The 68,697-nt window shown below is 41.5% G+C and overlaps 1 protein-coding gene across 11 annotated transcripts; it reads left to right on the top strand.

Annotated features, from left to right (window-relative positions):
• Positions 1-24,473: 24,473 nt before the first annotated feature.
• Positions 24,474-57,317, top strand: abi3bpb (ABI family, member 3 (NESH) binding protein b). 11 transcript variants are annotated; one of them, XM_026362828.2, is made up of 24 exons: positions 24,474-24,795; positions 30,191-30,370; positions 34,286-34,354; positions 34,440-34,572; positions 37,252-37,433; positions 37,925-37,977; positions 38,418-38,448; positions 38,872-38,940; positions 41,160-41,234; positions 45,738-45,929; positions 46,455-46,532; positions 47,014-47,202; positions 48,625-48,690; positions 50,097-50,183; positions 51,628-51,693; positions 51,836-51,955; positions 52,501-52,590; positions 52,743-52,952; positions 53,140-53,245; positions 53,987-54,066; positions 54,891-54,920; positions 55,018-55,176; positions 55,257-55,379; positions 55,507-57,317. In XM_026362828.2, the coding sequence occupies exons 1-24, from the start codon at positions 24,717-24,719 to the stop codon at positions 55,620-55,622; spliced, it is 2,583 nt and encodes an 860-aa protein (XP_026218613.1). In that variant the 5' UTR covers positions 24,474-24,716; the 3' UTR covers positions 55,623-57,317. The 11 variants fall into 11 exon arrangements, with proteins under 11 accessions (XP_026218613.1, XP_026218616.1, XP_026218615.1 ...); XM_026362831.2 differs by lacking the exon at positions 50,097-50,183; XM_026362830.2 differs by lacking the exon at positions 41,160-41,234 and having other exon boundaries at positions 24,475-24,795.
• The last annotated feature ends 11,380 nt before the right edge of the window (positions 57,318-68,697 follow it).

Raw genomic sequence — 68,697 nt, 5'->3', positions numbered from 1 at the left:
CCCGAACTCAGGGAGGGAGCGCAGCAGGATTGGACACAAAATCTAAAATATCCTGAAAATATCATAAAAAGGTGAAACAATGAATGCACTGCTGCTGCTCATGTTAAGTAAAAGATCTTTATTAGTCTTTATTAGTATCTTTATTAACTACCTCGGGTGCTTTCAACGTGGCAAATGGCCTCAAAAAGAAGACCGGATGTTCAGTATGTTTGGTTATGGTATTAGAACTGACGCTGGATCCAGCATTACTTTAACAAATGTGAGTCATGGGTGTCTGTAGTTAAGGTTTGATCAACTTTAGCAATGAAAACTTCTCCTTTAAAATCGTAAAACAGCGTCAGTCATTCTCACAGAGCTCGACCAGTAAATCCACCTGCACTTGCACTGATCCGTATTCATTTGAACACTTGCACTGACCCGTATTCATTTGAACACTTGCACTGACCCGTATTCATTTGAACACTTGCACTGACCCGTATTCATTTGAACACTTGCACTGACCCGTATTCATTTGAACACTTGCACTGACCTTTATTCATTTGAACACTTGCACTGACCCGTATTCATTTGAACACTTGCACTGACCCGTATTCATTTGAACACTTGCACTGACCCGTATTCATTTGAACACTTGCACTGACCTTTATTCATTTGAACACTTGCACTGACCTGTATTCATTTGTTTTGTAGCAGAGGCTCTGAGCTCTAACTACTGTTTCCCACCTTTAGGTGAGACCACTTGTCTGACACCTGGACATGTTTGTGGCATTTATGTCTGTTTCGGTTGAGTGGTTGATTGTTGTTAGCTGTGTCCTGACTGCAGCTCTGTACGTAGCAGACGTACACTTTTCATCACCTCACAAAAGCACATCACTGCTCATGTTGTTCTTCTGTTGGCTGCAGACTACTGCTATTTCAAGAGGTGCCTCAACAGGTTGGAGATTAATTCTCTCAAGAATAATCCATCTGTTCGAGTCTCGACGTGTCGCACTGACCTGTGGAACTGAGATGATCCTCTGTGTCTGCAGCAGCAATGACTGAACTCAGCTCTGACAGATGGTTACTGACAGGTCGACAGAGTTTGCTGCGTCAGTTCGAGCGCCATCACTAGATCCAATCCTGAACCTCACTTTAGACAGAATGGTTTTTCCTCTAACATCTAATGTTTGTCACTGGTTCTCTTTGTGATAATCCTGCAGAGTTATATATAATAGGATTTGATCTTGATTCAAGATTATTATTAATTATTATTAATATTATTATTATTAATTTCCCTCTGGGATTAATAAAGTTTCTTTTGAATCTTGAATCAAGGAAGTTATTTAAAACTCATATTTCCAATATACAAATGAATTTGTGGAGATATTCTGTCTGAGTTCATCAGCTGAACCCTGGTTATCACTATCATCTTTACTAGTCTCACTTTCTTCACCATAAACTTTATGATAAGTTTGATATAATCATCTTTTTACATCCCACATGTCAAACTACCTCATGTCTTATCTCTCATTTAACACAGGATCCACTAACTACTGAACGTTAATGTGCACAAACCTTGGTTAGAATTTAAATGTGATGAGCAACAAACTAAAAGTTAGTTTCTTAATCATTTTAACTTTAAATGACTAAACTAAAATTGTCATTACACATGTGCAAGACAATAAAATGCAGTTTAGCATCTAACCAGATCATTAATAAGCAGTAAAATACATAAAAAGCAGAATACACAGTGTATGTACAAAATGATCTACAGATGAACTTGTGTCATTAGAGTAAAGTAAGTTATTTACTCTATATCAGTATATAGTAAAGTATCTCTGTCTTATTTTACACCTCGTACTGTTGACGGACTGTTTCCTGTTCTCAGGTCTCAATCAGTCGACCAGAAGTAAAGTCTGTTACCATTACTGTTCCTGGTTCTAAGTTATTTAGTGACAGAGTTTCTTTGGTGTGGACAGAGTCCGGTGGGTTTAATCCACAGTCCGTCGTACGTGTACAGTCCAGTCATTGTTTGACTGTGTACAAACTGTACTGTGTAAGTACTGAGTAACCTACCATCCACCAGCTGCTTTGGTAAAACTGGAATCTCTGCTGTGGCAGCAGCACCACTGACATTAGATCTTAAGGATATGAGGACGCCTGAGCGTCTTCAGTCTTTTGTTTTACAGCGTGTATGAAGTGTAACTGCTGTGTTCCACAAGTGTGTGTCACCAACTCATTCCTTAACACTTTGTCTAAGTCTTCATTTTCAATTTTTAACCAATATTAGACAAATATTCAAACTAGTGTTCATCACAACATGCAATCTGTCAGTTCACAGAGTTCAGCCATGATATCAGGAAACAAGGGGAAATGACATGAAGCTGTTTGCTACAGGGCGCTGATGAAACCTGTTCAGGAAAGTTCCAGCTGATTCACATCTGAGTCGTCTGAAGACGCAGATGGAGGAGGAGTTTTTATAGAAATGATTAATAATAGATTAATTAGGTTCAACGAGCATTAATACAGAGAAGGAGAATACAGATATGAGACCGAGACACACTTTTTTCAATTCAGTTCAATGCAATTTCATTTGTATAGAACCAAATCCCAACAGAAGTCGTCTTAAGGCTCTTTACAGTGTTTAAGGTTTAAGACCTTACAAAGTATAACTGAATAGACAGAATTATACAGAAACCCAACAACTCCACTGAGCAGCACCAGGAGACAGTGGAGAGGAAAAACTCCCTTTAGAGGAAGAAAACTCCAGTAGAACCAGGCTCAGGGTGGACGGCCATCTGCCTCGACCGGTTGGGGTGAGTGGAAAGAGGAGAGAGAAAAGAACAGCAGGCAACAAAAACAAAAACAAGTAGAAAAAACACTGGACAGGTTGGTAGGACCAGTAACTGGACTCTGGAGATGTACAGCTCCAAGGAGGAGGATACCTGCAGAAAAGTACAGAGAGAGGGAGACAGAGAGGAGGAAACACAACTACAGGGGAGAGGAGACACAAAGTTAATGACATGAAATGGTAGAATTTGAATGGATAGAGGAGAAAGGAGAGAGGAGAGGAGCTCAGTGTATCAGTAGAGGTCCCCCAGCAGACTAAGCTATAGCAGCAGAACTAAGAGATGGTTCAGAGTCACCTGATCCATCTCTAACTATAAGCTTTATAAAAAAGGAAAGTTTGAAGTCTAGTCTTAAATGTAGAGAGGGTGTCTGCCTCCAGAAACTGAACTGTTTCTTTCCATTTATTCTAACTGCTCCAGTCTCCAAAAAAGATGTTTCCATTTAACTAAACTACACAAATGTGTTTTTCATTATAAACAGTACACAGGTCAGACCACGACGACTGAAGCATTTCTTAGTCTATTCTACTGGTTAAAAACAGAACATCATCTATCAGCTCGTTTCTAAAGCTGATTCCAAAATGTTTCTATTGATCATTTGTTGAAGTTGAATCTCTATGAAATCGTGTTTTCAAAAAAGTTCAAAAAGTGTTTTTTATCTGGATTCGACTAGATTTGCCTTTGTTGCACAACCTGTACCAACATCAGATGATGCAAACGTCTGTATGTTTGCTTCATTTGGTAAAGGAGGAATCTCCACTGTTCAACAGTCACAGCCAGCGGGGTATAAATTCATTCAGCCTTGATATCAGTGGACTCCACCAACACTAAAGGAAACACAAACAGGTAAAATAGTTTCATATGACTCCCCTTTAATTTAACCTGACTATCGATCACTGAATCCCGAGTCAGGTTCACACCACATGTTTCCTCTATATTCTGCACTTTTAGACAGGGATCAGCTCTGCAGCAGAGAAGAATGAAAAGCTTCCAGCTCGCTGTCGTCCTCCTCATCGTCTGCGTCAGCAGCAGTAAGTCTGATTCACTGTGCTGAAGCTATAAAATCTCAGGATGGTTTCAAAGCTCGTCTTCAAACCTGCCTCCATTGTTCCAGTAGAGCCCGGCTCTGACTAGTCCTCCTCCGTTACAGGATGTGGTCTCAGTTTAGTCTCAAACAGACTCTGGATTTGTCCATTTGTGGCTGGAACATGAACCAGATCAGCAGGTTTTAGTTAAACAGCAGTTCACACATTGACACTACACTTTTACTGATGAGCTCACTGAGAACTGAGCAGAACAAACAAGGGAAAACAGCTTGTTGTCATGTTTAAGCGCTGCTGACCTGTATTTTGTATTTTGCAGTGTTGGCTCTGAAGTGTAACCGCTGTGTTCCAGCTTCCACTGGTGGTGGGTGCTTCACCACAGTGGAAATCTGTCAGAAAGACGAAGACGTCTGCGCCTCTGTCATCATTACTTTTCCCAGTGAGTTGTTTGGGTTTTTCTGAGCCTCAGTCTGGATCCAAGTTTCTGTGTTTGAGTTCAGCTCTGTAGACGTGACACTGATGTCAGTCCTCTCAGCTCAGTCTCACTCTGAGCACATTTCCCATGCATTTTTATGCTTATTTGTCAGCATGTAGACTCTTTTCGTCACGTCCATCTCCCTCTGTTTACTGCAGAGTACTCGTATTTCAAGAGGTGCATGAAGGCATCAGACGCCTTTGCCCTGACGACCATTTCCTCTTTCCAAGTCTTCACTTGTTCCACTGACCGGTGCAACTGAGGTCATCATCTCTTCATCGATTCTGACGTTGTTATTGACAATGGTTTCTGGACTTTGAGTTCAATAAAAAGTTACACAGAAATAACAGTGTCCTTTTTGTCCTGTAGAAGCAGATCAGTGTACAATGAGAACCAATGATTTATCCGTTCTGTTAGTCAGTAAATGTAATGTAAGAGCTGTTGTAACAGGTTGTGTGTGTGGTTTCATTAAAACCTGGGTTACTTTTATACAGCAGGTTGTTCAACTGTTTATGAACCATCCTTAGGTATTGCCCGACGACAGAAACTGTTCCTGTGGCAGTTTTGATGAAAGGGGAATTTCAGCCTCAGATCATTTCAACTGCTAAAACACGTGTGAAGAACACAGGACACTATGTCCATGAACGTAGAAACTCTGTGCTGCAGCTTGTACAAACTGAGCCAATAGATTCATTTGTGCAGTTTGAGCGAAAGTTCAATCCGCTTTAATTCCACAGGTCTGGTCTGGAGAAGGTAACGCACAGAATAGAAAAGTCTATTGATGAGCTGACACACAGTAAGACCCACAGTGTGATCTTTGGTGACAGTCAGTCTTTACTGACTTTACTGTCTCCCTGTCTCCACCTGTTCATGTTCCAGGACATAACAAGCTGAGGTAACTTACGCATTAGCAGCTAACTACAGAGACACTGGCTGGTCATTTCTTTACAGGAGGATAGTCTGGATGTGTTGACAACATTATTATGGTGACAGATGCTGGGAAATTTAGCTTGAATGAAATGTTTCCGTCTCACCGTCATCGTTTGCCTTTAGCAAACAGTTGCAGATGTTGTAATCTGTGTTAGCTGATTTAGTAAAAGAGGGATCTCCACTGTGCACGAGTCAGACGCAGCCGGACATAAATGAATCTGCAAGAAGACTTGATGCCAGTGGACCAACCCTGAAACAGGTGATTATTTCATACTGCCTCATTTCTCGGGAGAAATCATTTTTATTTGTCATTTATGCCTAAACAAACGGTTCAGGCACAGGTTCTCAAGTCAAAAGTTAAGAGCCAAGGAGATAACACGCAGTCGGACGATAAAAAGAAAGTATTTAGACACTATAAAGAAAAAAGTGATAAAAACCTACATGACTTAATTTGCTTGCTCTTTCGTTAACGTTTGATCAACTAACAACAGAACCACAGGAACCACTCAGTTCTACATGAGCTGAGATCTGCTACATGGAAACATCAGTCAGTCAGTCACAATCTAAGACTTGTTCAGAGATTGAATATCATGGTGGCCCAAAGCATCAGCGAAACAACAGAGTCGATCCTCTGAGGACCATGAGCATGTCTCTGTGGACGGTGATGTCAGTCCACTGGTAAATGGACTGCTTCAGAAGTCTGACAGTTCTGGTTCTGGTTTTTCAGTTGGTTCCCATTTTGGTTCATGATAGCACAGCAAACACATTAGGAGACTTTCAGGAAAACAACTACGCGACGGCATGTTTTCCAGGAATTGAGGGTGTTGGCTGCTCAATAGCTTGTTTACTTGGATTCTTTCTTCCTTCCAGCTGTGTTGTACTTGCGCAGTATTCAATCAACAAAACGTAACATAACATAATGTTTTAAAGGAAAATGGTGTTCACATCATCAAGTAACGAGCACTAACCACTAACCCGGTGTGGAACTACAGGATGTCCATTAAATGCGCATTAAATTACACAGAAAACATCCCGGTTCGGTTTCAGGCTCCAGTCAGTTCCTGTCAGTGAAACAGAACATTACCTGCTTAGTAGGTGTGTATTGTCTGAGTGAGCATGCTCACAAGCTGATACAGTCTTTCTCTATGGAGCTTTGTTTCAGCTGTTCAGTGGACAAAAACAACCACATTCAACATGTGTCAGCCCAAAACGACAAGTTACTACACGTAGTTTGAATCCTCATCCAGTATTCAGATGAATGTCTTTCCTCACACACTGATTTCTGTTTGTTTTTATGCAGAGAACTTTGCCCCGTTTCTTTTTTTCTTTTTATTTAGTTCATGAACTTGAACAGAACTGTGAAATATGCTACAGTATAAAAGCTACGTGGTATTTTGGGGGATTTCCTTCAGCTCTGGAAGAACTGGTCTTAGTTCTGTTTGTCACTAGCAGCTGAAGAGGGGGATTCTTTTGGTACAAGCTCTCCCTCCTCTCTGGACCTCACAGACCCTCTTCTTCATGTAAGCTGGCATGGAAAATCCCCAACCCCTCCCCACTCTGCTTTCCAAACTTGAGACGTCCCAAGTGGGGGAGCTGACATGGTGGCGTTGGCCCTCACAGGCCACATCTGCAAACACTTTCCAAATCACTGCACCGGCTGTGCCGTGGTACAGTTTGTAATGTGCGTTTTGGATGAGTCTCCTGGGCAGCAGATCATTGTGCCTCGGTGTATCATCTATCTTAAGAAGCATTTGTACAGTTCTCGGCCGTCATGGTGTTTGTTAAAGCCAGGACTCAATGATGAGCAGCACACTGGTTTAATAATGGGGTTTAATAATGGGGAATACCACAAGTTTCATGGGGTGAAACCTGTCTTATTATGCAAAGTTGTGACAAGAAAGGTTTCCTAAACGGCACCATATATTTCTTAAATCTCCTGTCGCCTCTAAAGACTTTAACTTCTGATTAGCCAGATATTAGCTCCCTTTTAAACATGGGGACATCTGTCCCTGTGCCAGATGACAAACGTTCACTTCATGGCTTCTCTGCTTTAAAAATGTGCCAACAGAAAAACACTTAGCTAATGGCTATTTGCTAGCGTGAAGACAATGTCATGCTGATGTCGTGCTTTCAGGGAAAAGAGGAGAGACAGAAATCGTTAGATCTGAGACAGTGGATGTACAGCAGCTCTCACCACATGCAGCACACACATTAAGGAAATCATCATACGTCTGTTGGGTGTGTTGAATGTAGCAATTTGCAGCTTTTCTAAAAAGTTGAAGGTGAGAAATCCTGTCACAGAATCAACCTGTGGTTATCCAAGCAGCTGGTTAGTGTAGTGGTAAGATCATCACCATCACCCACAGACTGGGGTTCAAATCTCAGCTGTAGCCTACCTCCAGTAGGGGTCCTTAGGCAAGACCTCCTTACGCTTACCCTGCCTACCCTTGTAAGTCGCTTTGGATTAATTTGGTTCCAAATTTCCTCAAACTATTTGAAATATGTATCTAATGCTATCATCTCAGTGTGTTACGATTCCTCCCTTCACTCCTGTCTGCTGGTTCTGTTTTGTTTTGTTGCTCACTCTCCTGCCACACCCATATATGGACTTCCTGTTCCTCTACTCACCGGACTCATAATTACTGATTCATTCCACCTGTTTGTCTTTGTCTCTTTGTAAGCAACGTCAGTCCTCTGTTTGATGGCTGGTTTCTTACACTTTGCATTACACTTTGGACTCTGCATTTCGTTAGTTTGTTGACTGGATCAAAACCTTCACTCCTGGTTTGTCTGTTCATTGTTTTCTTCCCTTTGGACTTTGTTCCTGACTGTTAGTTTGTCTTTGCCTGCCTTATAGTGTTGTTTCGGTCGTGGACGATTCGTTCAATATGAACAAATCTTTTCTATGACTTGGGAGTGATTAGTTCTTTCAGTGAGTGATTCGTTCACTTCCAGTTCATTGCAGTACCTTCTCTCGCCACATGGCAGCAGCTGCATAAGCTCAGTCAGCAGGACAGGAAACAGAAATGATTAGTTCACGACTCACTCAACTGTGCGTATGTACTCAGGTCTTCGTTCTTTTGTCATGTGACAGCCAGGCTGCTCGAGCAGCAAGCACTACAGTTCTTTCACGAGTCTTTCATACGGATTGTTACGGATCAGTCTCTAGTTTATTTGTCACGTGACAGCTGCCAAGTCACTGTCGTGCTGTTAAACAACAATGTCAGGGAGGATGCAGGACACAAGTCACTTTATTGTGGTGTGTATTTGCATTCCTAGGTTTTCACATGGTTTGAATTGCTGGTGGCATTTTGTGTATTATAATTTGTCAGCTGAACAAACCATGTTGTCTTCAGTATATAGTGTCTGAGAACCGCGGCCATTTTTACATCGCCCACTAAAGGGGTTCCGTGCCACCTGCTGTAAAATGAACAAAATTACTCAAAATGATTCGTTCAATTTACTGTTCGAGAGTTACAGATCTTTTATATTTTACATCTACATACAAAAGAATCAAAAAAAAAGCTGTTAGGCTGGATATCATCTCATCTAACTGTTAGAAAGTCCAGTGGACCTAGTGGAGGTGAGATGTCACAGTACAGTTGTGTTAAAGCATAAGATCCAGAACCAGATCACTTATAAACGGATACTGATGAATAAGCTCGTCCTCGAGTTTGAAACTCACACAATACATATCTGAAACTAGATTTGAAATCTTGTATTAATGATGACAATGACTTGAAAACAAAAAAACAAATAAGTCTTCCAAAATGTTCTGGTTTCCTTGTGTTATCTAAGAAGCTAGTTACTGATCCATCTAAGAGTTTTCTTATATATTTGGTTCAAGAACTAAGATACAAGATGGTAATCAGAGACTTGGAGTGGTGAACAAGTGAAATTAAAGATGTATGAAGCAAAGGAAAATAACTTAACTATCAAATTGAGTCCAGATGAAGGTAATCAGTCACGGGTCATTAAGTGGGTCAATGTTACGGTTCTTTCCTCGTTAATATCCCTGTAAAAGAGGTCCATAACCCTAACAATGAGAAATCCCTTAAGACCCCATCTTACATTTATTATGCATAATTAACCCTGAGTTAATGGACAAATTAAGGATATTTAAGGGATAAGATAACGTGTTCTGGTTTGTGCAGACTATTTATTGTAACCTGAAAAAGCTTTTTTCTGTCTGTGTTGCGGCCTGAGGCAGACAAAGGCAACATTGTTCAGCAGGAACAATTTTCCCCTGAAGTAAAAGAAGCAGAGCAGGTTACATAAGCATTGCTGGGTTTTCTCCTCTGGCTTCAGTGCTCATCACCGTGATACAATGCAGGTGCAATGTGGGCCGTTTGATGGGTTTATGAGCTCTGTGGTCCTGAGAACAGCTGCAGATGGAGTTACACTGGAGAAAATCATTTGTATAAGAGACGGCGATACTTTGTCTCTTAATTCAACCTATTTGCAAAACTTTCAGTTTGGTTTACTCTAATCAGAGAAACGTTTCAGAGTAAAACCCCACCTCTCTTTTACCCAGTGTCTGCTTTTGTTTTGAGCATAAAGCTACAAACAAAACAAAACCCACAGACAAGGGCAGAGGGAGGAACTGTAACACAGTCAGTGCGTAGACTTTTTAATTTCTATGGTTTAACACACAGGAAACATTTTATTTATGTGTTAGTTGGTGTAGAAACACATCTTTTACCTGTTGACATTCTGAAACAGGAGCTGGGATGATTTAGTCAAGTCAAGTCAACTTTATTTATAAAGGGCTTTTAAAACAGCAGACTGACCAAAGTGCTTAACAATTTAAAATAAAATAAAAGAATAGAACATAATAAAAGTGCAATCACAATGCCATTACCAACAAAACATTTAAATAAAATTTAAAATATAAAAGAACTAAAAGGAATAAAATACAATAAAATTGTTAAAGCAGATATCTCCACAACAACGTTGTGCAGTAGTGAGGACTTCATGAACTTTTTCAATAACAAAATTGTAAATATAAGGCAGAAAATTCAAGCTTTAAAACCAGACAATTTAGTTGACGCAGGTGACGAGCTAACCTCAGCAGATCAGTACCTAGATTACTTTACTCCTCTTGAAGAGAATGAACTAATTTCACTCATCTCTTCTGCAAAATCTTCAACCTGTACATTAGACCCTATACCGACACACTTTCTAAAACAGATAGTGCCAGAAATAATAGAACCCCTGCTGACAATCATAAATTCCTCACTCAGCTGTGGGTATGTCCCAAAGTGTTTTAAATTAGCAGTTATTAAACCGCTAATCAAGAAACCTGATCTCGACCCTTGTCAGCTGTCAAATTACAGGCCGATATCAAACCTCCCCTTTATCTCAAAGATTCTCGAAAAGATAGTAGCTGGGCAGCTATCCTCGTATCTTCATAGAAATAACATACATGAACTCTATCAGTCAGGATTTAGGCCTCATCACAGCACAGAGACGGCCCTTGTTAAAGTAGTAAATGACCTCCTATTGGCCGCTGATCAGGGTAGTGTCTCTATGCTTGTGCTACTCGATCTCAGTGCAGCTTTTGACACCATTGACCATAGTATACTCCTTCACAGACTAGAAAATGTTGTTGGAATTAGGGGAACGGCCCTCTCCTGGCTTAGGTCCTATTTGACTGATCGTTATCAGTATGTAGATCTAAATGGCGATTACTCCACATGCTCTCCAGTGGAGTTTGGTGTTCCACAGGGTTCAGTTTTAGGCCCCCTGCTTTTTTCCCTCTACATGCTTCCTCTGGGCAACATTATCCGTAAACATGGTATTAACTTTCATTGTTATGCTGACGACACACAGTTATATGTTTCATCAAAACCAGATGAGATCAAACTGCTTAATAAAGTTGAGCAATGTGTAAAGGATATACGAGACTGGATGCTAATTAACTTCCTTCTGCTAAATCCTGATAAGACAGAAGTACTAGTTATAGGATCATCTGCAGCTAGAAGCAAGATGTTAGACCACACCGTAACTCTAGATGGCCTTTCCGTTACATCTAGTGCTACAGTCAAAGACCTTGGTGTGATTCTAGATTCCAGTCTTTCATTTGAAGCTCATGTAGATAATGTCACCAGGACAGCTTTCTTTCACCTCAGAAATATTGCCAAGATAAGGAATATTTTGTCACTAAATGATGCAGAAAAATTAGTCCATGCTTTCATCACCTCTAGGTTGGACTACTGTAATGCCTTACTGTCTGGCTGTTCAACCAGGTGCATAAACAAGCTTCAGTTAGTTCAGAATGCAGCAGCGAGAGTCCTCACTCGAACCAGAAGATACGATCACATCTCGCCTATCTTATCTACACTTCATTGGCTCCCCGTGAAATTTCGCATTGATTTTAAAATACTACTTTTGACATTTAAAGCATTAAATGGTCTTGCGCCGCATTATCTAAGTGAACTGCTAGTGTCTTATGATCCACCACGCCTACTTCGCTCAAAGGATGCTGGCTGCCTGTCAGTACCTCGTATCCTAAAAACTACAGCTGGGGGCAGAGCTTTTTCTTACAAAGCCCCAAAGTTATGGAATAGCCTTCCAAATAGCGTTCGGGACTCAGACACAGTCTCAGTGTTTAAGTCTAGGCTGAAAACCTACCTATTTAGTCAAGCATTTGAGTAAATAGATCTGGGAAGGACTCATGGACGTAGAGCATTATGGTGAACTGGTATGTTTAGATGCTGTCTTCCCAACTCTCACTGATCACTCGGGTTTGTTGATGGTGAAGTGTTTGGTTGCTCTACATCCCAGTGCGCCCTCATGTCTGTGTTTTCTTCTGAACCCACCCTTTTAGTTAGGCTGTCATAATTAGTCCTGCCGGAGTCCCTGCTGCACTACACTAAATATACATTCACCTCAAACTTTATCTGACTGTGAATACAACTTACTGCAATCTCTCCTCTTCTCTCTCTGTCCCTCTCCCTCTCTCTTTTCCCTCTTCCTGTCTCTCTGTCGAGCTACACGTCATTCCACCCTTTGCCCTCTGGACCTGTCTGACTCGTCCTGATGCCCAACTTCTGGCTGGAGATCTCGTCGCCTGGATCCACCGTTTGCCCTTTGGGATGCGTTTGGAGACTGGATTGGTCACAAGCTACTATGATGTCGGTCCCGGCCTCGGCGGACGTCGGAAGCTGTTTCTTGGAGCTCTCGACTCAACGCTCGATAGTCAAAGAATGGAACTAGTCTGCCTGCAATAACTAACTGGACTCCATATTAACTTAAAAGACTTTAACTGTTATACTGGACTGCTGCCTACACAGCATGTAATCACCCATATGAGGATGGGTTCCCTGTTGAGTCTGGTTCCTCTCAAGGTTTCTTCCTGTTGCCTTCTCAGGGAGTTTTTCCTTGCCACTGTCGCCCTCGGCTTGCTCATCAGGGACAATCACATTATTATGACTCATACACATACACTGTTCATGTACTGTTCTTTGGTTGTGTAAAGCTGCTTTGTGACAATGTCAATTGTAAAAAGCGCTCTACAAATAAAATTGAATTGAATTAAAGCCAACTTCTCATACTGGGTCAAAGCCAAGGAGAAGAAATGAGTTTTGAGCTTTGATTTAAAAACAGTCAGTGAGGAGGCCTGTCTAACTTGCAGTGGCAATGCATTCCACAACTTAGGGCCTACAACCGCAAATGCCCTGTCTCCCCTGAGCTTCCGTTGTGTCTTTGGCACATACAGAAGCAGCTGGTCAGCTGGTCAGCTGATCTGAGCGACCGAGAGGGGGAGTGCACACATAGCAGTTCAGAAAGGTAGGGAGGGGCAAGACCACTTAAAGACTTAAAAACAAATAAAAGAATTTTAAAATGAACTCTAAGATGGACAGGCAGCCAGTGCAGTGAGGCTAAAACCGGGGTAATGTGCTCTCTCTTGCGAGTTCCGCTCAGCAAGCGAGCAGCAGCATTTTGTACCAGCTCAAGACAGGACATGGACGATTGAGACACACCAAAATACAAGGAATTACAGTAATCCAGCCTAGTCGTAACAAAGGCATGGATCACTGTCTCAAAGTGTTTTTTTGACAAAAACAATTGTCTCAAGTGAAAGAAGCTGGATTTTACCACTGCACTAACCTGCCTATCCAAACTAAAACCACTGTCCACCTTAACACCCCAGGTTTGTGACGGTAGGTTTAAAATATTGTTGTAAAGGGCCCAGGTCTACAAGAGAGGACCCACTGTTGACGCTCGGACCAAAGACAATGACCTCTGTCTCTTTCTTATTAAAATGGAGGAAGTTTAGAGCCATCCAGGCTTTTACTTCATCCAAACATTTCATCAATGAGCCCATGGCAAAGTCATTCTTCTGTTTCACTGGTACATATATCTGGGTGTCATCAGCATAACAGTGAAAGGAACAATTATGCTTTCTAAGAATGGAGCCGAGGGGAACCAGATAGAGGGAGAAAAGCAGAGGCCCCAAAATTGAGCCCTGTGGGACCCCACACAGGAGAGGAGCAGAAGAGGACTGGACATGATCAATTTGTACACAAAATGTTCTCTCTTCCAAGTACGACCTAAACCACTCAAGAGCAGTGCCACCGATGCCGACACATTTCTCTAATCGAGAAGTCAAAATACCATGGTCTACTGTGTCAAAAGCAGCAGTTGGGTCCAGTAGAACCAAGACCACATTGTCTCCAGCATCTGTAGCTAAAAGGATGTCATTAAAAACCCTCAGCAATGCTGACTCAGTGCTATGAAGAGGTTTAAAACCAGACTGGAAAACCTTAAGTGTGCCGTTTTGGTCTAGAAAATCCTTCAGTTGTACATATACAGTTTTTTTCCAGAATTTTTGAGATAAAAGGGAGTTTGGAAATGGGCCTAAAGTTAGACAACACAGTGGGATCCAGCCCTGGCTTTTTGATCAGTGGCTGGACTGTAGCATGTTTACAGTTCTTTGGAAAGACACCAGAGGCGAGGCTGCTGTTAATATCAGCAAGAACAGAATGTAGTAGTGATAACCTCTTTAAAAAATCGAGGTGGGACAGCATCGGTGGGGGAACCTGAGTCTCATATAAAAATGACAGTCACTGGTTCAAATCGGAGAAAAGTTACAGAACAAAATACAGAAACTGACGGTTCAGAAGCAGGTAGTGATATGAGGGCTCTGACATTGTTCACCTTATTTACAAAGAACCTAAGAAAGTTTTCACAAGCCTCCAGACAAGGTTCTACACAGGCAGTCTTCGGGGCATTAAGAACAACGTCTATAGTGTTAAACAGAACACAAGGCTGGTGACAGTTCGACAGGATGATATTAGACAGGTGTTGTCTTTTAGCCTCTTTTACCACAGTCTGATAACAATGCCAGCAGTCCTTTAAAAAGGATTTAGGCTCATTTAACAGAAATATAATCACATCATGTACGTTGTTTTGGAATACCAGAGACAGTGGCTGAATTTGACTTATTGAACAGCTAATCGGTTTGGAAACTAGAAGGTTTTCTTTTGAAATGTTTAGCTTTCTGCACTTTGACCTAACTGGGACTCAGAGTTCTTTTACACTGCTTCTCATTCACGCCCAGTAGCAGACCTGCTACTGACCTGACTTAGCGGGGGCAACTTGGGTTCAATATCTAACCTAAAGACACTTTGACATGTGACAGAAGGAGCTAGGAATCGAACCACCGATCCCATGATTGGTAGATGACTGCTCCACCTCCTGAACCACAGCCGCCCTGTAAGAGGCTCGGAATAAACTGCTGCTGGCTCCATAATAACAGTTATGAGATTCAAAACCTTTCACCCTTCTGGGAACTTGACGTCTCGATTGTTTGTGTGATTTTGACCACTAAACCCTAAAATACATTTTATTGTCAGAGATAATCATTTTCTTAAACTATTGAACTCGCTACAGCCAGAATTTGTCTCCATAATAAAGTCAGTGAGGTATGTTTTCACAGGATATACTGTACATATTTATCTATAGCAGGTTTGTAGTATTTTAGAAATGCTACAAATCTAGTTTTTTCTTTCAAATCACTGTGTGTATAGGTAAGCAGTTTTTGTTCAAGCGATTTTAAATCACATTGTGACGTTACAGAAACAGTTTTGGTTGGATCATTAGTAGCAGTAATACTGACAGTAATATTACTGATAGATGAAGAAGGGACAACAGCATCAGATCTGTGACAAAAACCTTTGCTTTAGTTGGTAAATCAACTTGTTTTCTGTTGAAGTCGACTGTAAATTGGCCGTAAGTTAACGACTCGTTAACCTAATTAGTGTGAGTGTGTTTGTAATAACAGAGTGCTCAGTTAGTCTGGGCCCGTCAAGCCTTGCTGCTATTTGATGTGGAGGCATTTGACTTTTACAGGACGAGGCGCTTTTCTTTGGCCGTCAGTGTTATGAAGCTTGTTGTTTGGAGCTGTGATGCTATTTACACCATGAAAATGTGAGTCTACTGCTTCACTTCGGGTTTTCACGACAGAGTTCTGATTCTCTGAAAGGATATTCAATTTAATTCAATTCAATTCAATTCAATTTTATTTGTAGAGCGCTTTTTACAATTGACATGGTCACAAAGCAGCTTTACACAACCAAAGAACAGTACATGAACAGTGTATGTGTATGAATCATAATAATCAGATTGTCCCTGATGAGCAAGCCGAGAGCGACAGTGGCAAGAAAAACTCCCTGAGAAGGCAACAGGAAGAAACCTTGAGAGGAACCAGACTCAACAGGGAACCCATCCTCATATGGGTGATGGATATGACGACTGTGTCTGGTCTATTGTTCAGGTTTTAATATAACAGCTAATATGCTTTTTTCATATTTCACCTCAGGCAGCCTTTCATCAACAAATCAAGAGCAGACTCTTGAAACATTCTGTAATTCACCACTGAGAACAATGAGTCTCCAAAACATTTGTTCAGTGTTGCTTTAAACCCGTTAATGGTTTTTCTTTACAATTTAATTGGGCAAAATTTCACCCAGACGAACTGAACTGAACCGAAACTGTTTGAAATTTGGACTCAGGAGACAAAAGAAAACAATGACACTGAACAAAGTGTTGTAGCCCAGCACGGTGATGACCTTCACAAAAGAAACAGTTCATCCTCTGGGTATCATGAATAAGCAAATGAAGAAACAACAATCACCTTCAAAATATTTCTGAATCCACCTGAGATGCTGAACTACACTAAACCATGCACAGTGCATGTTTGATATATGTGTGAGTGACTCATCTACAAACACAAGGAACATTTGAGGGAACATGACTGAAAGTTGCTCGATCTGAAGGAAACTTGTTTCTCTCCTCTGCGTTCATCAGGTTTCAGTTTCAGCCGTGTTCCTTCCTGATGAGCATCCGTCGTCAGTTCCTTTTTCAGCTCTCGATTTGTGGAACTCTTCTTTTTTACCTCAGCTGCTGTTTGGCAGCGCTGCAGCTTCTCTCCATCCTGTCGCATGCAACAGCACGTGATGCGTCCATAAACCGAGAGTCCAGGGCCAGTGGTCAGGTTGTCCCTCCAGTCCTCTTCCTCCTCTTCATCACCATCCGCCTCCATTCCCACCATGCACGTGTGAAGTAGGCGGATGTGTTGTGATGTGGGTGGGGTTTGTGTGTGAGTCATGTTGTAGTATTTCATACTTCCGATCATGATGTGGTCCAAGAGCAGCGGGGCCCACAAGGACTCTCTGATTTCAAGAGGTTTACTGCAAACACGTGGAAAAACCTCCACAACCAAAACACACAGACGTTTGTGTTTGTCTGTGTGTGTGATAATCAGTGTGTGTGTGTGTGTGTGTGTGTGTGATAATCAGTGTGTGTGTGTGATAATTCAATTTAATTCAATTCAGTTTTATTTGTATAGCGCCAATTCACAACAGAAGTTATCTCAAGGCACTTTACAGTGTTTAAGGTTTAAGACCTTACAGAAAATATTTATACAAAAAATTATAGAGAAAACCCAACAATCCCATTTGAGCAAGTTTTAGGAAACAATGGAGAGAAAAAACTCCCTTTAGAAGAAGAAACCTCCAGCAGAACCAGGCTCATAGTGGGCGGCCATCTGCCTCGACCGGTTGGGGTGAGTGGAAAGAGAAGTGAGAAAAGAACAGCAGGTAATATAGACAACCACAACAAGTAGCAAGAACATTGGACAGGTTAACTGGATTCTATAGATGTTCAACTCCAGGTCGAGGATACCTGCAGAAAAGTACAGAGAGAGGGAGACAGAGAGGAGGAAACACAACTACAGGAGAGAGAAGACACAGAGTTAATGACATGAAATGGTAGAATTTGAATGGATAGAGGAGAGAGGAGAGAGGAGAGAGGAGAGGAGTTCAGTGTATCAGTAGAGTTCCGCCAGCAGACTAACCTATAGCAGCAGAACTAAGAGATGGTTCAGAGTCACCTGATCCATCTCTAACTACAAGCTTTATAAAAAAAGAGAAGTTTGAAGTCTAGTCTTAAATGTAGAGAGGGTGTCTGCCTCCAGAACCTGAACTGGGAGCTGGTTCCACAGGAGAGGGGCTTGATAGCTAAAGGCTCTGCCTCCCATTCTACATTTGGAAACTCTAGGATCCACAAGTAAACCTGCAGTCTGAGTCCTGCTTGGAAGATATGGAACTATGAGGTCTTTAAGATAAGATGGAGCCTGATTATTAAGGGATTTATAAGTAAGGAGAAGAATTTTAAATTCAATTCTGGATTTTACAGGGAGCCAGTGGAGAGAAGCTAACGTAGGAGAAATATGATCTCTCTTACTAATTCCAGTCAGAACTCTGGCTGCAGTTTTTTGGATTAACTGGAGGCTCTTTAATGAGTTATTGGGACAAACTATTAATAATGAATTACAATAGTCCAGTCTGGAAGTAACAAATGCATGGACTAGTTTTTCAGCATCACTTTGGGACAGGATGCTCCTAATTTTAACTTTAATGTTTCTCAGGTGAAAAAAGGCAGTTCTAGAGATTTCTTTGATGTATGAAGTGAAGGAGATATCCTGGTCAAAGATAACTCTGAGGTTTCTTACAGTATTACTTGAGGCCAGAACTAAGTCATCAATGGTGAGAATGTGTTTAGACATAGTGTCTCTGAGATTTTTAGGCCCAAGCAGTATAACCTCTGTCTTGTCTGGTTTTAGGAGAAGGAAATTGGAGGACATCCAGGTCTTTATGTCTGTTAAGCAGCTTGAAATTTGACTAATTGATCAGTTTCTCCTGGTTTCATAGATAAGTATAGCTGGGTATCATCTGCATAACAATGGAAATTTATAGAGTGTTTCCTAATAATATTGCCTAAAGGAGACATATATAAAGTGAAAAGAATCGGTCCAAGCACAGATCCCTGTGGAACTCCATAGCTAACTTTGCTGTGCATGAAAGATTCATCATTAACGTGTACAAACTGAAATCTATCCGATAGATACGATTTAAACCACTCTAGTGCTGTTCCTTTGATTCCAATGACATGTTCCAGTCTGTGTAATAAAATGTGGTGATCTATAGTGTCGAATGCAGCACTAAGATCAAACAAGATGAGTATAGAGAGTAGTCCATTGTCTGATGCCAAGTAGAAGATCATTAGTAACCTTTACCAGTGCTAAGACCAGAGTAGGTTTTTTGAGTAGGGGCTTGACTACAGCAACCTTAAAAGCCTGTGGCACGTAGCCTATTTGTAAAGACAGATTGATCTGATCTAATATGGACGTGCTGATCAAAGGTAAGACATCCTTGAGGAGTCTAGTCGGGATGGGATCTAAGAGACATGTTGATGGTTTAGAGGAATTAATTACTGAAATTAATTCAGAATGATCTACGGGGAGGAAGCAGTCTAAGTACGAGCGTGGTCTTACAAATGAATCTAGAGTTGTTGTACAATCCATGCTGTATGCAGGGAGGATCTGATCAATTTTTTCTCTAATAGTTATGATTTTATTTGTAGAGAAATTCATGAAGTCATTGCTGTTGAGAGTTGACGGAATACTAGGCTCAACAGAGCTATGACTCTTTGTCAGCCTGGCTACAGTGCTGAAAAGAAACCTAGGGTTGTTCTTATTTGCCTCTATTAATGAGGAGTGATATGAGGTTCTAGCTTTACGCAGGGCTTTTTTATATATTATTAAACTATCTTTCCAGGCTCGGCAATATTCATCTAAATTTGTGGAATGCCACCTCCTTTCCAGCTTACGTGATTTCTGCTTTAAGCTACGGATTCGTGAATTGTACCACGGAGCTAACTTCCTCTGACTCACTAGTTTCTTTTTCAGAGGAGCAACAGTATCAAGTATTGTTCCAAGTGAAGCACCAGTACTATTAACAAGATAGTCCACTTGTGCTGGAGTAACGCTGAAATAACTGCCTTCCTCTGTGTTGGTACATGGCTCTGAAATAAAAGATGGAATCAGTTCCTTAAATTTGTCGACAGCATTTTCACATAAACATCTACTGTAGAGAATCTTATCTGTAGGTTTAGTAAAGTCTGGTACTGTAAATTCAAATGTAATTAAGAAATGGTCAGATAAAAGAGGGTTTTGGGGAAAAACTATTAACTGATCAACTTCCACACCGTATGTCAGAATAAGATCAAGGGTGTGATTAAAACAGTGAGTGGGTTTATTTACATTTAGAGTCTAGTAGTGAATTAAATGCAGTGTTGAGGCAGTTATCATCAACATCTACATGGATATTAAAGTCACCCACTATAATTTCATCTGCACTAAGAACTAAATCAGATATTGTTTTACTGTTTACTGTTTTACAGTTTAGAGTTTACTGTTTTACTGTTTACTATTTTACTGTTTATTGTTTTACTGTTTACTGTTTTACTGTTTACTATTTTACTGTTTTACAGTTTTACAGTTTACTATTTTACTGTTTACTGTTTTACTGTTTACTATTTTACTGTTTACTGGTTTACTGTTTACAGTTTACTATTTTACTGTTTACTGTTTTATTGTTTTCTGCTTTACAGTTTTAAAGTTTACTGTTTTATTGTTTTACAGTTTTACAGTTTACAGTTTTACAGTTTTACTGTTTACTGTTTACAGTTTACTGTTTATTGTTTTACTGTTTTACTGTTTACTGTTTACAGTTTACTGTTTACTGTTTTATAGTTTAGAGTTTACTGTTATCATTGTTTTACTGTTTTACGGTTTACTGCTTTAATGTTGTACTGTTTACTGTTTTACTGTTTTATTGTTTTACTGTTTACTGTTTACTGTTTTCTGCTTTACAGTTTTACATTTTACTGTTTTATTGTGTTATTGTGCCGGGATTGGCGTCACCGGGGCCCCACCCTGGAGCCAGGCCTGGGGTTGGGGCACGGAGGCGAGTGCTTGGTGCCTGGGATCTCTCCCACGGGACCCAGCCCGAAGGAGCGACATGGGACCGCCTTCCCGTAGGCCCACCACCCGCAGGAAGGTGCATCGGGGGTCGGTGCAGTGTGGATTGGGTGGGAGCCATGTGGAGGTGCCTCGACAACCCAATCCCTGGACAAGGAACCTAGCGATTGGGACATGGAATGTCACCTCACTGGGTGGAAAGGAGCCTGAACTTGTGTTGGAGGTTGAGCGGTACCAGCTAGAGATAGTCGGGCTCACTTCCACACACAGTCTGGGCTCTGGAACACAACTCCTTGAAAGAGGTTGGACTCTCTTCTACTCTGGAGTTGCCCATGGTGAGAGGCGGCGGGCAGGGGTGGGCTTGCTTATAGCCCCCGAGCTCAGCTACCATGTGTTGGAGTTTTCCCCGGTGGATGAGAGAGTTGTTTCCCTGTGCCTTCGGGTAGGGGATAGGTCTCTCACTGTTGTTTGTGCCTACGGGCCAAATAGCAGTGTAGAGTACCCGGCTTTCATTGGGTCTCTGGAAGGGGTACTGGAAGGTGCCCCGCCTGGGGACTCTGTCGTCCTACTGGGGGATTTCAACGCCCACATGGGCAATGACAGTGATACCTGGAGGGGCGTGATTGGGAGGAACGGCCTCCCAGATCTGAACCCGAGTGGTGTTTTGTTATTGGACTTCTGTGCTAGTCAAAGTTTGTCTATAACGAACACCATGTTCAAGCATAAGAGTGTCCATCAGTGCACGTGGCACCAGGACACCCTAGGTTGGAGGTCTATGATTGACTTTGTGGTTGTGTCATCTGACCTCCGACCATATGTCTTGGACACTCGGGTGAAGAGAGGGGCTGAGCTGTCAACTGATCACCACCTGGTGGTGAGTTGGATCCGGTGGCGGAGGAGGAAGCTGGATAGACTTGGCAGACCCAAACGTATTGTGAGGGTCTGTTGGGAACGTCTGGTGGAACCCTCTTCAACTCCCACCTCCGGGAGAGCTACAATCAGGTCCCGAGGGAGCCTGGAGACATTGAGTCCGAGTGGACTTTGTTTTCCACCTCCATTGTCAATGCGGCTGTTCGGAGCTGTGGCTGTAGGGTCTCTGGTGCCTGTCGCGGCGGCAATCCCCGAACTCGGTGGTGGACACCGGAAGTAAGGGAAGCCGTCAAGCCAAAGAAGGAGTTTTATCAGGCCTGGTTGGCCTGTGGGACTCCTGACGCAGCTGATGGGTATCGGCAGGCCAAACGTGCCGCAGCCCGACAGGGCTGCCCTTTGTCACCGATCCTGTTCATTACTTTTATGGACAGGTTTTCTAGGCGCAGCCAGGGGCCGGAGGGAATCCGGTTTGGGGACCACAGGATCTCATCTCTGCTTTTTGCAGATGAGTGTGAAAGGGCTGGGATGAGAGTCAGCACCTCCAAGTCCGAGGCCATGGTGCTCAACTGGAAAAAGGGGGCTTGTACCCTCCAAGTTTGGGGGGAGATCCTCCCTCAAGTGGAGGAGTTTAAGTATCTTGGGGTCTTGTTCACGAGTGAGAGAAATAGGGAGCGTGAGATTGACAGACGGATTGGTGCATCGGCAGCAGTAATGCGGTCGGTGTACCGGTCCGTCGTGGTGAAAAAGGAGCTGAGCCGAAAGGCAAAGCTCTCGATTTACCGGTCAGTCTACGTTCCTACCCTCACCTATGGTCATGAGCTCTGGGTCATGACCGAAAGGACAAGGTCGCGGATACAAGCGGCCGAAATGAGTTTCCTCCGCAGAGTGGCTGGGCGCACCCTTAGAGATAGGGTGAGGAGCTCAGTCACCCGGGAGGAGCTCGGAGTAGAGCCGCTGCTCCTCTGCATCGAGAGGGGCCAGTTGAGGTGGCTTGGGCATCTGTTTCGGATGCCCCCGGGACGCCTCGCAGGGGAGGTTTTCCGGTCCTGTCCCACCGGGCAGAGGCCCCAGGGAAGACCCAGGACACGTTGGAGGGACTATGTCTCTCAGCTGGCCTGGGAACGCCTCGGTGTTCCCCCGGAAGAGCTTGAGGAGGTGTCTAGGGTGAGGGAAGTCCGGGCATCTCTGCTTAAGCTGCTCCCCCCGCGACCCGGCCCCGGATTAGCGGTGGAAAATGAATGAATGAATGTTTTATTGTTTTATTGTTTTACTGTTTACTGTTTAACTGTTTTCTGCTTTACAGTTTTACAGTTTACTGTTTACTGTTTTACTGTCTTCTGCTTTACAGTTTTACAGTTTACTGTTTTAGTGTTTTACTGTTTACTGTTTTACTGTTTTACTGTTTTACAGTTTAGTGTTTTACTGTTTACGGTTTTATTGTTTGCTGCTTTACAGTTTTACAGTTTACTGTTTTATTGTTTTACTGTTTACTGTTTTACTGTTTTATTGTTTGCTGCTTTACAGTTTTACAGTTTACTGTTTTATTGTTTTACTGTTTACTGTTTACTGTTTTACTGTTTACTGTTTTATTGTTTGCTGCTTTACTGTTTTATTGTTTTACTGTTTACTGTTTTACTGTTTTACTGTTTTACAGTTTAGTGTTTTACTGTTTTACTGTTTTATTGTTTGCTGCTTTACAGTTTTACAGTTTACTGTTTTATTGTTTTACTGTTTACTGTTTTACTGTTTACTGTTTTATTGTTTGCTGCTTTACTGTTTTACAGTTTACTGTTTTATTGTTTACTGTTTTACTGTTTTACTGTTTTACTGTTTACTGTTTTATTGTTTACTGTTTTACTGTTTTACTGTTTTACAGTTTAGTGTTTTACTGTTTTACTGTTTTACTGTTTACTGTTTTATTGTTTTCTGCTTTACAGTTTTACAGTTTACTGTTTTATTGTTTTACTGTTTACTGTTTTACTGTTTTACTGTTTTACATTTTACTGTTTTACTGTTTACTGTTTTATTGTTTTCTGCTTTACTGTTTTACAGTTTAGTGTTTTACTGTTTACTGTTTTATTGTTTTCGGCTTTACTGTTTTACAGTTTAGTGTTTTACTGTTTTACAGTTTACTGTTTTATTGTTTTACTATTTACTGTTTTACAGTTAAGTGTTTTACTGTTTTCTGCTTTACAGTTTTACAGTTTACTGTTTTACTGTTTACTGTTTACTCTTTACAGTTTACTGTTTACAGTTTTATTGTTTTCTGCTTTACAGTTTTACAGTTTACTGTTTTATTGTTTTACTGTTTACCAGTCGATATGTTACAGAGACACGTCGTCTATACTGAATTGTATGTTGTAAAGTCACAATGCTCAGTTGAAATTAGAGATCAACAAACATCTGACAGCTCAGACGTGAAAATGGTGAAAGAGAGACATGAAAAAGACACAAATCAACCACAAAGAGCCACAAAACCAACATAAATAAAAGAAAGTAACGATAAAGAGACGCAAAATAACCACAAAGACACACAATGACTACAAACCACAACAGTACACTACATGTACAGGGGGAGACAGTTGTAGTACAAGTACATGTGATATTAACAGTTTGACCACAGCTCTGCTGTGTGTGGCAGCGTTCAGAGGTGTCAAATGGCAATGTGAAGTGGAAAACAAGATATTATTAAAAGGGAGAAGGAGGAAGAGGACGTGGAGAAGGAGGAGGAGGAGGAGGAGAAGAAGGAGGAGGAGAAGAAGGAGGAGAAGGAGGAGGAGGAGGAGAAGAAGGAGGAGGAGGAGGAGGAGAAGAAGAAGGAGGAGGAGGAGAAGAAGAAGGAGAAGAAGGAGGAGATGAAAAAACAGGGAGAAAGGAGAGAGAAGAAGGAAAGTCTCATGTTTAAAGTCCAGAGAGGAAAGTGGGGTGGGGGTGGGTGGGTGGGTGGGGGGGGGGGGGGGGGGGGGGGGTTGGGGATAGAGAGAGAGAGAGAGAGCAGCATGGGAGGGGGTTGGTCCTGTTCTCCAGGCCACGCCCCCTGCAGAGGCTATAGATGAAGGTGTTCGGGTTCACCGCTCCACAGCGAGGACGTCCGATAGCTGAACAAGTCCTAAGTCTGACCAACATCGGCAGAGACGGACTCTTAGTGAAGTTGTCCAGCTCCTGGTTGCTCCTCATCCTTTAAGATCCTCCTCGTCCTCATCTTCATCCTCATCTCCTGGAAGCTGAAGCTGTGAGAGGTCATGGTGAACATTGCTCTCCTCTTCCTGCTGCTCGGAGGGACGATTCTCCTCAACGGAATTCCTGCACAGACGATCAGAGGCAAGTGCATCAATGAGTAAATGAGTGGAAGCAAATGGACAACAAAAAAAGTAAATGTGTGAAATAGGCAAAAAATGGATTAATAAGAAGCTAAGTATGAAGGCTGAATGAAAAGCAGCATAAATAGGATAATGATGCAGGAATGGGGAAAGGAATGTTTTAAGGATAAATGTAAAATTAAAAAAAATTGTTAAAATACCAGAATCATTATTAATATTATAATTATTAATAATTTGGCTGAAATTAGGGAAAGAAACATGAAATAACATGATGTAAAAAACAGCATAGGGATAGAATTAGATGGAAATAAATGGCTAAAGCTGTGTATAACACGGTTAAAAGGAAACAGACAACAGCACAGAATTAAGCAAGGAGCAAAAAAATTGATGTAAATGTGCAGAAAGAAAGATGTCGGGCAGCTTTAAGCATTCAAATCTATTTTGATCGTGGGAGAAATTGTTTTCAAATGAACTGTTTAAACAGCGGGGTTGGTAAAAGCATCACAGGACACTTGTCACTGTTCTGTCATAAATGAGCTGTCCAGCTGTTCTTTTTGGCTGAATCAGCATCTTTGCCTCTAAACTTAAACTCTGTTAAAGTTCGTCTCGACTTTTTCACTGTAGTTTTGTGAATTTTGTGATTTCAAACTTCTACTCCTCTGGATGATGTGTTTGTCATGGTTCAGTCAGGTGTTGGCAGGCAGGTGTGTGCACAAAGCTAATTTATGATCTAACCTATGATTGTTCTGCCTCATTGAGCTTTTAAAGTTATGTAACCCGATAAAATCCCCTTCTTCAGAGTGACACGGTGGTCTGATGTGATGGCTCGGAGCATATTAGCTCACGGGGCGAGAGTCAGCCAAGAGCAACAGAGGGAGAGAGACGTTTGAGTCCAGCACAACATGCTCAGCTCTGAATTCTCTGTATGGATGTTCATTTGTGACTAAAATACTGAGTGAGCAGATATTTACTTAAAGTTGTAAAATAATGAAGTGCAGAACAAGTTTGGTCCATAAAATGTGTACTTTATTTCCTGGATCAGTTTTTTTAGTTATTATGAAGAAAGTGCGAGGACCCGCCTGCGTCCAGCTGTTAGACTCGTTCGTTCTTCACAGTTTAAGATCCCATATAAAGGCTCTGACTGGGGCAGGGAGCTCCACGTTAGCAGGATCCAAAGCACATGTTGCTGCAGCTACAGCTCAAATCTGACAGTTAGTTTACTCTCAGTTCAACTTCACATGCAGAGGATACAAACTCTGTAAAGTGGAAGCACAAAGTCCAGCTCTGTGTTCTCCTTTAGTCCCTGGACCCTGTCAGCCCTGGTTCAGACGAGTCAGATTTAAGAAAAAAAGAAGTATGTCAGAACTGTGTAATTAAGGAGGCACAAAACATGTTTTGCTTTTTGTTACCAGACACCTTCTCCTTCTCTTTTTTTACACTTTGTAACATGTTTCTTAGTTAACCTGTAGGGGGCGATAAAATGGCTTCAGCAGGCTGAGGTGACAGAAGTACACAAACTCAACCCAAACAAAGGTGCTAGTACTTCACTTGAAAATAAAGTACTCCAACAGAAGTAAAAGTACTACCTTAAACTCTTTAGTCAATCTGAGCTACTGACAACATGCTCTAAATGTACTTCAAATGCTAAAATAGCAGTACTGAACTAACAAAGTATACTACTACTGTGTTGAACTTGAGTGTTTGAGTCTGGTCCAGGTTTGATCCACATGTCTCAGAAATCAGGTTTCTGCAGAAAGAGAAAACATTTCTACAATTGACAACATTCACTTAAGTTTTTCTCTTCACAAACTGAACCTTTAGTTAGTGGCAGTAGAAAGAACAGCGATCTGTGGTTCTACAGAGTCGGTGGAACTAAAACAGCAGCAGCTGAAGGTGGAGCTGATTGGAAGTCTTCACCCACAGTAATACCTCAGCATTTGTTGGTGCATTATGTTCTATATTAGTACAGTACTTGAGTAAATACATTGAGCACTGTGAACACAGTCAACAGTTGTGGATTTCCCTCCAAATCCTAAAAGCCCCAGTGGGTAACGTCCTCCTTGGAGCTGTATATCTCCAGAGTCCAGTTACTGGTCCTACCAACCTGTCCAGTAGTTTTGCTGGTTGCTGTTCTTTTCTCTCTCCTCGTTCCACTCACCCCAACCGTTCGAGGCAGATGAATTGATTCGAATTGAATTGGGCGCAGTAAAACCAGCAGCAGTAGCTCATTAGTCCAGAGATGAAAGGTTCTGTGCTGTGTCAGGGAGGAAAGTTTAGTTTCCATCACAGTGTTTTACAGTTTGAGGCTGCCTGTGTTTATAGCCCACAAACGTCTTCTCTCGTCTGCTTTTCTGTTTTCTGCCTTAAAAAGCGACGGAGGAGAGCTCCGAGTTTTCTCTGCTTGGAGCAGGAGACTCACAGTAATACTGTACCCGAAGTACTGTGGATTCATTGTCTTTGTTCATGGTACACGCATTTCTTTTACCAGTGTCAAGTACACAGTAACATTTACATTAGTACTTTGCAGTAGTTTGATTATTTTTTCTCATTAGTCGTGGTACCTTATTACTTGTACTACTGTAAGGTTCAGATCATTTATAACATCCTTTGTGGTACCTGTGGTACTGTGGTAGTTAAAGTGCAGTACTTTGTTGCATACCTAACTGTTCAATAGTAGTTTCCCTTTCCTTATACTTGAATACTGAGTATTTACTCTGGCTCTTTGTAATACTTTGTTTATATGGAACATGGCAGTTGCTTGTGAACATTTGTTACATTTTAGGTTTATGTACTTGTACTCTTGTTCTTTGTGGTAACTCACTACAGTACTGTGATACGCTTGCATACTGATTTTAGTACTTTTTGGCATTTTAGCGGTGGCAGTAGCTCAGTCAGAACATCGGGGCTTAGTGGTTCGATTCCCTGTTCCTGCTGGCTACCTGTCAAGGTAGGTGTGGACAAGACACAGAAACCCCTTAGTAGTAATATTTACTGTCCAACCAAAACTTCTAACCCTAACCCTAACCCCAGGGGATCAATAAAGTATGTTGTTATTATTATTTGTACATCATCCATTTACTACATACTAGTACCTCATACTAGTACTTAAGGGTTCTTCGTGCTCCTTTTGGTGCTTTGTTATATTTCAGGTGGAGGTTTCTTGTAGTGATTCGATGTTTTGTGTTTGAACAATACTGTTGTGGTAGTTGTGTCTCTTTAATTGAGCGTTGAGGACCAACAAGAGTCGTCCGTTTTGTCTCTTGACCAGCGAGTGACTAAAATTGTCCATTCTGAGCAAATCAGTGCAGCTGCAGATGAATTCCAGGAAGAACGTTCCTCTATGTTAAACAAGTGTTGTTAGGAGGGGGGTTTTGGGGGTGGGGGTGCTGATGTGTTGCTTGTCGAGCTTTATCCGCTCCACTCAATCAGCTCCTGCCTTCGACAGGCCGAGAGGCGCTGCAGGAATGAACTGCATGATTCCACATGTCCAGCACGTCGACCTCTCTGCAGACTTTTCCCACACTGCAGGAATAAGAAAAGAAAACCTGGTCCTGACCGATGGACTCCCAGACCTGTTTCATAATGCTGCTCACAGCTCTGTTGACTGGTTCTGATCCACACAGGAGGCTGCAATGCTCTATTAGACGTGAATGTGTTACTGTGCAGCTGCACAGAAAGTTAATCAGCTAAATAAACAGAGCAGCAGAAACATGTTCCTCACGTGGTGACTGTTAACTGTTTGATGACTTGGCTTGGATTGGATTATCTCGAGTCCTACACAGGGACATGTCCTGAACGTTTTTCTTCATTGAGTTACAAGGAAAAATTCTGCTGAGTCAACAGTTATATGACCCGTTTTTCTGTTTTAAACTTTTATTAATTTACGTTTTGTAACATTGTCCCCATTAAAAGTAGCTAAATTAGCCATTAGTAGCTCCTGCTTGCGTCCTAACCATGGATTTTGAGACAACTGTGAGACTGAAACAAACTTGAAACATGCAGATTCTACAGAGAGATGTATGAATGTGTTTGTGATGTTCTCTGTTGAGGAAGTGTACATAGTGGCGTTAGAACAGGACTCTGGATGCTCACAGAAGAAGAGCAGTATGTGTTGTGTGGAGAATGGTTGGGACAAACCTTAACCCAGACTCAGCTCTGTAAATTTCTCAGTAGTCTTTGGTTTTCCTTAAAACCACAACTGTGAAACTCATGGTCGAGCTGGAGGAAAAGTCGAGGAATCACCACAGTTACTCAGATTCAGGTTTCCACAACTTGTATTATTAATCCATTTAACAGTTAGATTTCAGTCTGGAGCAAACACACAGGTTAACATTAGTGTTAGTGTCGCAAAAGATGAAACTAAATACCTGATCGTTTTAGATCTTGATGTTTAGGCTGCATGAAAACACCAAATGAACATCAAGTGAGCAAAGCTCCTGATCCAGTCAGTGATGATGTTCAGCCAGAAGATTCCCTGGTAGAGATTCGTTCGTCCGTTCACCTCTGTGCACTAGTGGTAGTACTATAACAGCAGTACTAACAGTACTGTGTGATTCGTATCTGAGCTCAGCTCAGTCTTTCAAGCGGCTTCGCGCCAAAACAAACCGCAGAGCTGCCAGAGCTCTGACCACAACAGGAAGAGAAATGTTCCAACACGTCTAGGATCCACTGGTTCAAACCAAACATAAAAATCCAAATCTCCTGCTTCAGGCCGAGTTTCTCTGAAACTGATTGGTGTCATTCAGTTAAGTGCCTCTCTTGTAATTATCTGCAATTTGTTCTAATGTGACCGGAGCAACTTAACTAACAGAATAATTTGGCTAAAAAAACGTTCAATTTGTTTGAAGCTCGTTGGCACGATGAAAAACTCTGAAATCAAACAAGATGTAAAGGATGGAGAGAAGAATTTCCACATGGTCTCTGACAGAAAGATTTTTTAAAACAAATCTACGCCTTATTTAGTGGGTCTACATTTAATATTTATTCTTTTTAAAATCTATCATTGATGAAAAGCTGTAGACCAGATTGTAGATTGTTACAAAAACCAACATCAATATAACTAAAATATGAAGCCGACACCAGTAGGTAAAGTGACAACACTGTAAGTAATTGTAGAAAAGTCTCTCAGTTTGTTCCGTTATATAGTTAAGTTTCAGTTCAGTTACCATACATTTTACTGCAAACATGTCAACTTAAGTAGGTACAGTACCTAGTACTAGTAGTAGTATCTATAACACTGAGTTATTGTCATTGGATGTTTCCAAATTTCATTTCCAGGTTTAATGTTCATATGATCTCATGATTCTGACTTGACATGCATGTTCAAAGTTATCATTAATTTAGTCATGTACAACTTCCTAAATAAGTCTTCTTCTTCTTCTTCTCCTCCTCCTCAGTTCGCCGTCAGAACATGAAGGTTCGGATCAACGCCACCGGCGACACCATCGTGATGAAGTTTGTGCGTCCGAGTCCGGACGTGAAGTTGGAGGGTTATATTCTGGGCTATGGCAGCAGCATGTTCTCCAAACAGTTCATCCAGCTGCCGGAGAATGGGAAACCCTACGAGACGGAGATGGGTGAGTTTTATATTTACAGGAAATGTTTTTATAATATGTAAGTATTAAGAGTATTTACTCCTATTATTGCAGTATCATTAAATTTTGTTGTCTTTTTAAAATAATGTTCTTGTTTAATGAGTAAATTCTTTAAAATGTCCTACCTGGGCTTCCATACTTTTTTTTAATTAGGAGGTTTAAAGACAAACTGAGCTAAAGAAAATACAAAAGCTTCCACTCGATGTAACGCAGGGTCATCATAGTTTGTTAGTAGATTGATTAGTAGATAGTTAGTAGACAGCACATTGCTCACTGATAAGATATACTTTTGTAAAATGTAAAATGTTTCTCTGTCGCTGTGAGACTGAGGGCTTGGATGTGACCACCAAACCCACATGTCTAAACCTCGCTGCCCGTGGGAAACTGTGAGATATTTCTGGGGAATAGCAGAACACGAGAAGCTTTGGGAACCAGGGGAATCATGCAGCAGGTGGTTCTGATCCTCTTTCTCAAGCTCGGCCAACAACTCTTAGTTCACCAAGACAAGGAAACACTAAAAGTTCTAATGGTGTGATTTACAGTATGTGAGGGAGCGTAGCATCGCCCACAGTGAGAGGGTTAATAGAAAACCTGCTCAGAATCATCCTTCAACACCAGCTCCTCTTGAGCCTGACTTGGTAACTTATGATGATTAGGGTTGTCTGGTGGAGGTTTTAGTCTTATCAGCTGTGAGAGCCTGATTATTAACGAGAGTGGAGACACGTTAACTTTCTGTGGTGTGGTGTGTTTAATAATCAAAGTTCAGCTGAGCTGGTACATTTTCTGAATTTAAGTACTTGGCCCAATGCGTGCTATGTTTAAATTTCAGTCCAAATTTCTCTGGAGTCTGGTGGAGCAATCACATATTTGAATTTGGCTTTCTTTGCTTTGAATCCTGACATACCTTATCCCAGTCTGTGTGTATGTAAGATAATAAGACAAATACTTTCAGAATTGGCTGGAGTTAAGTTGACAAGTCACCACCCCAAAATTCCTCGGGGTGTTTGAATTCAACGGTGAGAGTTTTTCTTTTCTGATAAAAGAAACATGAGGTTAGTTTTGGTCTTCTCAATGCTTTTTAAAATTATAACCCTAACCCCTTCTACTCTGTGGTTTCTTTTTTGGTGGAAATGTGACTGAAGTTTGGTGGACATACATTACAACCAACATCTCACACAGCCAGTAGGGGATCTTTTATTTTATTAATTATAATAATAAAATACTTCTTTGCAGTATGTGGAGTGTGAGGTTAAAGTGCTACTGGGAAAATCAAACACTGAAGTCATGCACGTTGCGTTTACTTTCTCTGTGGGCACATTAAACCCAGGAGATGAATAATAAACAGATATGAACAGTTTATTTCAGCTTTGGGAAATTTTTCATTTAATCTCCATCTTCGCCCGTCTCTCTTCGCTGCTGTTTCTGCCCCGAGGTCGCCTGACAATCAAACAGCGTGGGCGGGGCTGCGGTGTCAGAAGTGCTCTTAAACACTTCACGTGGTGTTTGCTTTCCTTGTTAAAAGGGCTCAGTGGAGAACCATCCATCAGCAGCTCAGAGAGGAGGAAGACGACCGCAGTGTTGACTCTTTAAATCTGATGCCGCCGGTGGTTTTGGGTTTTGGTTTCTTCAGCCACATGAGACAAAAACGAGGCTGCAGGGAGAGTTGATACTTCCCTGTTTCCTCCACTGGGAAACTGTTGTGTTTTTATTTACACTCTGCTGCAAGGAGGCAAAATGTGAATGAATGAGAAAAGTCAGGTTGTAAAAAAGTGTTTTAAAAGTGTTTTTAGATTATTAACTAATGAAAAACAAGGAGTAGTGATTTAAATAGTAGAACAGCGCATGTACAGAGTAGATTTAAAGAAACCGATTCATTATGGACAGATAACTGTATTTCTAACAAAAACTAATAAGAAACATACAGGAGCCCTGAAGGGTCATGTTCCTGAACCACCCTCGCATTAACACTTTACTTTGCTTTTGATTGGGGTCAAAGTGCATTTGAAGTTGAATAACTTTGCTCCATTAGGAAGCAGTAACTGCATTTACAACTCCCACTGTTTTATTGCACCATATAACGAATCAATTCAGGAATATTCACTAGGGTTTTGCAAAGTCAAGCAGGAAAATAAACGGCGGTGGAAAATTTGTTGATCTCAGTTAAAACGTCCCACATGTGTTTACTGTAAAAGCAGCCAGAAGAAGGCAGATTTTCATCTTTATCACCTGATAAGTGAAATTATTTCAGCAAACACATCACCACATTGATATTTTCCATCTAAACTAAACAGACATGCGAGCTGTAAGATCTGTAGTTGGTGAAAAAAGCCTCCAGGAATTTTCCAGGAAGCCGAACAAATCAACAATTCCCCATCAAACCCTGAAGTTACAGTAAAAACAAACTGTCCTGTCAGAGTTTTACCATCCCAGCACTCTCTACTGTATTCATGGACAACTTCAGCTTCAGTTAAATACTGACTGAGCTTGATGATTGATGAGGTCAGGAGTGAACGTGGGGGGAAACATGTTTCCACCTGCATAGGGCGAAGAGACCGAGTGACTGAAGGAGACTGAAGAGGAGGAGATGAATGAAAGCAGACTAACAGTTTTAGGGATAACAGCTCTAGGACAGTCTAGTTAAGCCCACTTATATCAGAGTCTTCTTCTTTGTGTCCTTCTTTTCCCTTCTTGACTAATTTTAAGGAAAAAGCTGAAATGTGCTGATTAACAGGTGAACAGAAGCTGTTGATTGCTGCTATTTTAACAGCTATTAATCATTTGTGAATAAGTGAAACAGGTAAAAACAGGTTAATAATGAAGGTAACCCAGGGCTTTATTGACTTTAAAGATTCATTTAAGTGTCGGTCATAGCTCATTCTGTCACAGTGGAGAGTCTAAAAAGGTCACTAAAGCATCACAAAAGGGAAACTCGTGGATCAACGAGTCAGTTAATGAATGAATGAATACTTTATTGATCCCCTGTACACGACTCAATTCAGCAAATATAACCATGAAAAGCAAGATGTAAGAATCTCATCTTCACAGTGTCCATTTAGAAGCTGAGGTGAAGCTCTCTCTTCTTCCACAGATGGAGCTACTACTGAAATCTGTAGTCGGATCATCTAAATACACTTTTTAAACATTCCACTGAGTTTAAGAAGAAAAACAACATTTTCACAATCGGTAAAAAAACAGTGTAGACTCAACCTCTTACCCCCCATGACCAAGTTCTTTGCTTTAGGCCAGTAAAACATTTGGAGAAAGGACGTTTTAGAAGCTGTTGAACAAAAAAAACAACAACTAAAGAATAAAAGGAAAAAACCAAAGCAAAGAAAAATGAAACTGGACTGAAACACAAAGCACCAAAGGAGAAACGAGTCGACTGTGAGTGAAGAAAATCGGATTATTATAAAGGAAGCTGGGAGTGTTTTCACATATGGATGTTGGAACTTCAGCAGAGAAACTTCTCTCTGTAATTGTTCACATGTGTGCGCCTGCTTTCTGTCTGGCGGGTGGAGGAGGTGTTGGAGGTTTTGCTTTAATGGGCTAACAACACGACCACGCCATCATCCTCACGTTTCCATAACAAAGTCCAGAATTCCTCACGTTTCTGCCGCTCTGAGCTCAGTGACAAGATGCTTGTGTTTAAAAGTACACGTTGTACTACAGAAGAAGTACTGGTGAAATACTTTTTACAGTACAGCTGCATATACATTGTGAAATATCAGTGTTTTTTTTTTTTTGTTGTAAGTACACAGTCGTAGTACCTGTAGTAGGAGGAGTGGCAGTGGTACTGTTTTAGTAAAATAAACTTCCTTATTTCAAACTGCAGTTTTACAGCAAAAAAGAAAAACAAACCTAAACTAAACACTGACCTGAATCCACATGTTGTTTCAGATGCTGAACCCAAGTACCTGGTGGCCGTTCAGCCAATCCCAGCCAACGATGTGAAGAAGCACTGCACAGGTATGCTGACAGCTTCCTGTTTTGGTTTAACCTCCTGTTCAGGCCGACAGGGAGTCTCACTCTGTCCTCACCTGTGTGCACACAGGTAAGGTGAACCTGGAGAAACCTCTCCACCTGGTGATCGGCTCCATCAGCCCAACGGCAGTGCTTCTGTCCTGGGGAAACTACCTGAAGACTCCCTATGAAGGGAACATAATGAAAGAGTGTTTGGAGGATGGGTGAGAGCGAAAAGAAGAATTTGTAACCATGTGATCAGTGTCTCAGAAAACATTTACTATTACAACTAACATCTAATATCTGTTAAACTGAAAATAACTCCAACAAAAAGACGTCATAATTCATACTGACGGTTATTTTCACCTCTAGAAAGAACGACTTCAGTTCAAGTCTTCATATGTCCTGACATTTGTTCAGTTTATATTGTCTTATTCCACCCGCTTCCTGTGTGTGATGGCCAGATTTGGCCCCACACTAAGTGTAAGCATGTAAAGGCTGACCCTAAACCTAACCCTAACCTTAACCCCTAAACCTAACCTTAACCCCTAACCCTAACCTTAACCTTAACCCTCTTTTCTTTTATTTTATTACGTCAGATTACTTTCTAAGTATAAGATTTATAGGATAAACACTTACCTGTGAACCCTAAGATCACTGGTTCGATTCCTGGCTTCCCCTTGAAGCATACCCTAGTATCCTGCAAGAAGTAGGATCCTAGTATACCCTAGTATCCTAAGATCTAGGAGATTAGACTTGGTTTTATCCTCCATATAGTTTGATCTTATACTAGATGTATTTTAAGGTTTTTATTATTACCATTCCTTCACCCTTTTGTCTTTTAAGTTCATAAAAAGAGGTGGATTGATACTTGGGTTGGTGTATAGCTCAATGAGAAAAGAAGCCACCCTGGAATCCCAGGTCTAGTGGTTTGATTCCCGCACACCTCCTTGATTCACATGGTGATATCCTTGGATGGTGAACGGGTGCTACCTCAGAAGTACTGCGATCTGTAGAGCTGCCCATGCAACTTCCTTTTGAGGGGATAAACATCATAGAATGGATATCCAGCCGACACAGAACTGGGATAAAGTTATGTTTTTCGTCTATATATATCAATATATTATAAATTTGCATGGTATTCTATGAATCGAAATATTTGAATATTTGAATGTATTTATTGATGTTATGGTGTTGCATATTTTATTCTGCTCCTACATGTTGCATGGTTTTGTGTGATGTATTATATTTAAGCACTTTTAAAAAGCATTTATACATTACTCACTATTTATGGATATATTCATTATAATTTTATAATTTTATTATTTATAAACTAATAGTTATTTTATCACCACTGATTCTAATAATAGTTTTATGAGAATCACTTTTAATTTCTTTTTAATTTTCTTTTTTCATACCATTACCAATTCTGGAATCCCTTTTGGTCTTGGTTGGATATAAGCTGCCTCTCGACCCTCTTCTCTTAAATTACAATATATGAATAGATATACGTTCTTCTTGAAAAGTGTCTGGAATATAGAGTGATATCAGACAACAAATAAAACACACTAAATCACCTCTTTTTAAACTTTAAGACTTCCTTCTTGTTGTCTTGTTAACCAACTATCTTCAGATTGAAAAAGCTACTTGATGAATAGTGAAACGTTTCAACCTAATAAGAAGGAAGTCCAGTTACCAGGACTCAACTTCACCTGGACAACTGAGAATCTTCACAGATATACAAATAAAACTGATTTAAAAAATGGAGGAAAACCTTTTCAGTTAGACATGCTTGGACAAGGTTTGATCGAAGATGCTCGTTCAAAGCATACTGAGGCTGTGAACATATTTAACAGGATCAACTTAATTATCAGGAACCTCACATATGTTACAGATTCATCATACAACCATTTGTATAAACCCTTATTCCGCGTCTTTGGCTTAGTGAATATTTTTACATCCTTTCATTTTTATTACTTGCTATTCACAAAGCTTTATTTCCAAACTTAGACCTGATTCTTGGCACTTTTGAGATAAATGGCACTGACCAGCCAAACAATCAAGCAGATGAATGGTTTGAGTCAAACTAATTGGAGTAGCCATGGGAAAGCTTGACCCATGCGTCCTCCACTATTCTTGGCTCCTTGTAAAAAAACAGTGTCAGCTCCTTCTGGAAAGTGTTTGGCTGCCAGTGTTAACAACACCTAATGGGAGCAGCTGTTTGCTTGCTGAGGTCAGAGAACCCACATGGACTAGACATCCACGTGGATGTCCTTCATTCCTATCTTCTAGTCACGATCTTAGGTCTTGTAAGCCAGAGGAATGATCATTGCCTCGACTTATAGGTAAAGTCATGGAACTGTACGAAGGTGTCAGAAAGCTCCTTCGAAAGTCCAAAGTCTGGCATTCATCAACGAATTCCAGATGTAGCTGAAATTTTTTAGGCTCTGGAAGATATCATTAACCATGCAGCTCTATCAAAGACTTTTCAGGATGAAGCAACTTCCTCAAATGAATAAATCAATAAACGCAAAGCCTACAGTTAAACAACAATGTTATTGATATCAATAATGATATTGAATGTCTCCTGTTCCAAATCCAGTTCTTATTACCATTCTAAGATGTCTGCGCAGGACAATGAGGGTATGTTTAAGAATTTGGAAAAGATGGTTTAAACACAAGTTCCTGCAATAACACTAAACAGTGGGACCGGATGCAGACACTTGATGACAAATATCCATTTCTGTTTTAAAATCAGACAAAAACAAAGCTCCGAACTTCCTAACTCCTGAAGCCACCTCAGACTTTTCATAGGTTTGACGCCCCTGCAGCGTTGTTGAGGTAGGACTGTTGTGGTCTGACATCGCAGAGAACTCATAACATATACTTCTCTTTGTCTGCAGGTTTTACACCATTCGCTACAGAGAGAGGAACAGGAAGTGGACCTACCAGACCTGCCCAACCAGCGACACAGTCATCGACAACTTGAAACCCAACACGCCCTACGAGTTTGGAGTTCGCTCCAACAAGGACGACCGCAGCGGCATGTGGAGTAAACTGGTCATCCACAACACCAACATGGGCAGTAAGTAGCAGACTGTTTATATACGAAGTGAAATTTTAGTGATTGGTTTTCACTATGGAGAAGGACCAAGCTACATGCTAACTTAAATTATCGTTTTTAGCCTGAAAGAAAATTATGTTTTTGATGACTTTACACCCAAATACCAATGTTCTTCATTTTATTTTCGAAATATCCAATAGCATGGTAATCCACAATAGACCATGATACTGTTCCTAGATCAGGGCTATACAAATCAGGACTATACAAATCAGGGCTATACAATTTGAATGTAAATGTCCATTAGTGGTGTCATTTTAGACTGCCAGACCTGTATATCAGCTTTTGTACAAAGAGTCATCTCAGACTCTTTTCTAATTGAAGTCTATTAAGTATTTAGTTGATAATCTTCAGCTGCTTAAAAAAGGCTGCTGGCAGAATTTAAACATCAGTGTTATTAACATACTGATTTGGCAGCATTGATCTATCTGATCTATCTTTTCTGGATTTCACAGATAAAAATGAACAGAAGCCGTACAAGCTGGGTAACCCTCTCACACAGCCAATGGTACGTAACCTAAATGTAAATCTACTGTGAAGATCTTTAAGCAACGACCAGGAAACTTCAAACTTATATTTATCTTTTAACATGTTGTATTTGTATACTGTATGTAGTATTTACAACTAAGAGTGCAATATTAATGGGGGAATTCTTTAACTTGACCATTTGAATCAGACTGATACTGGTTATATTAATTAATTCGTAATTATACTTGTTTAACTCACATAATAACACTTCTTCTTGACTACGTCTTGACTTCTGATTGGCTGATTCTTTAAACATCACATGTGGAAAAGATGTTTAATGTGTGTTAGTTTTACTTTATCAAGCATAACTAGTACATTTCAAATTCAAATGTCTTTTCATTACAATAAAATAAAGAACATTGGTCCCTGTCCACAGACATAGACACTAATTAGCATACATACATATTTTGTGTTTCTCAGAAACCTCCTGGTCTGTTCCCTCCTCGTCCTGGTAAGAACTGTGATTTTTTATTTATTTTTAATTAACATACAATTGCATGAGACTTGTTCAGGCAGTGTTTATTTCTGCCAGACATTATTCATGGAATCTGTGTAGTAGAAATGCAGGTATGTACAGTTCTGAGTAATCCACCACCTGTATCCAGAGGTGGAGACATTAACAAAAGAATAAGAATAAGTGCTCAGACAGACGTGTCTTCTTGTTCAGGCCGCTTATAATTCTCTGTGTGCAGGAAACTTCACAAATCTGCACACTTCATAGAAATACTAATTTTGTTAATTGTCTTGGATTCAGGAGTTGAATCATTGTAAAAAACTATGATTTAGTTCTTGAATTAATCATTTTAACCATTTGAATGCTGAGAATGTAAAAAGGTCTGGATCACTGTGTGTTTTACTTTCAACTTGTTTGCAGCTGTTCACAACCGAACGCATCCTCGACTCAAAAATCCAGCATTTCCAGGAGCTCCACGCACTTCTTTCGGTGATTATCTCTTCTTTCTTCCTTTCCTCCACACACACACGTTTTATTTTTACTTAGGGCTACAAAGACATTTTGACCTTGCACAGACTTCCTCACAGCAGCTTCCTGTTAGCGTCTGCCTGCCTGTACTTAGCATAAGAAACTACTGAAGTCAAAATAAATGCAGTTTTGAAGGTTGAAAGTATAAAATCCACTGTTGTTCTAATATTCAAAGAACAGTAATATTACACTTCCCTCCAAAAAAGTCACACACAAATATTTTACCTTTAGCTTTAATTACAGCAGGCATTCACTGTGGCATGGTTTCAATAAGCTTCTGCAATGTCATAACATTTAGACAGTTCTTAACACAGTTTTAGTTGTTTCATTAATCTCCTAGGATGTTTTCTTTGCTTGATTCATGTCAATAATTTGACCCTTCTGAAACAGATTAACATCTTTTCCACAAACACAGGATGTTTCTTCAGACATGGTTGTTTAAGACATGAGAAGCTACTAACTGCATCAGTTAGGGTTCAATAACCAGCTGAATAATAATCATCCAATTCAATTAAATTCAACTTTATTCGTGTAGTGCCAAATCACAACAGAAGTCATCTCAAGGTGTGTACAGTGTTTAAGGTTTAAGACCTTACAGAGTATAGTTATACAAAATATTATATAGAAAACCCAACTATCCCATCTGGGCAAGCCTTAGGCATTAGTGGATAGAAAAAAACTCCCTTTAGAGCATATGTGTCAAACTCACGGCCCGCGGGCCACATCCGGCCCGACGTGTAACTATATCCGGCCCGCGAGATCTTTTCTATATTATTATTATTAATGGCCCGGCGATATGAAGCGCTGGCAACACAATAAACTACAGATCCCATAATGCAGCGCTTCAGCTGCCTTGCCGAACACATTCCGCGTTAATCAAGTCTAGTTTATGATGCTGCAAGTTATTATGAAGCTAGTCCTCAGGATGCCAATTAATGTTGGTGGAGCTGATTGAGCTGCAGTGTAATGACTGAAGACAAAGTAGGACACTGCAGGACCCGCACAGTTTATTCACTCCATTCCCGCAGAAATGTCCCAGCTCCGTCCACATGCGGCTCGAACCTTGTTTATGTTTGGTAGCACAAATCTTAGTGAGAAGCTGTTCTCAGTGATGAAGACTAACAAAACAGCACACAGGAGTCGTCTCACTGGTGAGAACCTACAGTCCATCCTGAGAATCTCCACAACACAGAACATCAAAACAAATATAAACTAACCTGTTGACAAAAAAAGATGCAGCTCTGATAAAATGACATAAGAGCAAAGACTGAATGATTTGATTTGTTATTGCTGAAAAGCACAAATTTTATTTATATTTCCAGGTTTTGTTATGCAGCATGTTCATATTTTGAATTTGTATAATTTTGGCAGGAAATATTTTTATGGAGAGCAAAATCTTTTGGGATATTTAAAATTTAAGTTTATTTTTTATATAAAATGACATAAGATTAAAGACATTTGAAGGTTTGTTCTTTTAATGTTTACTTTATTTCTAACTTGTATAATTTAGACAGGATATATTTTTATAGATTGCAAAATATTATAAGTTATTTAAGGTTTATGTTAAAAAAAGTTAAGTTTTAAAAGTTTTAGTGTGCTCAATAAATGTTTATCCTTTTCGGCCCGCGACCTAAAGTGTCTTTTGGATTTTGGCCCCCCTGTGCAATTGAGTTTGACACCCCTGCTTTAGAGGAAGACACCTCCAGCCGAACCAGGCTCATAGTGGGCGGCCATCTGCCTCGACAGGTTGGGGTGAGTGGAGAGAGAAAAAGACAGCAGGCAGGCTGAGGATACCTGCAGAAAAGTACAGAGAGAGCGGTAGACAGAGAGGAGAAAGAACAACTACAGGAGAGAGACAACACAAATCCATGCAGTAATTATCCAATGGGAGTCTCTTACCTATTTGCTTAGTTAAATCCAGGTGGTGACTTTTTTTGGACGGGCAGTGTATAATACTACTATTAGTGTTTGTCGGCCATGTCAATTTTTGTTATATTTACTCTTTTTCTGCCACAGTGGTACAAAAACAATGGAAACAAGATGATAAATTATTTGCTGTTCAGTCCAGTTCATCAGTTTAGTCCAACCTAAGCACCTGCTTCACACAACATGAGTTTCCCAACAGATCCTCTGACTCTGTATTTTCACCACTTTAAAACCAAACATATTATTTCCCACAGCACCACCTAGGATCCAGCAGGAAACTGTATCTCTGCCCAGCTCTGCTGAGCCTAAATGGCTCAATGTTTCACTTGGTAACAAGCTAAATGTTTTTTATTTTGTTTGCACCTGCTTTGGCTGAGTCCAGTGATGTACCTGGGGGGTGGGGCGGTATCTGGGCCTTGCAGCTGTTATGATTGGCTGCATGCTGGCATGTCTTGAGTTAGAAAGTCAGTGAGAGGCTTGGAGGTGACACTGGAAAGAGTAAGTTCACTTTGACAGCAGCCATGGCTCATGTTTTAAACTTCAGCACACAGCACAGCTTTATCTGTGCACTGGAAATGTGCCAATCTGTTCATCATCTTTCACACTGAAATGGTTCTTCTGTCTTTTCTAAATCTTTTTTTCCTCAAAGGCCCCAGATCTGTGTCTCATCTGTAAGGAACACAGAAAGAGATTTTTAACTGAATATTCAGTGCTCATTTCCAGAGTTGTTTAGGTCAATTTGCCAGTATTACCACTGGATTTTGACACTAGCTCATGTTCCCCATCCCATTCTCATCCGCTTATCCGGGGCTGGGTCGCGGGGGGAGCAGCTTAAGCAGAGATGCCCAGACTTCCCTCTCCCTAGATACCTCCTCCAGCTGTTCCGGGGGGGGGACCGAGGCGTTCCCAGGCCAGCCGAGAGACATAGTCCCTCCAACGTGTCCTGGGTCTTCCCCGGGGCCTCCTCCCGGTGGGACAGGACCGGCAAACCTCCCCTACAAGGCGTCCCGGGGGCATCCGAAACAGATGCCCAAGCCACCTCAACTGGCCCCTCTCGATGCAGAGGAGCAGCGGCTCTACTCCGAGCTCCTCCCGGGTGACTGAGCCCCTAACCCTATCACTAAGGGTGCGCCCAGCCACTCTATGGAGGAAACTCATTTCGGCCGCTTGTATCCGCAACCTTGTCCTTTCGGTCATGACCCAAAGCTCATGACCATAGGTGAGGGTAGGAACGTAGACTGACCGGTAAATCGAGAGCTTTGCCTTTCGGCTCAGCTCCTTTTTCACCACGACGAACCGGTACACCGACCGCATTACTGCTGCCGATGCACCAATCCGTCCGTCAATCTCACGCTCCCTTTTTCCCTCACTCGTGAACAAGACCCCAAGATACTTAAACTCCTCCACTTGAGGGAGGATCTCCCCCCCAACCTGGAGGGTGCAAGCCACCTTTTTCCGGTTGAGAACCATGGCCTCGGACTTGGAGGTGCTGATTCTCATCCCAGCCCCTTCACACTCGGCTGCAAACCGCCCCAGTGCCTGCTGGAGGTCCCGGTCTGATGAGGCCAACAGGACAACATCACCTGCAAAAAGCAGAGATGAAATCCTGTGATTCCCAAACCGGATTCCCTCCGACCCCTGGCTGCGCCTAGAAATCCTGTCCATAAAAGTAATGAACAGGATCGGTGACAAAGGGCAGCCCTGTCGGAGTCCAACATGCACCAGGAACAAGTCTGACTTACTACCGGCAATGCGAACCAAGCTCCTACTCCGGTCATACAAGGACCGAATGGCCCTTAACAAAGGGTCCCGAATCCCGTATTTCCGGAGTACCCCCCACAGGATGCCACGAGGGACACGGTCAAACGCCTTCTCCAAGTCCACAAAACACATGTAGACTGGATGGGCGAACTCCCATGAACCCTCGAGCACCCTAGCAAGAGTATGGAGCTGGTCCAGTGTTCCACGGCCAGGACAAAAACCGCATTGTTCCTCCTGGATCCGAGGTTCGACTAGCGGCCTAACTCTCCTCTCCAGCACTCTTGAATAGACTTTCCCAGGGAGGCTGAGGAGTGTGATCCCCCTATAGTTGGAATACACCCTCCGGTCCCCCTTTTTAAAAAGAGGAACCACCACCCCGGTGGTGGTTCTGCCAGTCCAGAGGTACTGTCCCTGATCTCCACGCGATGCTGCAAAGGCGTGTCAACCAAGACAGCCCTACAACATCCAGAGACTTAAGGTACTCAGGGCGAATTTCATCCACCCCTGGTGCCTTGCCACCGAGGAGCTTACTGACTACCTCGGTGACTTCGACCAGGGAAATGGACGAGTCAACCTCTGAGTCCCCAGCCTCTGCTTCCTCAACAGAAGGCGTGTTGACGGGGTTGAGGAGATCCTCAAAGTATTCCTTCCACCGTCCTACAACGTCCCCAGTCGAAGTCAGCAGCTCCCCACCTCCACTGTAAACAGTGTTGGCAGGAAACTGCTTTCCCCTTCTGAGGCGCCGGACAGTTTGCCAGAATTTCCTTGAGGCAGACCGATAGTCCTCCTCCATGGCCTCGCCGAACTTTTCCCAGGTGCGAGATTTCGCCCCTGCGACCGCGCGGGCTGCGGCACGTTTGGCCTGCCGATACCCATCAGCTGCATCAGGAGTCCCACAGGCCAACCAGGCCTGATAAGACTCCTTCTTCAGCTTGACGGCTTCCCTTACTTCCGGTGTCCACCACCGGGTTTGGGGATTGCCGCCACGACAGGCACCAGAGACCCTACGGCCACAGCTCCGAACAGCCGCATTGACAATGGAGGTGGAAAACATGGTCCACTCGGACTCAATGTCTCCAGGCTCCCTCGGGACCTGATTGTAGCTCTCCCGGAGGTGGGAGTTGAAGACCTCTCTGACAGAGGGTTCCACCAGACGTTCCCAACAGACCCTCACAATACGTTTGGGTCTGCCAGGTCTATCCAGCTCCCTCCTCCGCCATCGGATCCAACTCACCACCAGGTGGTGATCAGTTGACAGCTCAGCCCCTCTCTTCACCTGAGTGTCCAAGACATATGGTCTGAGGTCAGATGACACAACCACAAAGTCGATCATAGACCTCCGACCTAGGGTGTCCTGGTGCCACGTGCACTGATGGACACCCTTATGCTTGAACATGGTGTTCGTTATGGACAAGCTGTGACTAGCACAGAAGTCCAATAACAAAACACCACTCGGGTTCAGATCAGGGAGGCCGTTCCTCCCAGTCACGCCCCTCCAGGTATCACTGTCATTGCCCACGTGGGTGTTGAAATCCCCCAGTAGGACGACAGAGTCCCCAGTCGGAGCACCTTCCAGTACCCCTTCCAGAGACCCTATGAAAGCCGGGTACTCTACACTGCTATTTGGCCCGTAGGCACAAACAAAGGTGAGAGACCTATCCCCTACCCGAAGGCGCAGGGAAACAACTCTCTCGTCCACCGGGGAAAAGTCCAACACATGGCAGCTGAGCTGGGGGGCTATAAGCAAGCCCACACCTGCCCGCCGCCTCTCACCATGGGCAACTCCAGAGTAGAAGAGAGTCCAACCTCTCTCAAGGAGTTGTGTTCCAGAGCCCAGACTGTGTGTGGAAGTGAGCCCGACTCTCTCTAGCCAGTACCGCTCAACCTCCAAGACAAGTTCAGGCTCCTTTCCACCCAGTGAGGTGACATTCCATGTCCCAATCGCTAGGTTCCTTGTCCAGGGATTGGGTCGTCGAGGCACCTCCCCACGGCTGCCACCCAATCCACACTGCACCGGCCCCCTATGCTCCTTGGCCTACAGGAAGTCGGTCCCACGTCGCTCCTTCGGGCTGAGCCCGGCCGGGTCCCGTGAGAAAGATCCCAGCCACCAAGCGCTCGCCTACGTGCCCCAACCCCGGGCCTGGCTCCAGGGTGGGGCCCCGGTGACGCCGATCCGGGCGACGTAACAGTCCTTGATTTCATTTTCATCATAAGGGGTTTATGAACTGCTCTTAGTCTGGCCCGTCGCCTAGGACCTGTTTGCCTTGGGAGACCCTACCAGGGGCTTAAGCCCCCGGCAACCTAGCTCCTAGGGTCATTCGGACACGCAAACCCCTCCACCACAGTAAGGTGGCAGTTCGAGGAGGGGACTAGCTCATGTTAAAAACCTAAATTTGATCAATTTCCGCTTATCCATTAAGTTTGAAGGACATTTGGAGTTAAGCAATCCAAACTTGTTAAAGCAAATTAAAAGGAGAAGGTTTTCTGTTTTGAAGTAAAACTTAATCTTTGATGATGAATTATACCCATGCACTATAAACCACTGTCATAATTTCACCCACAATTTCTCTATCATCCATCCAGTCATTCCACTGGCCTTCTGTTGCTGTCTTCACTCTTCTCTGTGGTTGTTTCTCAAGTCAGTGCTGTGCTCAGTAACTCTGCATGAAAGGACTGCATGTTGACCAGTTCAGACGCAGACGTGGTTACCCTAGAACCCTAGAAGGCAACCCAAGTCGTTCTGCAAAAACCTCTTTCCACAAAACCCACATTCTACACAAGTAAAATGTCTTCTGGGCTTTTCTGTATTTCAGTGAGGTACAGGACTATGGGACCAAAACCCTTTTTCTCTTTCCCAGTTGGAGAATCTTGTTTAAACATAGATCTGGGTACCATCTGAAATGACATGTAAATGAGGCTGACCATGAGATTGATTGAATTAGATGTCTGTTCACTTCCAAGTGGAGTATATCCACTAAATTAATCCAGAATCAAATGTTTTGGCCTTAAATCAAACCTCAAACATCAACAAATTCCCATGATCACAGTACCTCTCTCTTCTCTCGCTCCAGACAAGACTTTTAAAAACGACACCAACCAACCAGAGGATTCTCCTCCTCCTGCCCTCCCCAAACTCCTGCCTACCACAGCACCTCCTGCCAACACCACACCCCTTACTAAATTACCCTCCAATCGTGACTCGCTTCAGGGCCTAACAACTAAGATGCCTACTAGTGCACCTGAGAAGCCTCAGAACCCTGCTGGTAATTCCCTCCTTCTACCTTTTCCTTCTTTTTTTGTGAAATATTAGGCACATTTTGGAATTGGGGTTGAACCCATTTGTACTGACAAACAGTGCTTTAAGCATTCTGAGACAATCATTAAATGATCCCCTTGATGAGAACTTGACCAAAATGTGGTTCTCGAATAGCAAAGACTCCTTTTGTTCACTGTTGATAACATGGGAAGTAACGGTGATGTTTGTAAAATTGGAATAATCAAATTGGAATTTGGAGGTTTGGACAAAAGCTGAACCACCAAACAGAGACTTCATTCAACAATAATGTAGTCTCTGTTAAACTTCCATATAGAGAACAGTGTGATTTACAAACAGTTACACTTACAACAATAGCCAGCTCACATATATTTTCACTTCCTGTTTAATGAATTTTCCCTTTGCAGCCACTAACAGAAGTATCAAGTAACTTTACCTTGACAGGTTGTGGACCATCTGTTACACTGAAAATTCTTCTGGGTCTGTGACTTTAAACCTTCTCTTTCCCACACAGTTTACGGCAAATCACAGGATGGATCATCGCTGCTGAGAATGGCTCTGACCAATGAGAGGGCCAAAACTAACCCTTGGGGTAATAATGACCTCACTACTTGCTTTCTATGCCCTGCCCTCTCATGTCTGCTGTCAGTTTGCAATCATCTTATTACTTCATGCTTCCAGTTACATTCCAGCTAAACCTGCTGCTCTTTTTCCAGTTTTTGTTCACAGGAATGGCTGCTCGCAGCAGGAGCTGCACCTCTAAACACTTCTCATCCCACATGACATCCAGTGTCTGCATGCAGCACTCAATCTTACAGTCATGGTTAAATGACTGTGGTTTTATGAGATTGTGTGCACTTAAAGAGTCATTGCAAACCCATCACACTCATTTGTTACTACTCCATACATTTAAATCATGTCGAGAATCACATTTGATTTAAAGGTCTGTTCGAGTCAAACATTCATCACTAACATCACTGCTTAGGGCTGCTGCAAGCTCGCTTCACTGGCAACTTACAGAAAGACACAATCAGATTGTAACACAGGTCCTGCAACTGTTTTTGATGTTTTAGGTCAAGGCAGCACAAGAAATCTGACCCCATCACTGCCTCTGCTGCCCTACAACCCAGCAGCTACCACGGTTGTCAGATCCATGAGGCCTTCATCAAGACACCCCCTTTTTCCCCTCTCTAATGGCTTCAGACAGTCCCACTCTTTCTATAGACCCAGTAACTCAGCCCCAAACTCTGGGACACCTGGGGGTAATCCTCCTTGCACCTCCTTCTTGTCTCTTTTCAACTTTTCTTCCCCTTTTTTCAAAACTGTCCTCTTTTGGGTCACCTACAAAGCCTGCTGAGTCCATGGGGAAAGCGTTGAGAGCTTTCTTGATGTAGTCATTTATGTCCTCAAATGACACAAATAGACCAACTTAGAAGGAAGAGAGACAGTGTTCAGTTTACAGTTCCAAACAATTACTCAAACACACAAATAAACTTTGAGGCAGGCTTAACCTAAAGAACTTAGTCCTGCTTGGGTCCAATTTTGCAATTCTGCCCTGAACCAACAAACCCTTCTACCCGCACTAATCTCTAACTTCAGCTACACACTGCTGCGATGCACTGTCTTTTGGCCATTTTAAACTTTTGTAACAAATATTGACAGCTGCCTGTGAACTGTGAACTGTGTCTGCACCAGGTAGCCTGAGCCGCAATCCAAAATAACCAAGCAAAATGGGTTGTGGTTGTTAAAACAACTCATATCTTCACAAGGGAGATAATCTGTGGCCATTATTTATTAGTTCTTGTGCAAGAAGGTATCTTCTTAAAAGTGTGTATAAAAGAAAAGATAGTGACTACACTTATTAGGATATGATGAAAGCTGTTGATTAAAAACGTTCCCTTCTGACAGCTACCAGGCTTTGTAGAGTGCCACCCTGGGAAAACGATCTAAATCCACACCAAATGTGGAGTGCTGATATCACATTTGTTGTGTTGGATTCAGTTCAGCTCAGACACTGATTGCGCTGACTGTGACTGGCTTTGATGGTTCTTGGGATTGGGATTGTCACGGTTGTCTGTTCCTCATTATTTTTACATTGGTGCTGTGTTGAAATCACTGGAGCTTGTTTTGTTTCAGTTGAATTGCTTTATAAATTCAATTTTATTTTAATTTAAAACGAAAGCAAAGAAAATGCCTAATGTCAACTTAGTCTCAGCATTGTGGTTCACATCTGTTTTTAACACATAGTAATAATAATAGCTTTATTCTGCTGTTGTTACCTTTTGTTCGCTGATTCACATGCTGTCAAATAAATTTAACTGTTTGCTGCTAAATGATCTTCACAGTTGAACAACCAAACAACAATTTTAAGCTTATTTTCCCTTAAGTTCCCTTTTGGGTTTTTGGTGCCATCAAAATAAAAATAAATTTCAGCAGCAAGCTCAGGCGAAATTAGTGGACTTTTGGTACGCTGCAACAGGTTGTAGAGGATTGACTTAAATGCATACGAGAGGAGCAACTAGACCTTAAAACTAGGACAAATGTTGTCAAAACGATTCATGTTATCCCACAACTTGATTTATTTAGTGTTGAAAATGTCTCTAAAGGCTTGAGTGGTTGTTCTTTTGTTGGGATCAGTTTTCAGAGACGGTTTCTTTCCCTTCGTAACGGTTCTCTCCCAACAGTAAATGGACAGCCAAACCGGGGCATTTCCCCACCTAAACCAGCCTTATGGTCCCGGCCACGACTGGGTAAAAAAAGACGTTGTTTGTCTTTATGTGTCTCACTATTGCCCCATCAGTTGCTTCCGCAGCATCTTGTCCTCTGCTGCAGCTCATCTGTTTTGTTTCCCTTTTGTCCATCCATCTATCAGCCCATTGGTCTGTCCATCCATGCTGCCTTTTGTCCAAAATGTTTCCTGTTTTCAGCAAAGCTTCTGGCAGCAACATTTTAAAATAATCGAGTTCCAATCTCAACCTGCACTTGATTATTTGAGTTGGTGACATAAGTCCAGTCACAGCAGCAGGTTATGTCACTGTGTTTTGACTGTGGTGACGGTGGGGGATGTTTTAAATGTTGGTGGTTTGGGTTGTTCTGACAGACACTCAAACAGTTGGATGCTGTGCTACAGAAAGTTTCTATTTTAATGGATCTGTCTAGTACATTGGAAAGATTGTTGTTTACTGCACAAGATATTAAATTAAACACTGTGCATCTAAATTATTCTTTCTAAGCTGGTGGAGCTTAAATGAATTACTTCTGAGGGGATAAACTTCTTCCACTGAGCGTAACTGAGATGCAGTTCAAATATTATGTGTAGACTTCATTTTGGTCACAACACTTCCACGCGTTATGGAGGCATTTACAGAATCCCCAAATGCTCTTTAAACTATCTGGGTGAAGAAATTGTTCTGTTTGGTCGATCATAAAAGAGGTTTTAACTCAAACCTTCCCTTTTCCAAAAATGGCAGCCAGCTTAGTTGCAACTTGGGAAATGGGTTATGCATTGTAATTTCTGTTTATTTTGTGTTGAATATTTTTCATATAGATGGCTATAATAGTCCTTGATTATTTGAGAAATACCAATAATAATTAATATATTAATACACGGGAGACACAAGTCGGAGAAAGAGATGTTTTTATTCTTGCTGTAGCTTTTTGGGAGGCTGCTTGAGATGGCAGGAAGCAGCAGAGCTATGATCGTTCAAATTGTTGGGTGGATTTTTCTCTTGGGAATGTGGTCAAATAGCCATAAAATCGTGTCAAAACCTGAGCCAGACCAGTTTCTAATGGTTACATTCTGCTGTAAACATGCAGTTTACAGCTGTTTTCTGTAATCCAGAAAGAGAACCAGATGTTAGTACCAGGTAGAAATGGGTCAAAGCTCAGAGGCATTCAGGTTCAAGATTCTGGCCCAGGTCTTGTGCATGTTGTCATAGTGTTTTTGGTTGTCATGTGCATGAACTGTTTGTGTGTGTATCATCCTTTTCTGTTTTCAGTCTTTTGTCTCTTTTATGTCACCATCTAGCCAAACAGAATGAAGTACCCTGACTTTCTGTTAAACAGTTGAACACTAGAACACTCTAAGATGTAAATTTTGGAATCAAAGGAAAAAGCAAAAGCAAAACTTTTAAACTCAGTGATTTTCCTGCTGCAGTGAACAACTCATTGCTGGAGGACAAGAAACCAGAATTCCCTGAGGTGTTTGGTCGTTTGGGTCCCAACGTTGAAGAGCGGTTTTATGGTTGGTAAAAGCATAGTCTGCACTCAGCTCTTGCCCGTGCCATGGGATGACTGGTGCTTCAGTTGCTCGTCACCGCCAACACTGCATGGTTTGGCTGTTTAAATGTCCAGTGACAAGTCTTTAAAAGGACCCGGAAAGAAAACACCAGCAGCCATCAACTTGATAGCTGCAGGGGAAAATACGTGTTTTTTGATTGTTTGCTTATTTTTGAGAGCTTCACTTTGCTGAGCTTTGTGCTTTTTGTTGCCACTAAATTTTGAGAAGAAACTGTTCTTAATTACAGCAAACATGACAAACCTGGGTCTGGATTGGAGCATTTTTAAACTTATCAGTTTAACAACATGCTTTAGCATTTGCTTCTTGCTTGACTGTGAACATTGTAAGCACCATGAGCTTCAGACATGTTGCTGCAGAGATGCCATGTTTGTAAAAGCACTCCTGCAACGTGGACAGCATGGCGAGCATCGGGTAGTTGACCCAGAAAGTGCAAACAAGGAAATTTAGTACTGTAATCACAAAGCAACGCTGAGCATGAAGTATAATTATAGTACAGCTTCCACCATGCCAGTATAAAGCATGTTCCATTGACAGAGCTTTTAGTTTATGTTCATGATCTATAGAAATTCTACCCAAGAAAATAAAGAGCTAATTAAAAACATAATTAAAAACATATTCTTTCTAAAAGAATAGAACATATTCATGGCAGCACTGCTCTGCAGGCTGCCACCACACATATTTACATGTGACTGATTAAAAGGAATGCGTCTGTATTGTTTCATGTTACAAGCTAAAATGTTTTATGTTCCTGGCTTAGTATTTACTCCATTTAGTTTTGGAACCATGACAATTGCTTGATTGTGAAGAATTTTGGCTTTTCTTTAAATGAAAGAAAAGGGAGGTGTAATTGGCTGCAGGTTCTGGAGTTTAGCCTGAAAAACACATATTGTACAACCTTGTGAAATTACACAGGATTGTTTTCAAGTTAAATTAGTATTTGGAAATGGATGTCATATTCTATGCCATGAGAAAATATAGATTTTCCAGAAGATTAGAGAGCACCTACATAGAAAATATAGACAGAGTTGCTTCACTTTTTGCCTTATTCAGACAAAAGATTGTCCACAGCCAGACATGCCTGAATCTGATTTACAGCAAAGACAATTCTCTCATGTAATATACCACTTCAAAGAGAATGAACACAATGTGAATGTTGGTTAGGAGAGTGTACTGATGTATTCAATTAAATTGACCCTTGCATGTATTACATCATCTTTGAGTCCCCTGGCAGATGTATGGGTCGTTGTTTTTGCATATAACCAAAGCCAATAATACAAAAACACAATTCATGTCAAAGAAATATATACTGTATATATTATAGATAATATAAACATACATATGTGTTTTGCACGTAAATATAACATGTGATGTGTATTGTCTGTTCCAGGATCGCCTGCTCGTCCATCTTTACTGAACAAGAAAACAAACATGGTGGCAAAACCTGGAGAAACAGGTAAGCATTTAAGAAGAGACAAGAGGTCAGGACATGAGGGACAGCATTGTTGTTTTGAGTGGATACTAACCCTAAGCATCTTTCCTTTGACAGAGATATTTATTTAATTTATCACTATTTCTGTTAACACATTTTGCTTCAGACAAGGGGAACCACTTCAAGACAGACAAGTTTATAAACCTAAGACCTAAAGTCCCACCAGCAACCACCAAGCCAGCCAAACCGGAACGGAAACAGATCACAACTGCTGTACCAACAACTGGTATTAAAATTTTGACTTCATTTTCACTGCAATTAAAGCCTTGAGCCAATGATGCAGTATCCATTTCACCAAGTTTGCAACATACAGTACAAGCTGCCATCTGCAACATGAGTTCAGTGCCAAGGTGAGTCAGCACCCTGTTCACAAGAATTCTTCGAGATAACCGTGAAACACTTCTCAGTACAGCCTTATTTGCTGTGAGACACGTTGCACTAATTAGTAGTGTAATATATAGTTTGATGTGATTGGCAGTGCGGTACTACCACCATTTCAGATATAAGAAGTGTTTGCTAAAATTAGCTCTTGTTGGGTCATTACAGGGATTTTGGACTTTGTACATTTAATGGTTAGAGTGTTAGAGTCCTCATCATCATTGGTGTCCGGTACATATAAAGGAAAATATATAACATTTGGGAATTGGGAGATCCATATACATAACAAGCAAGAAGCATTAAAACACATGAGGTTTCTGAAACCAGTTTCCTGGTTTTCAGAACAGAAATGATGGTTTCTAAGATTCTGTCTCTTCATGTTTTGTTTCTCAGCGACTCGACAGGAAACCTGGGAGGACTCAGATCTGTTTAAATCACAGCCAACCTCCGAAATTGATGCCATGGGCAAGAAGCGTTATGTGGGTAAGCAGAAACATGTACTGCAAAGGAGAAACTATATTGGCTTTAGGTCTTAACTGGACCTGATTATTTCTAAATTGGACCAGAAAACCCTAAACCCTGTTTCTACATGTCAAGGTGGGAACCAACTAATGAAATTGTTCCTCCCCCCACAGCGCCTCACGTCGTTTACCAAACAGGCAAAAAACCAGACGAACCTTGCTCCATCACCTCTTCCCTCAACTACTTCCCTGAAGACGAACCTGGCGAGGTGAACGTGACGGCTCCTCCCAAAAGTGCGCCCTCCAACCTTACCGTAGTGACAGTGGAGGGATGCCCATCCTTCATCATCTTGGACTGGGAGAAATCTGACAACGACACCACTGGTACAAAAAGATGTTACTTCATTTTGGGGTTTTGTGGATGTGTGGAAGTTTTTTACAGTGGTTGGTTCTTGTAGATGTTCAGTAAGACAGAACGAATGTGCAGCAACTTTTTAGAATGTGGTATCTTCTATTTGTCCTTTGTCATTAAGAGCAATATTTTATCAGTTTGGTTGTGATTTCATTCCAGAGTATGAAGTCATCTCCACTGCTAAAGGGCCTGATGGCGAGCAGGTTTCCATCCTAACGACCAACCAGACTCACACCGCTGTGGAGAACCTCAAACCTGAGAGCAGGTATGTCGGTAAAGATTCAGTCGTCCAGGTGAAGTTCTCTGGAAGTTGAGTCCTGGTAACCGGACTTCCTTCTTGTTAGGTTAAAATGTTTCTCTACTCATCAAGTAGCTTATTCAGTCTGAAGATAGTTGGTTAGAGATATTAATTTATCCTCCGGATTTGTTTCACTCCACCTCTGGACTGAATAGACTCGACTAGATGAAACAATGGAAAGGGAGGATGTGAAAGATGTAATAGTCACACCTCAGCCTACCCCTCTTATCCCCTAAAGTGGGCCGTTAGTTTTGTCCAGCCTGGTACAGGTATGAATTGGACCTGCTCTTTCTGGGGATAGATGAAAGGGCAGCATGATAAATAGAAGACAGGTTGTGTCCAAGCCCTCTGTTGAGAGGGCTTGGTTGATTTGCACATGCAAGGCTTCCCTCACCCCTCTCTCAAACCACTTGTCTCTGTCCGTACATGTGAACCTCACTGTCCTTTGTCTCTGCTGTGTCTACTCTGATACTAAAACCACCAGAGATGCAAACTCTGTGAAAATGATTTGTTAGCAGTCATCTAGCTCACATTGGTTTGTGATACCCGTTGAGCTCCATCTCTTTCTCCTGCTTTTCCCCTGATTTACAGGTGCTGGAATAATACACAAAATGCTCTTTCCTTTAGATTTTGGTGATATAAAGTTCATATGATTGTTTCTTGACTTTCTTGCTGTTGTTTTCTTTTTCTCTTTGTGTGTCTTCCTAGTTATGAGTTTAAGGTGAAGCCAAAGAATGAGCTGGGTAAAGGTCCTTCCAGTGAACCTGTGTCCTTCAACACAGAGTCAGGTATAGTAAGCTTTGTTGGTTTTATCTCATTTTAGTGTCATTAAAATGTCTGTTAATCATAGTGTAACACATTTATCAGGATTATTCCTTAGTAGTGCAACTACAAATTGGGAAATCCTCATGTTATTTGTATTTGGAGGAAATTGAAGTTCTGATTGTCTTTGTATTTACATTTACATTTACATTTACATTTACATTTACATTTAGTCATTTATCAGACGCTTTTATCCAAAGCAACTTACAAGTGAGGAACAAGGCAAGCAAACAAAATCTAAGTCAAGAAGAAACAACATCAAAGCAAAGTGCTGTTAAAGAAGTGTTTCTGTTTCAAGAGATGTGAGAACAAGAGAACAGAACAGTTTTTTTATTTTAAGTTCAAAGGAAGATGATGAAGAGTTCTGTCTTCATCAGTTATCTAAATATTAAAGTGAGGTGGCTGAGCCTGCAGAGTTCTGCAGCTCATTCCACCATCGAGGGATCACTGAGCTGAACAGTTTTACTTGGTGTCGACTGTGTGGTGCTGGTACCACCAAACGTCGTTCACTGGTTGAGCGCAGTGGACGGGAGGGGATGTAGACTTGAATGATTGAACTGAGATAAGATGGAGTTGTGGAGTTGACCACTCTGTAGGCAAGAGACAGAGCTTTGAACTTGATCCTTGCAGCCACAGGAAGCCAGTGCAAAGATCTGAAGAGCAGTGTGAACATTGTATTGAACATTTTGGCTTTCAACAAAGCAGCTGACAGCTAATGCAAGTAGTTTTCTTGTTGAGTAATAGTTATAATTTGTTTAAGATGTAAAAATGTTCTTTTGTCTTTTATTAGCCGACCCACGAGTGAGCGAAAACGTTTCAGGTAAGTTTAGATGAACATCATACAGTTGCCTATTTGATTAAGGTCATAAATGTGTGTGCATCAAATTTCAAGAATAAAAACTTTCTTTTGTTTGTAGGTAAAGACGCCATCTGGACTCAGTTCCCCTTTAAGACGGACTCATACTCCGACTGCCATGGGAAGCAGTACGTGAAGAGGACCTGGTACCGCAAGTTTGTTGGAGTTCAGCTGTGCAACTCACTCAGGTACAAGATCTACCTGAGCGACTCGCTCAATGGTAAGTGCAGACACCACATTTATTCTTATTTCTAAGTGGCTTTTATTCTGGTGCTGATCAGCCCTAATTTCACTGTGCAGGTAAATTCTACAACATTGGAGATCAGACCGGCTTCGGAGAGGATCACTGTCAGTTTGTTGACTCGTTCCTAGACGGACGAACGGGCAGGCAGCTCAGAGCAGACCAACTACCAAACAGGCCTGGTAAACACTTTATTTCATAAACTTCTGGCAGATCTTTACAGAACATTTTCTCAGGCTTACATTTGCAGCTTTTCAGCGTGTAGCTGGGATGAAAACAAATCCAAGTAATTTGTTCTTCCTGGTCCAGGTTTCTACAGAGCTGTGCGCCAGGAACCTGTCCACTTTGGTCCGATAGGAGGACATTCCCACATCAACTACGTCTCATGGTATGAGTGTGGAACCCCCATTCCTGGCAAATGGTAAACAGACTTGGTCCTTCAGTTCTCCTCGGAGAGGAGAGGAGGATTCGCCGCCTAGGCTTGAAAGGTGACATCAGAAGGCTTCATAAAAGTCTTCCAGACCTCCAGACTCAGTCAACCTTACATTCCACCATCATACCCAGTGCTGTAAAAACATATACAGGACATATTTTCAGGGAATTTATAACACGAAGGGGGTAGGGGGGTGGGGGGGGGGGGTAGCAAACTCACTCTAAATATATTTTATTTTGTGTTAAAGAATGGGAAGCTGGCTCCCTGGAAATAATATTTTCATAACTTGTGAGATGTTATTTATCAAAAGGTCTTTGGTTACATGTATTCACGAGGGCCACGGGCGAGAGGTCACAGGACTGCTTTGTGTTGATGCTTCTGTTGATCCTCTGGTGTATATTTTATTTGTTTTCTTTTGAACTCATCGATTTATGTTTAACTTCAGTTGTGCAGAAGGTTTTAAAAGTAGACACGTTGGACAGACATCGTGTTCCACATACATACAGTTCGAGGTCTGTGCTGTAACTGTCAGCTGAACAGTGGAACCAGTTTTCTACTGTGGCGACTACTATTACATTAAGTGGTTATAAGGTGTGGCTATGTGCAGACAAAGAGATGGACAGTATGTAAAATAAGGGATACACTTGCTGGATTTTTGCTAATTTCTGCCTCATGGACGAGCTCCACATCCACATCCAAAAACTGACTTTCAGTTTCAAATCAGTTCATTTGAAACAAACTAATCTATTGGCCAGATTGCTACAGCTCTTGCTATAGGCCTCTGTGGTGGGTTTGATGTGGACATTGACTGTCATGATAAAATATATAAACCATTGTTCAGGTCTGTTATTTTGTGATTTTTGGGAAATTGGTCATTTACACGTCAACACAACAGCTGTGTTGACCGAACACATTTTATGCTAAACTGAGGCATCTCTGCTGGAAACCAGCCAGCTGGAAGCTTCTTCACTTGCAATTTGCACAACACAAATGTATTTATATGTATATGGAGAAAATGTGGTTAGTTTTTTTCAGTACAGTTTTTCAGACTGATCACAAGTTTCCTCACCTTGGCCTTTGTTGCTGTGCTATAATGGGCTCTTCTTTTGCCTTACACTAAACCAGAGCAAGAAAGTGTCTTTAAAATATCTACATTAAACAAACGGTTTATTATTTCACCTACTAAATTTGATTTGTGCAAGAAGAAAGAACTTCAAACCTTAGAAGTTGCCCTGATCGGGAAACACAACTAAAGCAGGATGAGTTTGATTAGTGAGCGTAAAGCAGTAGCTAATTGTTTTTCATGGCAATCTGGATTGCATGCAGTCCTGATCCAGGTTCTGGTAAGGGACTATTTGAAGCTCAGGTGTTTATGTGGCTAAAATATCTGGCTAGCTAACCAGATACCCTTAACAAGTACCTGAACGAATCCAGATTCACATGATTCACATCTAAGACGTTTTTTTTAAAGGACATTTTTCTCTTGTCAGATGCTGCTTTCCTGAATTTAAGAGCAGTCAACTGTGCCTTTAACTTTTAGCTGGAGCCCGGCCTGAACTCATGCAGACTCCATTATTACAGTACAGTACTTTGTATGAAAACCACAATGTACATTAACATGTGCTGTTCAATTTTTTCTACAGATGATTTTCAACAATAAAGATGTTTTGATTCTTTTTATTTTTAATGAATTCATTCATTCATATTCACAAACAGCCTGTTCTTATCCAGGCTAAAACCACATTTAATTACAAGTGAACTACTTTAACATCATTTTTCAGTGCATGCCGTGCCTGTTAAGCTACGGTAAATTATCCAGCTGCAAACATTTACCTGAAAGATAAGTAGCTGTAGGCAACAGTAAGCGTATACTCACAGTTCTGTCACTCTTATCATCTTCGGTCTACGGTTCCCACAATGCTTTGGGAACGTAAATAGGAAGTTGTCATTGTTACTTAAGCAGCTTAATTGACTACATTTATTTAGTTGTTGCCACATTAACACAATTGAAAGTATGCCGAATTAACTTTTGACAGATGCTCTTTCAGTGTTAACGTGAATGTGCTGACAACTGGCACTGGATTACTTTGATACTGAAGAAAACTTCAAAACACGAAAATCTCAGGCAAGTTCTGCAGTTCTAAGTTGCGTCTTTCCCCTGGGGTTCCTAAATGGTTTTATGGAGGTTTAGTGAATCTCCAGGAAGTCTATAAATAGGATTATTACAGTATGTGTGTTAAAAATAGCTGTTCTGAGGTTTAAAGTGATTCCACACTCACCTGAAACAGTGTCACTGTATAACGACAGAGTGAAAGTATGAAGGAAAAACCTATGAACAGTCGATTAGTTTAGTTAATTACCCATCATTTAGCAACACGTCCCACAGTTCCTGAGGCTTTCGGTATCTGAATTAAATACATTCAGTCAGTAAGTTTAACACAGGTCACATTTGGTTTTATTCTGTTCGTCAAACACCAACGAAATATGGAAAGAAGAAGAGATGTGGATTATCTGTTAGTGGCAGAGCTTATTGTACTGTTCAATGAAAAGAATAAAGTTTAATCCTGGCGTTTAGAAGAGTCCATGATGATTTCTGAATAGTATCACAACCTGTTTAAAAACAGTCACCACCTGGATTTAACTTAGCAAATAGGTAAGAGCCTCCCACTGGACAGTTACTGTATGGATGATTATTGTTCAGCTGGAAACAAGTTATTGAACCCAAACTGATGCAATGAGTAGCTTCTCAAATCTTAAACGACCATGTCTGAAGACACATCCTGTGGTCGTGGAAAAAGATGTTAATCTGTTTCAGAAGAGTCAAATTATTGGTATGAATCAAAGAAAACATTTGAGGAGATGATGAAAATACTAAAACTGGGTTAAGAAATGTTCAATGGAAGAAGGTCATGTGGTCTGCTCAGACCTAAACCCCACTGAGAATCTTTAGCATGTGCTGGAGAAGACTTTGTGCAGTGTCCGACTCGCCATCATCAATACAAGATTGTCGTTTTGAGGCCCTCACGTGTCTGAGCAGGAGGACTGGGTTCATTTTCTTTTCCTTAAACAGACATAAACATGATTCAAAACAGACAAAAGCTCACCAAATTGTTCTTGTACCTCTCTGTGCTTCAGCGAATTGTGCTGAGTCCCTGTTTATTTTTAGAAACTGAGGAATAAAAGTGTTTATAAGTGCAAAACTGTGTGATCAGATTCCACACTGACACATGGAGTCATTCCTCCTCTTGATCAGATCATCCATCCTCATGTTACCCAACCTCAACAACACCGGTGTCATGACTCCAACCACAGTCCCAGTCAGAAACAACAGCAGTAACGTGATGGATTACATGACTTTTCCAGGCATTTCTTTGAAGCTGCATCATGGGAAGATGGAGATTTTATTCACGGCCACTGTGGCGACTGGTGGATTATTTCAGTTAAAAGGGAAAAACCTGACGAGGTCTTGACTCTGCGATGGAGTAATGTGAATGCATCTCCACCACAAGCAAAAAAAGAAAATAAGAGCAGGCAAGATGTAATTTCAGCCTGTTATATAACGTGAACACATGAACACTGGTGCTGGAAACCAAAACGTTCCAATAATGAGAAACGGGACCACTGGCTGGTGATGAAATGCCCTGTTTCCAGCTGATGGCTCTGGAGGGAGAAGCTGCGGACTGGGAGCAGCCTCATGTGGCTCAGGTTTTAGCAAGATTCAAGATTCAATTAAAAAAACTTTAATAATCCCAGAGGGAAATTATTTTGCCTCATTACCATTGTTCTCAAAACAGACAGAAAGAAAAGGAACCACAACCAGGAAAGATCCAAGAATGTTGATTCTGCAAGCACTGAATTCTGATTCCTTGACAATGGTCTACATTTTTACCCTGAAAGTTTGAAATGATTTGATTCTTGTTTGATTCCAACATCATATATTTCATATATATAATCCACAATCTCCCGGGACCTGAAATGGTCCTCACACATAGACTCCATCAGGAAGAAGGCCCAGCAGAGGCTGTACTTCCTGAGGCAGCTCAGGAAGTTTAACCTGCCACAGGAACTGCTGGTCACCTTCTACACAGGCATCATACAGTCTGTTCTCTGTTCCTCCATCACTGTCTGGTTTGGATCAGCCACCAAACTGGACAAAAGCAGACTGCAACGGACAATTCAGTCTGCAGAGAGGATCATAGGAGCAGATCTTCCCTCCATCCTGGACCTGTACAGGTCCAGAGTCAGGAAACGAGGAAAAAACATCTCTGCAGACCCCACACACCCCGGTAATGGACTGTTCAGACTCCTCCCCTCAGGAAAACGGTACAGAGCACTGTACACAAAAACAACACGACACAAAGACAGTTTTTTCCCTCAGGCTGTAGCTCTGCTGAACACTGAGTGACATCAGGTCCTCACCAATAACTGTGTCAACAACAATATGGACTGAGGGTATAATGTTTACAAGAAGTTCCATATATGCGTATATGCACACGAGTAATTTTGCACATCTGCACATGCACAACAAAGACACTTGTCAGTACAGCACACTACATGTTGTAAATAATCACACAGTTTTTCATATTATGTTCCCCTTTCCTGAAAAACACTGTACCTGAGAGCGAAGTGAACCGGAGTCAAATTCCTTGTTGAAAAACTTGGCAATAAAGCTGATTCTGATTCTGATTCTGATAAGACCAAAATGGTGCTTTGTGTCCATCAGACAAGACGCTATGTTTGGCGCAAACCGAACACTGCACATCACCACAAACACACCATCCCTACTGTTAAACATGGTGGTGGCAGCATCATGCCGTGGGGATGCTTCTCATCAGCCAGCCCTGGAAGGATTGTTAAGGTAGAGGGTAAGATGAATGCAGCAAAATATAGGACAATCCTGGAGGAAAATCTTATTCAGCCAGCAAGACAACTACAGCTTGGGAAGATTTGTTTTCCAGCAAGACAATGACCCGAAGCATGAAGCGAAAGCTACACAGAAATGGTTTACTGACAACTAGCTGAATGTTCTGGAGTGGCTAAGTCAAAGCCCAGACCACAGTCCAATAGTGAATTTGTGGATTGACTTGAAAAGGGCTGTTCACACCCGATCGGACTGACAGAGCTTGAGCAACAAGAATGGCAAGAATTCCAGTGTCCAGATGTGCAAACCTAATTAAGACCCATCCACACTGGCTGCAATCACAGCATGGATCTAGTCTAAGGTTTATCTACTAAATACTGACCTGAATGGGGTGAATATTAATGCAAACACTAATTTCACCGTACATGTTTTTATGTAATGGATATTACTTTGTAGAAACCTGTTTTCACATTAATGAGGTATTTTTCTGAAATGTTTTTGTCAAAGTCGCCAACTTTCATTGACATGATTTATGTCAATGAAAGGATAAAACATCAAAGGGAATGAATACTTTTTTAGGCTCTGTATGTCACATATACTCGTTTCAGGGTGAAAAGAAAGAACCAAGAAACTGTAATGAACCCTGAGAAACAGCTTCTAATTAGTCTTAATTACCAGGAAATTAAGATTTTTACTTTTTTTTAGCAGGAAAGGTGGGAAACCTACAGTAGGATGCTACAGAGAGCTAATCTATGTGGGATTTAAAAAATGAGAAAGAGATTCCTCCCAGTTTAATGATTGTGTAGCACAAAAACAGCTTTCTCTCAGCAGTGAAATGAGAGAGGCCATGCAGTCCCTTTGAGCATGATGAAAAATGTTACTCAGTAATTTTAGATGCAGAAAACAACAGACCTGATTTAACATTTAAAGTTTGATTCAACATCTTCCAGGTTCTGAAAGGGGTCGATAACTTTTGGAAAAACAGCAGCAAGTGCTCTGTTAATTCAATTTAAAGCTCAGAAACCTCGAGAAACAAGACATTGTGTACACGAAGAGCCTTTTTCTGATCTTCAGCAACGTCTGACTCTGCAGCAAAACAGAGGAAATGATGCCAGACATGTAAACTGGCTCCAACTATTTCTGCAGCAGACAGCAAGCAAGGTTCCCTGAGGGGCTTCATGTTAATGGGAAATGGAGTGATTGAGGCCATACTCAGGTTTGTCAGGAGGAAAATCTGTGTGTTATGTAACACTGCAGAAAGACTGAAGGTCAAAGGTTTCTGTTCTTCAGTAGAGATACTATTAGAGAAAATGAGAAGGGATAAATGAAGCCATGGTTTCCACTTCTTGGAGGACGCGCAAGTTTCTTCGTCTAAGAATCTGAACAACAGCGGAATTTCGATCTCTACACAACATAACTCCAACTCCGGTACGTAAAAATGGCTAGTGTCCAAATCAGGGAGGGGAAGGAGGCTTACAGGAGGAAACTAGAACAAAGCCTTCAACATAACAGGTGTTCACTAACCGCTCCTCAGTCCCTCCCCCACGCGACTCAGCCACCACCCAAATGATCTCAGATGAGCAGGTGAGAAGAGAGCTGAACAGGCTTCACCCCACAAAAGTGGCGGGTCCTGATGGAGTCAGCCCAAGGGTGCTGAAAGCCTGTGCTCCTCAGCTATGTGGTGTTCTCCAGCATGTTTTCAATCTCAGCCTGCAACTGGACAGAGTTTCCTGCCTGGTTCCTGTGAATAAGACGCCACGTCCCAGAGTCCTCAATGACTTCAGACCAGTGGCTCTGACATCAAACATTATGAAGGCTTTTGAGAGGCTGATCCTGGAGACCCTCCGACCTCTGGTCAAACCCTCACTTGACCCCCTCCAGTTTGCCTATCAACCCCATATTGGAGTGGATGATGCCATCATACATCTGCTCCATCACACCTACTCCACCTGGACAAGCCTGGGGGCTTAGTGAGGATCATGTTTTTTGATTTCTCCAGTGCATTTGGCACCATCCAACCTGCACTGCTGGGAGAGAAATTAAAAAACATGCAGGTTAACACCCCTCTGAATTTCTGGATCATGGACTACCTCGCTAACAGCAGAACTGTGTATCTGATAGAGGTGCTCCACAGGGGACAGTACAGGGGACTCAACTAATTGTTGATTTACGTAAAGCTGGAAAGGGTTACAAAGTGATGTGAAGACTTTAGAAATTCACCAGTCTACAGTTAGGCAAACAATCTACAAATGGAGTCACTGGGACTGTGACTGAGCACAACAAACACTCATTAATTAGGTAAATAAACAACCCAGAGAGACGGTCAAAGATTTGAAGGCCTCATTGGAACTGGCTAACATCAGTGTTCATGAGTCTACAGTAGGTTAAACATTAAACAAGCAGGGAGTCTATGGGAGGACACCACAAAGGAAGCTGCTGCTTACTAATGCGACTGGTTAATGTAGTGGTAAGATCACCGCTTTGAATGTGAGACATGTTAAAACAGACCAGTCGCCATGTTATGTCGATGTGGACATTGGTGTTGGTCTCATGTTGAGCTGCAGGTTTTAAATGATTCTCTTCAAATACTTTTATCTTGCAAAGTTAAAATTTGACCTAAAGATGTGAACAAACCTAGCCAGGTTTTCTTCTCAATGTGAACACAGACAGGAAAACAAACACCTCATAAATCTGTGTGTGTGTGTGTGTGTGTGTGTGTTTGTAGACGTGGATCGACTGTACATTTGAATTGTTTTTGAAAGCGTAGAAAACAACAGCTGCTTTTTATTTTTCTCCCTCAGGCCTCAGCGGCAGCAGATGTGACCATGATGGAGGTGTGTGGTTACTGCTCAGGTACAGTTTAACTTATTATTAAATACTGATGCTTCCCGTATCACTTGATGGATGATAAGTAAAAAATATCTGGTTTGGCTCCAACATTCAACCTGAAACATGGTTTCTTATTCCCTCACTCACTGGTGCGGTCCTCCTGGTGAGAACGAGTACCGAACCAAATCGGGACCAAACGCTATGAATCGCATGATTTGAGGACTTTGGGTAGTGTTTAGAGTTCCTTTTTTTTGTTTGTCCACCAAAAACATGCTGTCTGATTAATTGAGGACAAACGTGGAGACGTGAGGAGGTGAAGTGTCTCACAGACACCAGGTCTGATGACTCTGCGGCTGATGTAACGTAATAAACAATAATCAACGGGATGACCGTGTTAACATTAATAGTAAACTCATCTCTCTCTGTCACACAAACGTACAGTAGAACAACACTTCACCTACTTCCTGTATTTACTTTTTATTTCCCACGTAGTTTGAAGTGACGTGTTTTGGTTCGTTTGGATTTTTACTCGGTGTGAAACGAAACCGAACCGAAGAGAAACTGCTCCAATGTTACAAACTCATTAGCTGATTCGGACCAAAGCAAACAAATTAAAGTGTGAAAGCAACCTTAGATTGTGATGAAACTGGAACTCTGAGAGCAGACCAGGGTCTTCAGAAACTCAGGATAATGATTATTATAAAAATATGACATAAAATATGACAAAAAATTAAATATGATGAAAAAATCCAACATTGCCTAGCCTCAGAGAGGAGAGTAACCTCACATTAACATTAACATCCATGGTTAAAACCTATTGTTTGTCATATGTGAACATAACCATCAGCTTTAAGGACTTAAATACATTTAATCTCAAAATAATTAAATTCAATTCCATTTTATTTATAAAGCGCCAAATTCCAACAGAAGTTGTATCAAGGCACTTTACAGTGTTTAAGAACTTACAAAATATACCTGTATACAGAATTATATAGAAAACCCAACAACCCCAGTGAACAGCACCAGGAGACAGTGGAGAGGAAGAAACCTCCAGCAGATCCAGGCTCACGGTGGACGGTCATCTGCCTCGACCGGTTGAGGTGAGTGGAAAGAGAGAGAAACAAACAGCAGGCAACAAATGAATTCTATGTTTAGGTCTGGGGTTGATTAACAAACTTGAATGGAAGATTGCTGCTACTCCTCCACCCCGACCTGTGTTTCTAGGAATATGATAATTAATATGACTTGAGGGGATCGACTCATTCAGAGAGACATATTCATCCTGCTGCAGCCAGGTTTCACTAAGACAGAATAAGTCTATTTGATGGTCAGTTATCAAATCATTTAACTAACAGGGATTTAGAGAGAGATCTGATAACAGGTTTTTAACAGTCCACATTTGATTGTTTTCTTTTTAGTTTGTTCTGTGTACGGAGTCATCTTTATTTTATTAAGTTCTTGTGAATAACCCCTTTTATTAATCAATCACTTTCTTTAATTTTCATTTACAAGAGGTCACTTTTTAAAACAATTTGCTGTGGCCGGACAAGTGAGACGGCCCCTTTTTAAAGCACAAAGGGTTTAAGGTTTAAAAAGTGAAAAGTCAATACAAGTCAAACTGTCATTTATGATTCACTCCACAAACAAGCTGCTGCAGAGAAAACACTTCATGAATCTAACTGGTCTGAAACCTGAGGAGAGCTAAATTAGCTTCAAGATGGCATAGGCTCTGAACTATGATGCTAGCTGAATTTCACAGACCTGGACTGAAACAAAAAGGTGGGCAACAACGATGCCCGAGAGTCACCTGTAAACACTCACCTGCTCCATCGCACTCTGTGGTTCCTGGAAAACCTCACTCACACACTGGGACACTGGGATTTCTGGTAGTCATTCTCCATGAAGTGGAACTCGGGTTTGGTAACAATCACTTTGACAACCAGAGGCTTCTTTCTGCTGAACCAGAACTCAGGTCAGTCCTTGGTTTTAAAATCAATAATGTGGCCACATACATACCCACATTAAGACCTCAGGAGGTTAAAGTTGTGTACAAGTATTTTCCAGAACTCATCTAAGAAAAAGAAATTTAGTACAAAACAAAGTAATTCAGTCTGGTCACAATGAAACAATTTGTGAAACACCACAACACAACAAAACACAGGATATCAAGATTCAAGATTCAAGATTCAAAAAACTTTATTGATCCCAGAGGGAAATTGTTTTGCCTCATTACCATTGTTCTCAAAACAGACAGAAAGAAAAGGAACCACAGCCAGGAAAGATCCAACACCAACATAAATACACAAACATAAATACACAATAACATCAATACCAAAAAACTCAATATATATACAGAATATGTAAATAGATAAATGAAATTGGGTCAATATATGCACAGCAAGGTTATGACAGTATCACTTCCCCCACACCTTACAGAGGGGGGAGGAATTGTACAGATTGATTGCCACAGGTAGAAAGGATCTCCTGTGGCGCTCTGTGGAACATTTAATGTTAATAAAAATCATTAACTCAGAATTCTTGGCCATGCAAATGTGAATATTTGCAAGATTTGGATTGTCTTAAAAGCTCTAAATTCCACTCACTTGTATACTTCTTTATTTGTTGCAGTTTGGTAGACCTGATGATAAATGAATGATTTTGTTATTTATTAGATTGGTTCATCAGTTTTCTGCTGTTTATCCAGGTTTGGGTTTTTAAGCTATTATTAGGAGTTAGTGTTGTAAAGTCAATGGTAAATGGTCTGCCCACAGCTCAACCTGCTGACAGTCCCGACTCTGGCAACATCCACATAATTTTTCCACTCCACTCTTCTCGCTCCCTCTTCGTACAGGAAGTTGTTGGTCTGTGGAGTTGTATTTGTTAATTGTTTTTGCAGTGTTCAGCCTGCCGAGGCAGCTTGGTTCTGAACAACAGTCTCTGTGTTCAGATGCTCTGATAAATGTTTGTGTCCTGCCGGGCCGAGATTTTTCAAATTTATGTACTCTTCCCTTTGTGTCTTAACACACGGAGATCCACATCACTTTCTTTTTACTGTGGTGTGAGTCACGAGGGACTCCCTCTTTTCTCTGTGGCAGGAGTTTTTATTTTCTTGAGCTCCTTTTCTGAACTGAACTTTCAGTGCCCGCTCCAAAGCATTTCACTTCTCTCAAATGTAATGTGAGGGTTGTGTAATGTCTTGGATTAATGTGCTTCATTCCTGATCTTTTTCTGCTAAAAGATTCTCGCAGATATGTTCCATGGTGCTTGAACCACATTGGGTAGTGTCCCACAAGAATTAAATGTGACTTGAAGGACTTTATTGAAAACTGAAAACCAGTTTCATTTAAGCTTGTAATATACTTGATGTTAACTACATGCCATCTGCCTCAACCCGTTGAGATGAGTGGAAAGAGGAGAGAGAAAATCCACAACAGAAAGACAATCCAGGTTGACACACAGGGAGATCCAAACCGAAACAGAGCAGGGAAAGGAACAACAAAGGAGAACACAGATCAGAGGGAAAACTCACTGAACCAGAGGGGAAGTAGGGTCAGGTCAGGCTGGTCCAACGAGGGGGGGATGACAGGGAATAAACAGAACTCACAGTACCAGGGGGTCAGGCAAGAGACGGGGTCCAGGACAGGCAAGTCCGAAAAATCCAAAACGAGTCAGTCCAAGAAAGATGCGGGATAGTGTCCAGGTAGGGAGAACAAATTATCTGGCAGGGGAAACAGGTGAGCAGGTCAGTATTTATACTGTGGGGGAAACCAGGTGTAACCAATCAGGTGAGTGCATGTGAAGAGACCAGGAAGAGGAAACAGGAAGTTGCCAAAATAAGAGCTCGGGGGAAACACCAGCAGCAACGAGGCTGTAATGTCATGACAGTTTCGTCATTGACAGAGCAAGTCCAGAAGTCCAGAATCCTGCAGAAGCAGCAGGTAGGTTTAAGGACGCCAGGAGAAATGAAGAGATTGATGTCACATTGGCTGAATTTGAAAAGTCAAAGATGAACAGCTTTACAAAGATGGAAAATAGAATTCACCTGAGTTTGGATGTTTATTACATTTATCATCAAAAAAACTGATGAGAGGGAGAGCTCAGCCCAGTGCCCTGATACCAGCCTCTTATTGCCGCAGGTTGGCAGAGAGTAAAACAAGTGTGGGGTGATGCTGAACTTAAATTTGTGGACTCACCTTTAAGAAAACTTTAAGGATTTTATTATAAAAGGAGAATTTTAAAGAATAACATAAAATACAATTCCATTTGGCAGATAGAGCATAAAGACATCTGTCAAGTGTCTCTGCTGGGCTGGAAACAGTTGAACTTAGTAAAGTACAGTTATTTTTCTCTCAGTGTACATAAGGTGTTTTTGTCTGCACTGTTAGTAGTTAACCCACCTCTCAGTCCTCAGCTGGTTTCTGTTGTGTCCACAGTTTCTATGTATCACACTGTGGTGTTCCCAGGGTTGCCCAATTCAGTGTGAGCTGGGTAAACAACATGTTTAGAACCTTGACCTTTATGAGCCAGCACCTTTCAAAATAAAAGCATATACGGCTGCTTGACTACAGAGTTTGTGTTTCCCGGTTGAATCAGGGCTAAAACTTCAAAACACATTTTATAGTACTGGTACTTTGATCAGATTCAAACTGTACTGTGGATCATAGCTCATGTCAAGCTAATGTCTTGGTCTGTCATTAAATACAATGACAACTGAAAACTAATATGCATCTGTTTTAATAAGCAGCACATATTAACTGTGTGGAATTTCTGATTTTCTTATCATACATAACAGGAAACGTACCTTGGGGTTCTGGCCAAACAAGACAGTAGAAGAAATCAGGTCTGAACACAAAACACAAAGTAATTAGACCAGTAAACAATGTGTTTACTGCTTTGTGACAATGTCAATTGTAAAAAGCGCTCTACAAATAAAATTGAATTGTTATCTTTTTCTCTATTGAAAATATCATGGATATATTTCTCTAATGTAAACTACAGTCAATTTGTCAACATTTTTTCAGCCCAAAGATGACAGAAATGTAAATCTATTCACCAAGCAGACTGATCAAATTAATATTCGTCTTTGTCATAAATTTTCATTTTCTAACATTTTGCTGTGGTTTGAGTAGAATTAGGACATGAAAAAGGGACAATCAGTGACAAATAAAAAGTAATTTCTTTGACTTTTGACTTTGAATCACTTATCTGACTCTGCTGTCTGAACAGCCTAACCTATAATTTGCAATAATTCTGCAGTTAGTTGTCAGACGTTGGCTTGAAAATGTGAATATCTGGAGATTTTAAACATAGTTTCCAGACGGGAGGTCCTTTATTCTACAACATGTGTGTGAGGAGGATGTTCATGTGTGAAAAGAAC

The sequence above is a fragment of the Anabas testudineus genome, chromosome 2 (assembly GCF_900324465.2).
Source record: "Anabas testudineus chromosome 2, fAnaTes1.2, whole genome shotgun sequence".
Classification (NCBI taxonomy): domain Eukaryota; kingdom Metazoa; phylum Chordata; class Actinopteri; order Anabantiformes; family Anabantidae; genus Anabas; species Anabas testudineus.
Note: the sequence above shows the minus strand (reverse complement) of the source record. Positions and strands in the feature narration are given on the sequence as shown.

Bases quoted from the DNA above. Each gene is read 5' to 3' on its own strand.
- abi3bpb (XM_026362828.2), top strand. From the start codon at position 24,717: ATGGTGAACATTGCTCTCCTCTTCCTGCTGCTCGGAGGGACGATTCTC. The intron at 41,235-45,737 runs GTAACAAGCTAA...CTCTCGCTCCAG, and splicing joins ATGGCTCAATGTTTCACTTG to ACAAGACTTTTAAAAACGAC. The intron at 55,380-55,506 runs GTAAACACTTTA...TTCCTGGTCCAG, and splicing joins CCAACTACCAAACAGGCCTG to GTTTCTACAGAGCTGTGCGC.